The following is a 60948-nucleotide window of genomic DNA, read 5'->3' on the forward strand; positions in this document are numbered from 1 at the left end:
CTCAAACTGATGGCACTTGTCCCTATAGCCTGTTTTAAATTGAAGTTGTCTGAGGTCCTTACCACCAGCTGCTCTTGCAGTAATAAGTAGTGTACCTTACTGTCCCAAATGTGCACAATGTAGCGACTGCTTTTCGTCTTTTTGTTTACTTAGTTGTGTTCTCTGTATTTTATATGTCTCTTATGTGTAACAACATTGCTGCCTTCTTGGCCAGTTCAGCATTGTAAATGAGATTTTGTCTCAATGTTTTCATCTGGTTGAATAAAGGTTAAATTAAATGTAAAAAAAGAAGAAATAAAACATTTATTTAAAAAGATTATTTTTGATATGTCAGGTTCCTCCACGTACCACAGGTTGAGAACCACTGGTATAGACTGTTCGTCCACATGAGGCCGAAACGGAAATGCCGATTCGGAGCCCGAATCCGATGCGAAACTACGACTTTAACCTCGTAATTATACCTCCCAAAGTGGGTAGGTCTGAGGACGAAACGCTTGCGGCTCCGTGTGTACGCCCTATACGATCATTTCCTGAAAACAATGACGCCATAGCCCCGCCTCTCCCCACCTCTCCTGCTCACCCCACGTCATCCTTGTCATTGCCAACAACAACAACAATGGCGGATCACAGGGTTGGGTTCGTGCTCCAGACGCTACTGACCATGATACAGATTTTAGTGTAAAATGTACAGCTCCTCTACCACAACCATCAGCAACAATAATAATAGTAATCGTCATCTGTCTTATTCGCTGCTTTTGGTGTATTTTGTGGCGGAAGTACAGCGCCACTTACAGGCCCGGCATATGTACTACAGCGTCTCCAGCGTTTTTGTGTGGACGGACATGTTTCTTGAGCCGTGTCCTTGTGGACGGAAGACTTTTTTGAAAACGATTACGGTTAGTTTTAGTCTCCATATGGACGGGGCCTTGGTGTCATCCTGGAAAGCTCCCTGTCATTTGAACCTCACTTATGGCTCATTTCCACTACAGCGCGGTTTAAGCGTCCCGTTTTTGGTTGCGTTTCCACTAGGCGTAGTACCGGCTAGCGGGTACAATTTCACAGTTTTTCTGGCCCCATAAAATCGAGGTTCTTAGCGGGCCAACAACCAGGCTGAGTCGGGCTGAGTATGCTAAACTAGAGAGAGAGAATCGCTGGCAAGGGGGCTACAACTACAACAAAATGAACATATTTGACCATGATTTAATTGTAATAGGCTACACGTTTCAAAATGATGCCGAAGTAACAACATACTGATACCGGTTAGTAAAAACCATGAATTAATGCTTTGACAAGTCTGCAGACAAGATGGCAGGCGAAAAACCTTTTAAAATGCGTGTTTTCTAAATGGAGATCGGCTAAGCTAACGCAGTATATGCTCCGACCGTCTACACTCATAACAATGGCCAGGGAACCCAGGTTTGCCAGACCAGGGTTTCCGTTAGCCGGTAATTATTAGGGATTATTGGGGATGCTCCGATCTATTGGCCGCCGGTCATTATCGGCCGATATTCACTCTTAATAGTTTGATCGGTGCTCTCTATAAAGGCCGATCAGGAGAGCTGGAACTGATCGATATGGACATAAACGTGAGTGAAGTATAACCGGACGCGCGAGAGAGATCAGAGATCAGCTGCTGAGTCTGACGGAGACGCAGCTCTGCATGATCACCTGAAGCCCCGCCCGCTGTTTAGCGAGGTGCATGAGAAACTGACGGGCTGTCAGGAGAGAGAGGGAGGGAGAAAGGAAAAGAGAGGATCCATTTCTCCTGTGTTATTAATCAAAGTTAATGTAAACTTTTGAATAATGTACTTCATCTACTATAAGTAGTTTGTTTGAATGTAATAATTATGTTGTTTATGGAACCACATCATTTATTGAAAAAGGAATCTGAACCTTTTCTATCTGTTACGAAACTGAAGCAAAATAGAAATGACTCTCATTAACTGAGTTTTAAACATCAGCATATCCGGTCATAGCCCGGTAATTACCTGCTAACGGAAACTCTGCTACACAATTCTTATTATTATTATTGAAACATGACCGGTAAGTTTCAAATTTGTCCGGTAAAATTTATTGTTTCCGGACATTTGACCGGTAAGAAAAGATCAGCGGAAACTCTGATACAGACATAAATAAATCAGCGACTGTATTCGCCATGACAGACAGTCTGTGGTTTGTAATTTTAACTTTTGTCTAATTTCTGAACAGATATGAGGAGCTGTGAGCTTAAGTGCTAGAAGCTAACGGCTGATGTTTTTCTGTGGTTTGCATTGAAGATGACATCACGGCTCCGCCTACACCGCGTTACTATAGTTACTGCCCCAGCTACTAAACTGTAATGGAAATGTAGCATAAAGTGAGCCTGGCCTAACAAGGCCTAACAAGGCCTAACTATACCGTACTAAGCCGAGCGAGGCCATGCAATGGAAATGCGCCAATAGATAACATTATCCATACTGCTTTCTTCCACAAACCCAACATATCCAGACACCGCCCATCCCTGTCTCAATCAGAACTGAAGTCCTGGTTCACGCATTTGTCACATCCCGTATCAACTACTGTAATGCCATCCTCTCAGGCATTCTCACCAAACTCATCAATAAACTTCAAATCATACAGAACTCTGCAGCCCCGATCATCCCCCGCACCAAATCCTCTGACCACATTACCCCCATCCTCATCCAACTGCACTGGCTCCCTGTTGAATCCCGGATCGACTAGGAAAACCTCCTGCTCACATTCAAAGCCCTTAACCTGGCCCCCACCTCTCTGGCTGACATCCATCAGGAGTACCCCTCTCGCTCCCTCCGCTCATCTTCTGCTGGTTGTCTAACCGTCCCCAACCCACACCTCGTCATCATGGGTGCTCGGGTCCAAGACTCTGGAACTCCCTTCCCCGACACATCCGACCGTCTGACACAATCACCACATTAAAATCCTAACTAAGAACCCACCTGTTCAAATTAGCCTACTCACTGTGGTGCCCAACCATCATCTGTTTCACCTTAATAACCTGTCCACCTGTCCAATAATTTGTATCCACTTTGATTTTCTCCTCCATGATTGCCTGTATTTATAATTTTCTGTCGTTTTTTAACGTCTTCGAATATTTACTAAATTGTACTGTGTCCTCGGGTGTCATGAAAGGCGCCCTTAAATAAAATGTATTATTATTATAATTATTACAGTTCAGCCAGGTGATAGCTGAGGGGAAGAAGCTCTTCCTGAACCTGCTGCTCCTGGAAGAGCCCTCTGGGAGGCTCCTGTAGCGCCTCCCAGAGGGCAGGAGAGCCACCAGTCTGTTGCTGGGGTGAGAAGTGTCCTTGATGATGCCGCACGCCTTCTGCAGACATCTTGTGTGATGGATTGTACCGGTGATGCGTCGGGCAGTCTTTTCTACCCTCTGGAATGTTTTCCAGTCTGCAGCAGTGCAGTTTCAGCCCTTGATGCAGATGGTGAGGGTGCTCTCAATGGTTCAGCGGTAGAAGTTCACCAGGATGTGAGGAGACAGATCAGTTTCCTATTTGATCAGAGTTTGAAAATCTAGAGTGAATAAGTGAGATTTGAGATATTTTTTTGAAGGATTCAAGAGTGTTGGCCTTTCGGATGTGACTGGGGAGGGAGTTCCAGAGGAAGGGGGGCTGCTGTGAAGGCCCTGTCACCCCAGGTCCAGAGGGAGGGGGAGGGGGGGGGGGGAGAGTTCCAGAGGAAGGGGGGCTGCTGCGAAGGCCCTGTCACCCGGTCACCAGGTCCGGAGCTTTGTCCTTATGGGCTGCAGTAGATTATCGTCAGCAGATCTGAGGCGACGGGTAGGGGTGTGTGGTTGGATAAGGTCACTGATGTAGGGGGGGGGGGCAAGGTTCTTAATGGCTTTGTATGTGAGAAGTAATCATTTGAAGTCAATCCGGTGTTTGATGGGGAACCAGTGGAGGGGTGATGTGGTCTGACCGTGGAGGTGAGCATACGGGCAGCAGAGTTTTGGACATATTGCAGTTTATTGAGGATGTATGCACACTCTAAAAAAAAATACACCGGCTCTACTTAAATAAATTGAGGTAACAATTTGCGTCGTTCTTTTTAAGTATTTCCAACTTAATCGATTATTAAGTTAATCCGAGTACTCATTTATTATCTGATTAACTCAATTAGTTCAGTGCTAAACATAATTTGCTTTTACCTTTAAAAACTAAATTAAGTTGAACCAACTTAATTTTAAGATGGAGTGATATTAAGTTGCATTTTGTTTAATTTAAGCTATTGTAATGTATTTATTTAAGTCCATGCTACTCACAAATGTCCATGCAAATTGTTACCTTCATTTGTTTGAGTATTAGAAAATCATTTATTTGAGTCAAAAACAATATACATTAAGTTCCACTTTTTAACAGTTTATTTTAAAATTTTCTTTACACAATGACCTTTTTATAACAATTGTTCTCAAATATAAAAAAATTAATGCAAAAATTAAAATAAAGGCATGAACCTGCTTCCAAAGTTTTTAACATCTCTTTTGGGTAGTTCAGGTTGAATGTGTATATTAGCCCCATTAGCATGGCACAGGCTCTTCTTGATTTCTGTTCCTTCAATCACTATTCCTGCATCCGCACCCCTGGTCAAGAAATCTTCAGCACCTCATTGCTAACTTCCACTTCACCATCCTGGAATAAGTAGATTAGAAAAAAATACATTTCAGTGTTTTTGGTGCAATCAGATTTGAAAACATTGCATTGTGTTTCAGGTTAACACAAGTTACAGTATGATTTAAGCATCGTCTTTACTTACTTAAGTTTTCCTTGAAGAGATCCTCCTTTTCACGAAGACACACCACCAAGCACCGGATAGCAAAAAAAAGGAGAAAAGGAGAACATTTTAATGTTGAGAAAGAAAAACAAAGGCTTGTTTGCAAAAACTGAACATGCCGGGCATTGTCAGTTGCGGTTCATTTTTATTTTAATCAGTTTGTTTCAAACGTAACATTAATTCTAACAAGAAAATATATATATATATATATATATACATACTGTATTACAAATAATGAACTTTGACTGCAACTGTGAAACAAAGGATACAGGAGGATACAAACAGCTAGCTAATCAGTATGCTATGCATGCTACAGTAGCTTAAAACAAGTAGCTAATGACTACCTAAAGGCACGGACACACCATGCCGATTATCGGCGTCGGTGGGCTTCAGGCCGACGATGAGCGTCGACACGCCCTACTCAGATTGGTGTGTCCCGCACCTTCAGGTCTTTTCAGCCGGGCCGACGCCTTTTCGGCAGAATGTTGAATCGGCGGGCAGTCGGCCAAAGAAATCACTGATTGGCTAGTGAATCAGTGCATGAGAAGCAAAGCGGAAGTGAGGGACCCAAACAGACTATTAAGAAGGCAAATCTGAGATTTCATTTAACTCCAGCTCTCGACACAGGTTCGGGAAAGCCCCATGAGCTTCTCGTTGTAGAGTGAAAATGGAACGCACACACTATTTGTTGTTTGTTTATATCACACAGTCTGTTCTTCTTCTCTCGGTTATGTCGCAGTCTGTCTTCCGGTTGTTGCCTCTTTTGAATGACGAATACACACTACCGCCGCCTGATCAGTGCTTGAATTGGAATAAAAAAGGTGCCAGTACTCTAAATCAGCAACTGTTTCAAGTCAATTTATTTATACAGCCCAAAAGCAAGTATTTGGCTCAAAGTCATGTATATCCTATAATGCTGGTGGGTTTGCCTCTTTATTGTATATTTTAGAAAGGCTCACTTAAACAAAATGACTCAGGGTGCATCTGAGATTAGAGGGGGTGCAGTGGTAAAGTGCTATTTTTATAAGTGGGAAGTGGACCTGACACCCTCTAGGGCAGGGGTTCCCAAACTTTTCAGCCCGCGACCCCCAAAATAACAGTGCCAGAGACTGGCGACCCCCTGTCGACGGGGGGGGGTGTGCTAGTGAATTAATTTCAGAAAAATAAAAAAAGAATTTAGAAACTGCGCTAGTGGATTGTCAAAGAAAAAAATGTCTATGCAAACGTTATTACTAATAATAATTTAAAAATAAAATAAAAAAAATTAATTATAATTTTATAATTTAATTTTCTATTTTTATTTTGTAATCATCTCGCGACCCGGGGGGTCGCGAACCGCACTTTGGGAACCCCTACTCTAGGGGGCATGCTCCTTCGGGAAGATTTTTTTTAAATATTGAAGTTAGAACTGAGATGCATCAATCTGGTGATTGATATATGCTATCCATATGAAACAGAACTGTAAACAGATTTACTTTTTCTTTATGGATATAAAAGAAAATAAAGCCTGAGTAGGCGGCTGGTTAAATTACTCCTCGTCCCTGAGTACACTCACCATCTTTCAGCAGGAAAGGAGAGAGGGAATCCTTGTCCGGCGACAACCGCTGTCTTTTCGCACTATTATTAAGCCACACTAACATTTTCGAAATGCTAACATTATGTGATGTCTTTTCTGCTCTAGTCTATTGCTGCGGCGCGTCATAGATGCGTCATGAGATGCCGGCGGCGAACGGCCAGGTACGCTGGCCATATTTGTTGACCTCACCGCAGCATTCGACACCATCAACCACACCATCCTGCTGTCCCTCCTCGAATCGTCACTCAACATCACTGACACTGCACTCTCCTGGCTGAAATCCTACCTCACCGACAGACATCAGTTTATCAACAACTGCACCTCCTCCACTGCTCCTCTGTCCCAAGGCGTCCCCCAGGGTTCGGTGCTTGGCCCCCTCCTCTTCATCCTTTACATGCTCCCCCTTGGCAAAATAATTCATCGCCACAACCTTCAATTTCACTGCTACGCCGATGACATCCAACTTTATATCTCAACAAAAACCATCACCCCCACAACACACTCCACTCTCACCAACTGTCTCTCAGAAATAAAACCATGGATGCAAACAGACTATCTCCAACTGAACAGTGCCAAATCAGACATCATCATCATCGGCCCCCCATCCCGTATCAAAGAAATCCAGAATTTCAACTTCACCATTGACAGCCACACTCTATCTCCCCCCCCCTCACATCCGCAACCTCGGAGTCATTTTCGACAGTCAGCTCAAATTCAACCACCACATAAATCACATCACCAGAACCGCCTTTTTCCACCTCAAAAACATTGCCCGTCTCCGCCCATCACTCTCCTCCTCTGCTGCTGAAACCCTGATTCATGCATTCATCACATCACGACTACTGCAATAGCATCCTCTATGGCATACCATCCAACCTCCTCAATAAACTCCAACATATCCAGAACTCTGCTGCCCGCCTCCTCACCCACACCCGCTCCCGAGACCACATCACTCCCATCCTCCAGAACCTCTACTGGCTCCCCGTCCGTCAAAGAATCCACTTCAAAGTCCTCCTCATTACTTACAAAGCCCTCAACAACCAGGTCCCCCCCTACCTCACAGACCTGCTGCACCACCACACCCCTTCCCGCTGCCTCCGCTCATCAGAAGCCAACCTCCTATCCATCCCCACCCGCACCAATCACCGGACCTGGGGGGACAGAGCCTTCTCCGTCGCTGCCCCCTCCCTCTGGAACTCTCTCCCACAACCCATCAGAGACTGCACCGACCTCACCACCTTCAAAAAGCTCACAAAAACTCACCTCTTCAATCTGGCTTTTCATGTGTGATTGTTTTTGTATTATTTGACTTTAACTATATATTTATTTGTTGTTCCTTTCTTCTATTTTATTTTTTTTCTTCACTATTATCTGTAACGCGTCTTTGAACACAAAAGCGCTAACAAATTAAATCTATTATTATTATTATATATAGACATCTACGTTGTTTGTGCCCCACCACTTTTGTACATATAAAAATGCCACTGGGGGTACCAAATATATCAATCAATCAATCAATCAATGTTTATTTATATAGCCCAATATCACAAATGTTACATTTGTCTCAGTGGACTTCACAGTTTGTACAGAATATCAGTATGACAATACGACACCCTTTGTCCTTAGACCCTCACATCGTACAAGGAAAAACTTCCAGAGAAACCCCACAGTTTAAAGGGAAAAATGGGAGAAACCTCAGGGAGAGCAACAGAGGAGGGATCCCTCTCCCAGGACGGACAGACGTGCAATAGATGCCGTGTATAAATTCAAAAGATAATACATTTGCAACATAGGTAGTCCAAATGTTTGGAAATGCATGTGTGTATAATAGGAAGATGAATCCACGAGTATATCCATCCAGGACTTATGATCCAAGACCACAGCCACGACTCAAGATCCAGGACTCGCAATCCGCGACACAGGACCGCAGGACCATCCATGACTCCGGATCCCGGCGTATATTTTATTTTATTTAACCTTTATTTAACCAGATAAAAAGCATTGAGATAAAATCTCATTTACAATGCTGACCTGGCCAAGAAGGCAGCAACGTTACACATAGCACATAACACAAACATATAAAATACAGAGAACATAACTAAGAAAACAAAAGACGAAAAAAAGCAGTTACTACATTGTGCACATTAGGACAGTAAGAAAGGCACTACTTATTACTGCAAGAGCAGCTGGTGGTAAGGACTTCTGACAACTTCAATTTAAAACAGGCTATAGAAACAAGTGCCGTCAGTTTGAGGCGTGATTGAAGGTCATTCCAAGACCAAGGAGCATAATAAAAGAGACTCCTTTTTCCAGCCTCAGTCCGCACAGCAGGAACCTGGAACCGTATCAAGGCACTGGATCTGAGGTTGTAAAAGTCACAAACTGGAGCAAATCTGGCACATATGTAGAGTGGAAGACTTCCTAAAATGGCTTTATACATTAATAAAAACCAATGCTGCATCCTACGCATAGTGAGTGAGGACCATCCAGTTAGGCTATACAGTGTGCAATGATGAGTCCTATAGGGTGCATTTGATATATAACGCAGTGCAGCATGGTAGAGTGGGTCAAGTTTGGCCAAGACAGTGGGACAGGCAAATCTATAAATGGTGTCACCGTAGTCCAGCTGGGACAGGAATAAGCCAGAGACCAACCTTTTACGGGATGAAGTTGAAAAACAACATTTAAGTCTGTAAAGGAAGCCAAGACTGAATTTCAATTTCTTTGTTAGAACTTCGATATGGTGTTTGAAGTTCAGATTACTGTCCAACCAAAAGCCAAGATATTTGTAGATATCAACAAACTCCACAGAGACGCCATCAAGGGTGTCAATGGAGAGGCAAGAGGACGCTGACTTGGGACCAAAAAGCATTGCTTTGGTTTTCTTACTGTTCAAAAGCAGTTTGGAATCAAGAAGTGCATGCTGCAGCGTGATAAAATCAGATTTTAAATTGGAAACGGCCATGTCCAGAGAAGGAGCACATGAATATACAATAGTGTCATCAGCATACATATGATAGGTAGAAAATTGCATCTGATTACAAATATTGTTTACATATAATAAAAAGAGCAAAGGCCCCAAAATAGAGCCCTGTGGAACGCCCTTCTCCAAGGTGACAGGGTCAGAGACAGTGCCACCCAACCTGACGCATTGAGTACGGTCGGTTAGATAACTCTGAAACCAACAAATGGCATTATGACCGAAACGAGACACCAACATAACATTAGACATAATGTGGTGATCTACAGTATCAAATGCTTTGGCTAGGTCAATAAACAATGCAACACAAACAGATTTGTTATCCAAAGCAGCCTTGATATCATCTAAGACTTTCAGACTGGCAGTCACAGTACTGTGCTTTGATCTGAATCCAGATTGCATAGGGTTAAGGATGTTGTGTGAATTTAAAAAAAGTTTTAGCTGAGTAGAAACTAGGGACTCAAGAATCTTTGATAACACAGAAAGATTTGAGAAAGGACGATAATTATTTAACTCAGTGGGATCACCAGCTTTCAAGAGGGGCGATACCAGAGCTTGCTTCCACAGAGCTGGCAGTGTGTGAGTGGACAGGGAGAGATTAAAAATATCAGTTACTGGTTGTGCTATAATCTGAGCTGCAATTTTTAAAAAGAATGGGTCGAGGCCGTCATATAGACATATATATAGACACCAAAAAGAAAGAAATTTGGGGAAGCTGGGTTAATCGGAAACATGAGAGTACACAGGTATAGGCAGAGAGAAGGAATAAGTAAGATGTCCCCCGACAAACTAAGCCTATATCAGCAAAACTAGGGGCTGAATCTAATCAGCCCTAACTATAAGCTTTATCAAAAAGGAAGGTCTTAAGCGCACTCTTAAAAACGGATAGGGTGTCTGCCGTCCGAACACAAACTGGAAGCTGATTCCACAAAAGTGGAGCTTGATAAGAAAAGGCTCTGGCTCCCATTGTACTTTTAGAGACTCTAGGAACAACCAACAACCCTGCATTCTTGGAACGCAATGCCCTAGTAGTAGGACAATAGGGTATAATGAGTTCTTTAAGGTAAGAAGGCACCTGCCCATTAAGGGCTTTGTAGGCGAGAAGAAGAATTTTAAATTCTATCCTGTGTTCTATAGGGAGCCAGTGTAAGGCAGCCAGAACAGGAGTAATGTGGTCCCTTTTCCTAACTCTGGTTAGTACACGAGCTGCAACATTTTGAATCAGCTGAAGTGACTTGACTGACTTCTTGGTACACCCTGATAATAAGGAGTTACAATAATCCAGCCTTGAAGTAACAAATGCATGGACTAGTTTCTCTGCATCGTTTTGAGGCAAGATATGCCTGATTTTTGCAATGTTACGTAGATGGAAGTAGGCGGTCCTTGAAATTGATTTTATGTGGGTGTTAAAGGATAAATCCTGATCAAATATAACACCAAGATTCCTTACAGTCTCACTGGAGGCCAAATTAATGCCATCCATATTTAATATATCTTTAGATAATTTGTTTCGTAGATTCTTCGGGCCAAGTACAATAACTTCAGTTTTGGTCGTGTTTAACATCAAAAAATTTAAGGTCATCCACGTTTTTAATTCCTTGAGGCAGTCTTGAATTTTATTTAGATGATTAATTTCATCAGGCTTGATTGATAAATATAGTTGAGTATCATCCGCATAACAATGAAAGTTTACAGAATGATTCCTTATAATATTGCCTAACGGAAGCATATATAGGGTGAACAAAATAGGTCCAAGCACTGAGCCCTGTGGCACTCCATGGCTAACTTTGGTTTGCATGGAAGATTCATCGTTGACACGTACAAACTGAGAGCGTTCAGATAGATAGGACCTAAACCAGCCTAAAGCAGTTCCCTGTATGCCAACTAAGTGCTCTAGTCTTTGCAATAGGATATCATGGTCGATAGTATCAAATGCAGCACTAAGATCGAGCAAGACAAGAATAGAGACAAGTCCCTTGTCAGAGGCTATTAGAATGTAATTTGTGACTTTAACCAGAGCTGTCTCTGTGCTATGTTGTGTTCTAAAGCCAGACTGAAAATCTTCAAATAAATCATAGTTTTTTAAGTAATCACACAGCTGTTTTGCGACTGCTTTCTCAAGAATTTTTGAGAGGAACGGAAGATTAGAAATAGGTTTCTAGTTGGCTAAAACCTCTGGATCGAGGTTGTGCTTTTTAAGAAGCGGTTTTATCACTGCTACTTTGAATGATTGTGGAACATAGCCTGATAATAAAGACATATTCATAATATTTAATAAAGAAGTGCTAATTAATGGAAAAACTTCTTTTAACAGCTTAGTTGGAATCGGGTCTAAGATACACGTTGATGGTTTAGAAGAGAGAATCATTGAATTTAATTGTTCAAGGTTTATGGCTGAAAAGCATTCTAGTTTACTATCTAGTGTAATATTAGAACTTACGTTTCCGGGAGCTGTTGATAACACTATACTGGTCAAAGGCAAGAGGTCATTGATTTTGTTTCTAAGAGTAACAATTTTATCGTTAAAAAAGCACATAAAATCATTACTACTGAGTGCTATGGGAATAGAAGGCTCAGTCGAGCTGTGGCTCTCTGTCAGCCTGGCTACAGTGCTGAAAAGAAATCTTGCATTATTCTTATTCTCATCTATTAATGAAGAGTAGTATGCTGCTCTCGCTTTACGCAGTGCTTTCTTATATTCATTGAGAGTAATATGCCAAATTAAACGAGATTCTTCAAGTTTAGTGGAACGCCATATCCTTTCAAGTTGTCTCGACTTTTGCTTTATTTTGCGGGTTTCGGCATTATGCCATGGAGCTAATCTATGTTGTTTTATTTTCTTCTTTTTCAAAGGAGCAACAGAGTCTAATTTTATTTGCAGCGCATCTGTAGCACTATCAACAACATGATCAATTTGGGGTGGTGTACATTTTGTATAAGTTTCCTCCCCTACATGCAGACATGCTATCGAGTTAAGTATTGGTGGAATCTCTTCCTTAAATTTGGCTATAGCAGTAAAAGATAGGTTTCTGCTGCAGGAGCTTTTGGCTAATGCTTTGTAGTCTAGTAACAGTACTTCAAAAGTTACTAAGAAATGGTCGGATAAAGCAGGATTATGCAGTTCGACTAATAGTTGCTCAATTTCAATACCATAAGTCAGAACAAGGTCAAGAGTGTGATTATAGCAGTGGGTTGGTTTATTTACACTCTGACAGAAACCAACAGAATCTAATATAGAGTTAAATGCAACAGTAAGGCTATTTTTATCATCGTCAACATGAATATTAAAGTCACCTACGATAATTACTTTATCTGTTTTAAGTACCAAAGCTGATAAAAACTCAGAGAATTCTGATAAGAATTCTGAATAAGGACCTGGTGCACGGTACACTGTAACAAATAAGATTGGCTGCAAAGTTTTCCAGGTCGGATGCGTAAGACTGAAAATGAGGCTTTCAAAGGAGGTATAATTTAATTTTTGTTTAGTATTGATAAGTAAACTTGAGTCAAAGATTGCTGCAACTCCACCTCCTCGGCCCGTGCCTCGGGCAATATGAGTATTGATATGGCTGGGTGGAGTGGCCTCATTTATGCTGACATATTCTTCATGTCTCAACCAAGTTTCAGTGAGACAGCATATATCAATATTATAAATCTGATATTAAATCATTTACCAGTATTGCTTTAGATTCTAGAGATCTTATGTTTAAGAGACCACATTTAATCTTCCTGTTTTGTTGCACTGTAGTAGTTGTTACATTTACTTTTATTAGGTTATTATGTATGACACCTCTATTAGGCTTTACCTTAAATTGTCCTTGGGCAGACACACACACCGTTAATATTGGGTATTTTATTGGGCTCGGGATTCCTATGGATGACTGCCTAGGAGAGAGCGCAGAGAAGCGTGTAAGACTGCGACTCTGCCTCCTGGTCTCAACTCCAGTTTGTCATGGATTAAGTCCACAAAGCCCTGAAATGTTTGCCGAAATGAGATTTGCACCTTCCAAAGTAGGATGAATGCCGTCTCTCTTAATCAGACCAGGTTTTCCCCAGAAGGCTGTCCAATTATTCACGAAGCCCACATTATTTGCTGGGCACCACCAAGACAACCAGCGCTGAAATGATGACATGCGGCTATACATGTCATCATTGATCAGATTGGGGAGGGGACCAGAGAAGATTACGGTGTCCGACATTGTTTTAGCATAACTACACACCGACGCCACATTAAGTTTGGTGCATTCTGATTGGCGTAAACGAACATCATTACCACCGACGTGAATAACAATACCTACTGTATTTACGTTTATTTTTAGCCAGCAGTCTAAGATGCGCCTCAACGTCGCTCGCTCTGGCCCCCGGAATGCATGTGACTGTGGACGCTTCGGTCTCTAAATTCACGTGTCTCATAATAGAGCTACCAATAACCAGAGTTGGCTTCTCAGCGGTTGTCTCGCTGAGTGGGGAATATCTGTTAGATACGTGAACGGGTTGGTGGGGACCTGCGGGTTTCGCGTTATGCCCCTTCTGAACAGTCACCCATTCTCCCTGCTGCTCGGGAGTTGCCGGGGGACGGCTAAGAGGAGCTACCTTTTGCCGGTCCGCATCGGCTAACATGGGCTTTACTGTAGCTGAGTTATTTTCTAAGATGCAGAGCCGGGCTTCTATGGCTATGATTCCCGCCTCCAACCTAACAACTATACTACATTTAACACATGTATCGGTACCAGTAAAGGAGGTAGGGGAGTAACCAAACATGAGACAGTTAGAGCAGGAAATAGCACGCGAGAGTGGGGAAAGAGCCATGGCTAGCTATCAAGCTAAAGTAGCTACCGTTAGCAAACCCGAAAAGAGTGTAGGCAACTGTGGAGTTACAGTCGCTAAGAGAAGGAGAGTTTGTGAGTGCTTAAGCTGTAGTAACGTGTGATTACAACGTCAGGCAGAGTTTTAAAACGATCGATTAAGTTAAGATAATAAGCTATCAGCAACAGAACAGGCACACGGAGATGACAACAACAACCGGAAGTTACAACATGCTTACCGCAATAGTGGTCCGTGTAGAACAGGAGGTTCTACATATATGCAGACTGCTGCAATAAGTACATTAATTAAGTGTCTTGTCTAAATTAACATGATACTATTAACAATCATTATTCCTATCAGCTGTCAATCACTGTTATGATTCACATATTCAGTGTTATTATTAAATAAACTATATTTTGGAGGAGTTAATGATGAATGTTCCTCAAAAGGCTTGCTCACCCTCCTTCAAATTTGAAAGATAAGTAATTACTAGCAGATATCAAAAAGAATCAAAGGAACAGTTCAGCGCCCCATGACTTAATTGCAAACAGTTACAACCTTGACTTTACATCAGAAAGAACAAACATTAAAGAAGTGACTAACTGCACCAGTTAGAGTTATAAAACGTGTATTCAGCTAAAACATATAAATCGCTTCAGTTATTATCCAGTGGAAAGCCCTTACCTACTGGCCTAGTTAAATCAAAGTGGTTACTTTTTTTTGGCTGGGCAGTGTAGTTTTACACACCGTCTTATTTGACTTTCTCAGGACTTAAAACTGTTTTTTGGAGGCAGACCCCCACAAAGAAGAAAAATATATTTACACACGTAAGGTCATTGTAGCAAGTGTATTAGCTGTAATTAAATGAGTGATATTCAGAAGAACTAGGAATGACTATGGAGCTCAATGTGTGTGAAAAATACAAACTGAAACCAGGTATGCGTTACAAAATAGTTGTATTCAAGATATCAACAAGTTCATTCAAATTCACATGATTATTTTCAGGTGCCCAGTAAAGGCAAAAGACAACAAAAGAAAAGCTTCCGGGGTAAAGTTCATTCATTTCTGTTTAATCCTACTTCACCATGATGCAGGGAGGATAGGTTTAGAATCTTAGCTCGCCATCAAGGTCCATGAAAGGGCATCAGGTGCGGCAAGCACCAAACAAAAAACCTGACCTGTAAAAGGTTACCAGGAATAATTAGTATCTTCCCCTTTAAGCATTTATATAAAAATAAATCTCTTAAATAAAATAAATACATTTCTGGTTGTATAAATCTCTTAAATAAAAATAAATACATTTCTGGTTGTATAACATTTCTATATCCATTTCTATACAAAACATTAATCAGCAAAACAATACTTCAGGGCTGATAGCCAAAAGCCCACAAGGTTACACTTAAAGTAATTGGGATCAGTGAAGACCCATGCATAAGATATTTCTACTAGCAATACTATTTGCATGCTAACCGCTAGGTGCTAAGCTAACGGGAGCTATATCAATGTAGATTTCCTATTGAAAATACTGACCGCTAGCCTCGAAACTACCGGGCACATTCCGGGCATTTTTCAATAACATTAAACATTTTACATACATTCTACCAATACAAGACTCACCGCTGATTGCAGCAATTGTTAACAAAACGTTAACAAAACGTTAATCTGTTTAGGAATCTTGAAGGAATCCCTGTGTGTAGCATATAGCATCAACGTAGCACTAGCATCACAAACGACCAGCAAAGGAAACGGAAGTGACCTGGCTGCCATTTATACTGAGCTACGGAAGCCTGCTAGGATTGAAGGTTTTTAACCTGGGTTACATCATCATCTTAACAGTTTGTTATTCTCATCGAGTCATCCAGAGCATCAAGTTGGCATGCCTATAACAGCTGAATGTGGCGATTACCATCTTGTTCAGCAAAACGCCTCACAAACTTATTAAGATTTAAAGCTATGCTGCATTTTGATTCAATGCTGAGTACAGCAAAACTTGACAGTCTCTTCTCTGTCATTGTAGACCGCAAATACCTCATTCCTTCCGTCTGCTTGGATCCGAAATGATTCTCGTTTTGCCCTGTCCCCCCGTTCAAATGAAATCGCCACCAATCATATTTCCACGCTTGCGCCAGGGCCGGGGGAAGGGTTACAAGACTTGCATCTTGTGCTGCATTCACTTGCACTCGGACATTAGAGATTTTCTCTCATAAATGTCCGATGAGCCACAACTTTTCTTTCAAAACAAAGCTGCCAACTGGGGTGGCAGCTGGGGTGGCAAGGCATTTTTCTGAGTTGGCAGCTGCCACCCCGTGCCACCCCGTAGAACCGCCAATGGTACCGACACCTTGTAACCTAACTAACCTAACCGTTCATAACGAACGTAACGTGGGAGAAAATAAGTTTCTAGCTAAACGTAATTGAGAATGCAGTTTAGTTCTGTGGGAACGTAATTTTTAGGAGACAGGGTTGCCATAATACATTCTGACGAAAAATATAAATTATTATGAATACAAATACAATAAAAGAAGCCTCCCGTGAGTTACTGGAAGCTATAAAGTAGATTTTGTTTTATAGAAAAAAAAGCTCACTGCAGGACGTTGTAGAAATGCGTGTGTGCACCACGACAAAGGAGCCTCATTCACTTTACATTGGGGTTGTTTGCGTGGTGCAGACACGTAAATGTAGAAAAGTTCGTGACTCCACCACGCAATGCGGTGTTAAGGAGTCGTGGTGGAGTCACGCATTCTGGTGAGATCAGGGTGGTTTGTCACCTCCCGCTTGGACTACAAATGGTGTCCTGTTTGGGGTTCCCAACCAAACCATGGACAGGCTCCAGTATGTTCAAAACTGTGCAGCTAGGGTACTCACACATACAAAGCCGTGGCAGCACATCACTCCCACCCTCATCCACCTCCACTGGTTACCGGTCAAGTCCCTCATAACAATCCTCCTCCTTACCTACAAGTCCCTCCATGCCCATGCCCCCCAGTACCTATCGGACATCCTTCGCCCACATGCCCCACCCCAGAACCTGCGGTCTTCAGACTCTGGTCTGCTTACCACCCCCGTACCAAACTGCAAACCTTCGGGGACAGAGCCTTCAGTGTGGCAGCCCCAACCCTCTGGAACGCTCTCCCTGCGGAGATCCGCAACATCCCCACGCTTGACGCCTTCAAAAGGGCCCTCAAGACTCTTTGGCCCCTAATCTATTTGTTGTTTTGTCTGTCTGACTGGTTGTCAGACTGCCTTTTGTTTTGTTATGTTTGTTATGTTCTTCTTTGTAAAGCGACCTTGGGTCTCATGAAAGGCGCTATATAAATCCAAGCTATTATTATTATTATTATTTGTGATATTGGGCTATATAAATAAACATTGATTGAAGTTGAATTTAATAGCATTGGATACTTTCTTGATATATTTCTTAAAAGTCAAGTTCGAGTCTGGTATGACTCCAAGATACTTGAAGTGGGAGACTAGTTATATTTCTTCTCCGTTTAAAAACACGTTGGATCCTTGAATTTTGACTGGTCGTTTACTGAACATCAAGCATACTGTTTTTTTACATTTAACTGTAAGCAAATGTTGTTCAGCCAGTGTTGAACCTTTCCAAAGCATTAGACAGACAAGATGCGATCATTTCAGTTTTTTCCTGTGTATAAAGATGACCGCATCATCGGCATACATTTGCACATTACTCAGGACATACATTAGGCAAGTCATTAATGTACAGTGACAAAACACACTGTTTTCTGTTCGATAAGTAAGACTTAAACAAATGTATCGAAACTGCTGAAAAATTGTAATGAGTCAGCTTTGTAAGGAGAACTTGGTGGTCAAGTTTGTCAAATGCCTTCCTGAGATCAAGGAAGACAGCACCTACATATGGGCTCGTGTCCAACATAAATTTCCACCTTTTCCAAAAAGACACAGTTAGCTGTCTCAGTGGAGTGGTGAGCACGAAAACCAAACTGCATTGAGTGGAGTGGAGCGAAAACTTTGTCTAAATGTTCGGTGATTAGTTTTGACACCCATTTGTCAGCTATCTTAGAGACACAGGGGAGGATGCTGATAGGTCTATAATTGGACATCATTGCCTTATCCCCAGATTTAAAGATCGGTGTCACCGCAGCCACCTTCCAGGATGACGGAACTTCCCTCGTGCTGATTGATTGCTAGATTGATTCACTAGCATAGTTATTGGTTTTATTAGACCGTCGATATTTGTCTTTATAAAGTTGGTGTCGAAATCATCTGCATCACCTAGCCTTAGAACCTCTTAACCCTGAGATTATATTTTTTACCTCAACCTCTGTGATTTCCTCCACGTCAAAAACGGGGTGTGTATCCACAGGTATCCGCTAGGTGAGACCTCAGATGGCGGGAAGAGATTTGTAATGTCCGATGCACCATTTATGAAATACTCATTGAAAGAGCTGGCCAACACTGCAGGGTCTTTTATCAGGGCATCATTGATTTTTAATTATAGAACATTATTTTCCTGTTTGGTTTGTTTACCTAATAGTTTATTTAAGATTTGCCAAACGTTTTTACCGTTACCTTTCGCACCCTCAATTATATTGATGAAAAAGTTAGCTTTGGCCTGCCTTATTATTATTATTATTATTATTATTATTATTATTATATTACATGTCATTTGTTAGAAGCTTTTATCCAAAGCGACTTACATACACTCAGTACTCTGGACAATCCCCACAGGAGCAATTTGGGGTGAAGTGTCTTGCCCAGGGACAAAACTTGCTACCCTGTGATTCGAAGTCAAGCACACTAGGGCTGTCCCGAATACCATATATATATATATTCGGTAGTAATCAGCAGCGAATATTGGAATATTCGTTGCGGAGAGATTTGTATTTTTTAAAAAAATTTATAAAAAAGTTTGGGGGAAAAAATATTTTTTTGAAAAAAGGTTTCATAACACGCTCCGAATCCGAGACACCTGACAACACGCTGTTAAGCAGAAGCGCAGAAAGAGCATACTACTACGATTTATATTTATTTATTGTCTCACTACTCGCAAACATTAAAACTAAATGTTTCCTCTGTAGAGTAACTGTAGGGACTGCTGTATTGTTGAGGATGTTGATGGCTGGGATGCGTGGGGATGCACACAAGTTATTATTAGGCTGAGCTACTCAACTTTATGCCATTGCCGTAGCCCCAGATGTTCCCACATTACTCCTATTATTTTCACTATTCGGATAAAATAAAAAAAACTAATATAAAAAAACAATTCGGTTGCTTGCTTGCAACTATTTTCCAAGCAAAGTAAGTGCACGTTTTTATCATGTGTAACGTTACTGTTTAAACGGCGGATAAAGCAGCTTCATCATGGCAACTTGACAACATCTAAGCTAGGCTACTACTTAAAGCAGGGCTATTCAACTACACATTCAGTTGGGCCAGATTTTATAACTACAAAATTGAGCTGGGCCAGACATTCAGCGGCCTGTAAAAAGCGGGTAGTGACACATTTTAAACAAACAGATATTACTGCGATGAAAAACATGCAATTTTTATTCATTGTTCATCTAACAAAAGGTAGCTCAAAAAGTGCATAAAAACAAACAAATTAGCATTAATTTAACAGAATCTGAAAAAAAAGTGCACAGTTGTAGCATTACATTTGTTTGCTTTAGAAGTCAAGTATTCAGGTTATTTTTGTTTAACCAGGCACATCACAAAGTGCATTTACTGAATACAATAATAGCAGTCTTAATAAATGTCCTCACATACAAAAAAAACTGCTAAAGAGCTCCAATGCAACACAAAGAGGTAGTACTGTAGCAATACTATTTTTTCACTTTTCAAGTAATAACAAAAAAATTATACGTTTTGGTCACATTTGACCCAGACACATTACAAATTGCATTTAAATGAATACAGAAAGAACTGTCAAACCCTTCAGTGCACAAACCCATAACAAGGGATACGGGTAACTATATGAATGAATACTACACTACACGTCTACTATAGTAAACTAGGTGCTTACTATCACCTCATTTGTGATTTGTCATCGCTGACTTTCTCAATGGGAGAAGGCAGGGACATTTTTTGTTTTGAACAAAAGCAGTGATTTTTGGCTCATAGGATGTCAATGCAATCCTAAGAAATGGGTGAAGGGTGCTGTCAGTCAGGGAGCAGCGAGTGCTACTTTTGATTGAGTTCATGTGTGAAAAGCTTGATTCACATTTGTATGTTGATCCAAACATACTGAGCACACAGATCGCTACTTTCTGAACGTTAGGGAACTGTTGTTTTTTGACATCACTCCAAAACTTCGCTGGCCCGTTAGTGCACTGCATGTCAATAAGTTCCAGGGTATATTTCCCCTTGTCGATGCAGTGGACCACTTCCTTTGCTCTGGTTGATACGTCCCCCTCTATTGCAACAGTGAAGGGGTCTCTGGCTAAGCCCATCACCTCTGTGGGCAGAGCAAGTCCATCCAATCGACCGGAAAAGTTCTCTTTCAACCTCGCAATGAAATCTGTCATCACATCCGTGATTTGTGCCGGAGATGTGATGTGTTTAGGGAGCATCGGAAAATGCAGCATCCGACCCGTGCTCAAGTCGGTCGCGAAAAGGTCCAGCTTTACTTGGATCTGCTCCACAAGATCAATGACCGTTTTGTCTCTGTTTACGCTTCAGAGTTGAGAGAGACATGTTTTAGAGTTGCTATCATAGGACCACCGTTACTAGCACCACTAGATGCACTTACAAAAAACGTGCTGCGTTGTGGTTTGGTGGTTTCTATGCAACGCGGAGTGTTGCGTTCATGGTCTGTACTAGTGTAGGAATTTGGCTACGGGAGGCTGGGCCACTCGGGAGTTGGTTCTGGGCCGCATCTGGCCCGCGGGCCGCCAGTTGAATAGGCCTGACTTACAGCATCCAGGTGACTTTTCAGAGTTGTTGTGCCAGCGTTGTAGGCCAGTTTCTTATTGCATATTTGGCACATATTCTTCTTACCGTCGTCCAATTTAAAATGGTCCCACACAGCTGAAGTCTTCGGCATTTTGTGGGTGAAACGAGGTGAAGCGTGCCGTTTGCGTTCGTGACTGTGAGTGAACGCGATGTCAGGAGCACAGGCTGAGATCTTCTTCTTCTTCTTCTTCTCTTGCTTTTGGCGGATTGCAAACAACTTAAAAGCTGCATACCGCCACCTACTGTACATGAGTATGCATCATCACATCATTCCAACTCATTAACCTATGTTCTAATCAAAATAAAATAAAAATAAATTAATAAAACCATTAAATAAATAAAACAAAACAAAACAAATCTATGTTCTTTCCTGACCTAATGTTAAATTCTTTTTCCTACCCCAGTTTCACTCAAAAATGTAAACAGTGCCTTTCTGGTAGCTTTTACTCCCTCTCCTTTTGTTCCCAAAACACCAACCACACTCCACTCCCTCTCTGCCTCTAAGACTTTAGCCTTTAATTGTTCTCTTTCCGCTTTATAGATGTCACAATTTAACAATATATGTTCTATCTACATCTTCTTTTACTGCACAGTTCCCACACTTGTTACTGTCATTTTTCCCCATGATATACAGCGTACTGTTCAAAGCCGTATGCTTTATTCGGAGTCTAGCCATCATGATTTCCTCGCTTCTGTTTCTTTCTTTATGAATATTAATTGTAATTGTATTTTGTACTTTGTGATAGTCCTTGCCTTTCTGGTCTTTCTCCCACCTTTTCTGCCAGATCTCCATCCCTTTCTTCTTAATGACTGCTTTTCCTTCTCCTTTACCAAGTTGAACTGGTAGTGCTATTTGCTTTTGTAGTGCAGTTTTTGCTAATCTATCAGCACACTCGTTCCCTTTCACCCCCTCATGTGCAGGCACCCAGCAGAACTGCAGATCTATGCCGCTTCTGTGCAGTCTTAACAGGCTATGATTCAGTTCTATGAGAATGTCTTCTGTAGTAGTTGTTGTTGATTGTATGCTTTGTAATATGGACAATGAATCTGTACATATAACCACCCTATCTGGTCTGACCTCTTCAACCCACTGCAATCCTATTATTACAGCAAGCATTTCTGCTGTATACACTGATAATTGATGTGATGTTCTTTTTAAAATAGATATTTTAAAGTCTGGGATGTATATGCCAACTCCAACACGCTCTTCCTTGTTCTTAGAGCCATCTGTATACATTTGTAGGTAATTGTAGTACTTTTCGTTCAGATACATACTTGTTTTAATTCCCACTTCATTTATTTGCCACTCTTTTTTCCTTGCTATGATATTCATATCTATGTTAGCTTCTGAGAACAGCCATGGGGGAACACTGCTAAATGGAGTTGCTTTGGCAAACGTGATATTCTCCACTCCATATGCCCTCTTTCTTTCCTTACTCGTCCAGCCAAACCCACGTCCCTGGAATTTTGCATATTCCCAGCAATCCTGTAATATTCTGTTTGGAATATTTTCTTCTCCACTACCTTGTAGTCTGACCCAGTATGAAAGAGCAAGTTTCTCTCTTCTGATCTCCAGAGGTGTCTCTCCTGCTTCTATCAGAACTGCATTAATAGGGGATGACTTTATTGCTCCAATACACAGCCGCAATGCTTTATATTGTATTCTATCAATTTTTAAAAGCGATGTTTTTGCTGCTGCTCCATATACTATACAACCGTAATCTATTGTGGACCTCATAATTGATCTGTAAATGTCTATTAATGCTTGTTTATCTGCGCCCCAGTTGCATCCAGCTACAGCTCGCAATAAATTTAATACTTTTTTGCATTTTGTTTCCACTTGATTAATATGCATTTTCCATGTGTATTTGCTATCAAACCACAGTCCTAGGTATTTGAACTCATTCACCTTTGTCATTGGACTCTCATATAGTGTTAGCTGTTGGCCATCAATCTTGCGTTTGTTTGTAAATACCATGTAGCATGACTTGCTTTCTGACATTTTGAATCCCCAGTTATATGACCACCTCTCCACTTTTGTAATCGCTCTAGCTATATTCTCCATTACTTATGGGGCATTTCTTCCCCTCATCCAAATAGCCCCATCATCTGCGTACAGAGCCGATTGTATGCATGTGTCTAAGCATGTAAATATATCATTAATCATGATGTTAAATAATATTGGACTGACTGCACTCCCTCGGGGAATACCATTTTCTATTTCAAAATAGTTGGAAATATCTGCTCCAACCTTTACTCTAAATGTCCTGTCTGTTAAAAAGGCCCTTACCCAATTGTACATTCTCCCTCCAATACCCATTCTACCCAATTTGATCAGTAACCCATCCCTCCACATAGAGTCATACGCCTTTTCAATGTCAAAGTACACTATTGCCATTATCTCTTTCATTTTCAATGTTTTTTCCACATCGTTACTCACTCTTACTAGCGCATCTATTGTGGAACGCCCTTTACGAAATCCACTCTGAAAACTACTCAGCAGCCCTTTCTGTTCCAGTACATGTGAGAGCCTACGGACAATGATCTTTTCCATCCATTTACATAGGTGTGATGTAAGAGCTATTGGTCTGTAGTTACTAGGGTTAGCTGTATCTTTCCCTGGCTTATTGAATGGTAGCACGATTGCTGTTTTCCACACACTTGGCATATCTCCTTCTCTCCAGATTTTATTGAAAAGACTCAACACCATTTTCATAGTTTCCATAGGTAATTGTCTAAACATAGCATAGCATAGCTGGTTTTGTCCTGGGGCTGTATATCCTGTACCTTGTAAGGCTATTTTGAGTTCTAACATTGTAAATTCCACGTCCAGAGCCGACCTATTATCCTGTCTCTTCTCCTTCACGTTTTCATTCTCTGCTAGTAACTGCTGTTTTTGCTGCCTATGCATATCACTGAGATGCTCCCCACTATGTACTGCTGCAAGTGTCCTTCCTAACATATCTGCCTTCTCTTTATCTGTCACTGCCAGCCTCTCCCCATCCACCAAGGCTGGAATTTTAATGGATTTCCTTTTCCCACTCATCCGCTTAAACATGGACCAGACATCACCCAATTTAACTCCTCTGCCAATGGTAGAACAAAATTCTCTCCATGTTCTCTTTTTTGTATATTTAATTGTCCTTCGAGCAGATGCCCTTTTCCTTTGAAACTCTATAACATTATTTTGCGTCATATTTTTCTTTAATTCTCTAAATGCATTATTTCGCTCTTTAATAGCCCTGCTGCATTCCTCATTCCACCATGGCACCACTTTCTTCCTACCCTTGATTGTTGTTTTGGGTATACTGTTCTCTGCTGCATTCAGTATATGTTGCGTTATTTGGCTTGTAATGACCTCTATGCTTCCCTCTGATGTTAGCAGGTGTACCGACTCCTCACACCATATCCTAAATTTCCCCCAATCAGCTTTAGCAAAGCACCACCTGGTAATTACACCTCCTTCCTGCATATATACATTAGTATTCATTTTAGTAAGCACTGGATAATGGTCACTTCCTACAGTGGAGCTATTCAAAACAAACCATTCGCATGTATGAACCAAACAGTTTGACACTAATGTCAGATCCAGGCATGAGACTTTCCCCCTGTGTACATCTACTCTTGTGCCATGTCCATCATTAAGGCATACTAGTGTTCTTTCCTCCAGCATTTCTTCCACTATATTTCCGTTACTATCTGTATGGTTGCTGCCCCATAGACTGTTGTGTGCATTGAAATCACCACACCAAACTTCCTTCCTATGTTTATTGCCTGCTATTTCTTTAAATATATCAGTGGTTAGATTTTTACATGGGTTGTATAAATTGATTATCCTAATGTTATCTTGTTTCCTAGGGTTGCAAATTTCCACTATAATACACTCTATATCATCAAGAGATTGCACCTCCCTATATACCACACCATCTTTGAGAAACGTGGCACACCCTCCACCATTTTGACTATTAGCTCTATCATGCCTTATACAGCTAAATCCTGGAATGACAAAGTCTAATTGAGGTCGTAACCAGGTTTCTTGCACACATATTACCTCAGGGACCACCTCTAGCTCATATATATATTTCTTGAATTCTTGACCATTAGCTATGAGGCTTCTTGCGTTCCACCGTAGTATGTGCAGAACCATGATTTAAGGATCTAACCCTCATCCTGATTTTCATTTTCCCAAGCTCCATTTATAGGTAACACTGCATGTATCTGATCTGCTTTAATATCTTTCATGTCTAGGAATTTTCCAGCTGCCTCCACAATGGCTTTGATTCTATCACTTTTCTTTTTTAACTGTAATGCAACATTTACAGTATGGCATATGAATACCACAAAATTCACCTTTTTCACTCCTAGAACATCATCATCCTCTTTAGTCTTGGTGGCGCTGTGGGGTTGGATTTGAAGATTACTTTTTGGTGTGTTCCTGCCATTTTGTATTGTAATGCTCTGCTCCATTACACTAGGGGTCTTATTGATTGTTATTGTTCCCCTTACTTTCTTTATTGCTTCTGCGTATGAAACTTTGTTTGTAATCTTAACCCTCTGCACCTCTCTGGCCTCTCTCTGCACTTCACATCCTCCAAACGCAGCACTGTGATCTCCTCCGCAGTTACAACATTTAACCTTTGCATCCTTTTCACATTTTCCATACTCATGTTTTCCTCCGCATTTCGCACACCTTAGCTGCCCTTTACACTGCTGCGCTGTGTGCCCCATTCGTTGACATGCGTAACACCTGAGAGGTTTGGGAATGTACTCCCTAACAGTGAAGTTCAAATATCCCATTTGTACTGCCTTAGGTGTTCTCTCAAACTGAATGAGAACTGATAATGTTTCTTTGAATGTGCCATCCCGTTTGCTTTTAAGCCTTGTGACTTCCACTACTTTACCTCCTTTTAATTCACTTTTAATATCTTCCACTGACATGTCCAATGTACTCCTGCAATTACTCCTCTCAGTTTTGCCATTGCTCCTGGTACATGCGCCTTCATTTTCTCCCCATTCAGTGAGTTCATTCCCAGAATCTTTTCCTGCTGCTGTTTGTTATTGGCATGTATCAAAACCCGCTTGTTGTTCATGAATTTAGCTAACTTAATTTTTCCAATCTCTTTTTCAATTGCTTTGGTAAGTTTAATCGGGTGGTAATGCCCACCATCCTGATTGAATTCTATTACAACTTTCCACTCGTGTTCTAGTTCTTTATCCAACATTGCTTGGCTGACACTTTGACTGATTTTTGATTTTTTTGCTTTGATTAGCCTTGTCGGCTTCACCCGACCAATCCGACCACCTTCTAGCTCTTTCTGAACTATCTCTTTCTTTCAAAGATCTTTTCTTCCTCGCAGCTTTGGATATCATCCATTCCATATCGTCTCTTTGGCTACCATCTGAGCTGGTTGACATGATGAAACACTCAATGTACAGTTTATGCAAATCCGCCAAAAAATAACAGTCCAATGCTACCGTTTCTGTATGTATCCGAGTTTTCCGATTCTCTCTGAGCTTTCTGTCACGCGTCTCCGACTTCACTTCCACTTCCGGGTTCCTTCCACGAACTCTGGTCGAGCTCATCACAGGCTGAGATTGTATATATTTCCGCATTTTAACAGTGCAATTGAAAAGTATAAATATAGTATAAGAATATGGCAATTCGCCTTTATTAATAGCATACATTTAGAAAAGAATATATATTTTTTGGAAAAAATTAATTCAAAAACGAATATCCGAATAATGAAATTGAAACCCGAATAGTTGGCCAACGAACGATTATTCGAATAGTCGAATATTCGGGTACAGCCCTACTATCCACTGAGCCACAGCCTCCCATTGTTTGTGTTACCTTGTTACAAGCATGAGTGAATTTCTGTCTAACAGTGGATAGTCCGGATTTCAAGCTCTGCCTTAATAGTTGGTCTCTAGATTTCATGAGATTCCTGCATTGTAGATTCAGCCAGGGAAGATGATGTTCCTTCCTATCCCTAAGGCACCCTCTCCTTGAGAAGTAAGACACTGTATCATTCATTTTAGATATAAACAGATTACTGTTTTCACCAATATCTTCAGAGGAGAGAGTGTCCCCCCAATCAATCATTTTCACTGCATCCATAAAACGTTGTTGCAGATTTTTGGGGAGGAAGGCAGGGGTTTTAGGTGTGGCCACAAACCTTTTTTTTGTGAGTTTCCTGGCAAAAAGAACAAGATTATGGTCAGAAAGACCAGTCAGTAAGTTGTAGGTTTTAACTATGTCAGCTTTGTTAGTAAATAATACATCTATCATAGTCTTGGAGGTTTTGGTTATTCTGGTCGGTTGATCCATTAGTTGTATTAAGTTGTGTTTATCCGTGATCCGTTTTAAGTTATTTCTATTTTGTTTATCATTCCAGTTGATATTAAAGTCTCCTACAATAATTAGCTCTTTGTTGGAGTCAGGAATTCAGCATGAGTTTTACCTGATCATAGAAATCTACCTTAGCGGTGGGTTGTCGATATAGGCAAATCATGGTGAGGGACATTTCCTCAGAAAGTATGATTTCCACACCAATACAATCAAACTCAATATTAGTTGGGAGTGCAATCTCCCAACAGGTAATGGTATTCCTTGTGGCCCGTCCAAACAGCAGCGTTAAAAAAATCTTGAAAATCTTGGAGGTGGGCGTGTCTGAAAGCTTGGGGATTTTTTGCGAGCAATGCGACCAACAACCAATCACATGAATCTCCCGCCCCCGACATACAAAGCAAAAAACCCCGGGGATTTTATGCGAGCAATATATATATATATATATATATATAAACTCCCCAACCAGGCGAAAACCTACCAGTTTCACCCACTGTCTCTGCCACCTCCCTCCATGCCTGGTTCCTCCGGTTTGTAAATAGTTACGGCCCGTCCACACAGCAGCGTTAAAAAAATCTTGAAAATCTTGGAGGTTGGCGTGTCTGAAAGCTTGGGGATTTTTTGCGAGCAACGCGACCAACAACCAATCAAATGAATATCCCGCCCCAGACATACAAAGCAAAAAACCCCGGTTCTTCTCCACTATTGTATACTTTTGTCAGCGGGAAGGGCTATGATGAACATTTATGAGATTAATGTCTATGGTGCTATTTTATGCTACATTCCATGCTGGCTAAAGATACTGTCTATGCTTGCTAGCAATAAACGAAGTAAACTGGATATGAAATCCCCAAACAGGCGAAAACCTACCAGTTGCACCGACTGTCTCTTCACCTCCCTCCATGCCTGGTTCCTCCGGTTTGTATCCCGATAAGTTATTAGCGACTGGTCATAAAGAACCCAGCATGTTGTTTCTGCAGATGTTTCAACAGATTTGAATTGCTGTTTTGGGCAGTAGATAGGATCTTTGACCCGCCAAGACACAACTTACATTTAACTAAAACGTTATTTTCTTTGTGCTCGACAAAAGGGAAATAGTGAGAATATCTCCAGGCGGAGAAACTCGACTTGAGCTCCGCCGCCGCCATGATAGCCTTGTTAGTAAACACAAACACTCCCACAGCGCGTCTCCGCATGTGACACAGGAAGTATCTAAGTACATTTACTCAAGTTCTGTACTTAAGTACAGTTCTCATCTCTGTTCGCCTCGCTGTTGGCGCAGCTCACCAACGTCTGGGAGCCGAGACTATATAAAAAAAATAACGGAGTAACGCACCATGTAGTAACGGTAACTGAGTTACTGAATTAAAAACATAATGCGTTAGACTACTAGTTACTGCCAAAAATAACGGCCTTATTGTAACGCGTCCCAACACTGGCTTTAAGTGGCATTAATTGTACAAGTGCTGACTGTGTTTAGTTGGGTTTGTATGTGTGTAATTCTGTTCAGTTATATGTTTGTGTTTGAAAAGTGTTCCCTAGTGATGGCAGTTTGACACTGAAGCTTCGAACGGAGCTTCAACCCTGGACTTCCTATTCCATAGAAGCAGTGCTTCGAAGCTTGCTTCAAATCACGTGACATGTGACGTCCGAAGCAGCAACTGCTTCAAATCACGTGACATGTGACGTCCGAAGCAGCAACTGCTTCATTTCCTGAATGAATCAACTCACTGGTTCGCCGTCCAATCAGGTGATTCAATGCACTGCCTCGTCTCGATTCTGACAGGTGACAGGTTGAAACAGTTTCAAATTTGAGCGCTTCAACACTTTATAACCGTTCTAAACAATGCGCAATGTGTGGGTTGTTGTCGTAGTTTGCATTGTTGCTGTTGAGTTGTTGTTGGCATTGCATTTGAATTGGATCATTATAGAGCAAGCCAGGAAGTAAAATAGGTCGTTCTGGCTCGTGAAACACTTCGAAATGTGGAGAAGTTGTGAACAAAAAGACAATGAGTAATATAAAAACACTTCGATGGTCTAAGGAATTGATAGCCCAGTGGATAGAGCCGGCGGCTAGGATGCGGCAATATCCTCCGCGCAGCTGGCTCAAAGCTCGGAATAGTTAAACTTTTAATCATTGCTTTTCAACTTTAATACTTTAATAACTGATAAAAGGCCCTCTCCGGCCAAAAAAATGTCAAGCACTCTCTAGTCTCTTCTCAATAACCCAATACACACTATCAATCTTTAATTGCAAATAGAACATGATATTCAGTCTTAGTGAGTGTGTGTGTGTGACAAATATTTTTCAAGGCAAAGATACGTTAAACCTACTGCAGCCTTGCACTTCGCCAGGAGAGGTTGCTGTAACTGAAGCTTCGAGAAATGAACCTATTTCCGACACAATTGTCCAAGTGGTTCGACGCTTCATTCAAAGCTTCATTTTGCCATCACTAGTGTTCCCCCTCCCGTTTTGTCTGTTGCTCCTGATTATGTTCACCTGGTGCCCTGTGTTGTCTCCTCCCCCCCCCCACCTGTGTCTTGTTGGCTTGATTGCAAATGTGGGTATTTAGGCTCTGTGTTTCTTGTTTGGTGGAGGCAGGTAGTGTGTGAGATCCTTGTGGCTGCAGGATGTGTTCAGGGAGAACAGCAGGGTTGAGGCTGTGAACTATGTGCACATGATTTTAATAAATGCCCACACCGGGTTATAATTTTGGACGTTCTGCCTCTGCCTCCTTGCTTGGTCGGGCCGCTCAATTGTCAGCTTCACACTCACATAAAGCAACACACCCCCTCCTTTTGCATTCAGTCTGTGCTTCCTAAACACATTATATCCTGACATAGATACAAGAGTGGATGGTGACGACAAGGGATGTATTGAGAACCGGTACTAAGTCAGTACCGGTACCTGATTGGACGGTATTGGTATACCGTTAAGCCGCTGGAAAAACGGTGCTGCTACCGGTATATGAATTATGCTACTTCCTTAGTTTAAACAATTCTGGTTGGTTGGGAACCCTTATCCCGTGTGACGTATCCGGTTTGAGTACCACTCTGATTGGCCACTGTGAATGCCACTCGTCATCTCTCCTAACAGCGCTCTTATTATTGTGAGACTCCCGGGGACAAACCATAGCAGGGGCAGATGCAACATCTTGCTAGAAACAGCGTCTCAGGGCTTCTTAACATTTAACAATCTATTAATGATGCATACCCACTTAACGGGAAAAACTCAGGTAACAGACAATATTAACCATTTTACCTACACGGAACAGAAGTCCAACACCAAGAGTCTAAATCAACACTTAGCAAAACGGGCTAACGGGGCTAACGGCTAATTTAGCACATAACTGGCAAAAGCGATCTTTTCTACGTCATTTTATCATAAAAACAGTTAATCCAATGTCTCTGTGTAACTTTAAAATTATTACTGATAATCCATCATAACAATTATAAATAATAAACGCTCAATTGTCAGTTTCACAATTGCTGTCAGAAGTGTGATTGACCAAGTGAGGAGGTGAGAATGATGGAGGAACTGAGGGAGAATATGAGATCACTCCTGCAGCTTCAGGCAGCCGGTGAGCAGCAGTTTGCACGGGAAGAGGCTCAACGGGCACTAACTCTGCTGCTGAGGCATCAAAGATCCTGGCGGAGAACCGGAAATTGATGCGTGAGCAGAAAGAGGATATGCGCTTAGTGGAGGATGCTCGTCTGATACGGCTGGAGGAGGAGAAGAAACTGGCAGAGGAGAAGATCCGTCAAGAGAGAGAATGTCAGCTGCTGGAGGAGCTGGAGAGACGGAAACGGCGACAGGCAGAGCTCGCGGCCCAAAAGGCCAGAAAGGAGGAAGAAGAATCTAAACAGGAGGAGCTGGTAAAAATCCTGGAGGGGAATAACCCAACACACTCTCACTCCATAATTGTCCAGGAGTGACGTTTGGTCAGGGTCCCGTGGCGTGCAGTTGTGACGCTCCTAGGCTCCTTCTGCTTCATAAAAGGGACGCAAATAGCTTTCAACTGATTGCAATGTATTCCCATCTGCGGCGGAATTTGACGCTCATGGAAGCACAGCATTCGTTTGTGTCGGCTGCTCTTAAAAGGCAATGTGAGCGTCCATTCCCATTGGATAACGGAGAATTGTACACCCGGAAGTAAGTATTCCCCTTACTGTTGTCACGGCTTGGCTCTCAGCCATAACAAACGCAGCGATGAGACGACGACGTGAGTACGGAAAAAAGAGGAGTTTATTCACACTCCCCAAAACAACCGACCACCAAACAGGGTTAACAAGCTCTATGCAGGAGGATAGCTGTTCCGGGCTGCTCTTCCTCCTACGTTCCCCGGGCAGAGAGAGAGCCACTGCAGCCTACTTAGATCCTTTATGGAGGCGCTGATCAGATTGGGAGCACCTGGAGAGAGGCTGCACCTGGATACAATCAGGGAGAGAGAAGCACACACACCCACACACAAAGGCACACCCACACCAGCATAGGCAGTGAAGCAGGGGTCGTCACACTGTCGATTGATTTTACAGTGATATCTGCACTACTCATCGACTAAAAAACATCAGATTATCCTTGTTAATTACACAACATTGATTGGTTTAAATTGTGTGCAATGCTTTTGTATTTTTCCCCTTCGATTCGGAGAAACAAATATTTTTTCGGAGTAAAGGATGGCAGAAGACACTACACTACCCAGAATCCCCAGCAGTCGTTTAGGACTACACCATGTGCTCTGTTTGACAAACCCCGTGATTAGTTCTCAAGCTCTGTGATTGGTTGACCTCCAACTGCATTCCATATGAGAAAAAAAACGTCTCGTAAAAGATAAAATCATACTTTATTCAGCAGTGCTTGCTTTACTCTTTGAAAGTCATCACATGAATGCATTGTAATAAATGGTTCGACTGCATTAAATATATTACACATCTGTCGTAGTTCTTTATTTTTATTTATCTACAGAGATCGGGCTCAGAATATACAGGAAACTATTATTTTACCGTTCAGTTTGAATTTCACAATAAAGTTAGTAGTAATATTTTGTTTTGATATTATTGTTTTTTATTAACTACTAGACTGCTGGGTCATGTTAAGACCATCTTTTCTGTGTTGCTGTGGGTTTTTTCTATCGCTTTTGTGTTACAAATATCAAAACAATAACTAAATATATCTGTCGTAAACTAAACCAGAAACAGCAGTATATTTTATTTTGTTAACACTGTAAACTTGACAGCTTTTTAACCCAAACCACCTACTGGTTAAAGCACGTTATTACACGTTTAGAGTAATGCAATGCAGGTAGATTGTGTTGCTTTTTAATGACAATTTAAAATGCCTTTTTCTTAATGTATTTTATTATTATTAACTACTTGTTACTTGTTGCTAGGGACGCTGCTATCGATATTGTGTTTCGCAACATGTTCTCTACTGGGAGTTGTAGTTTTAAAAGACGTTTTCGTACGTACTGTGTACATCCCTGGAGGTTTAGGGGATAGGAAACACTCAAATTTAAAACAAATAATTAATAAATGGGTGAAAATTGCTTATGCCCATAATGGGCAGCATTAATATATATACCCACATGCCAGCTAAGGTCAGAAGAGCTTTATTTAACAGCTGGTCTTATGTTTGTGACCCCTCCTGTTGTTAATTGATAACATTACATTACATTAATTGATAAGCCTAAAACATACACTTGTCAAGGTTCAGAGGCACATTTTGCAAATATGGCAGTAGCCATCGATCATCTTAAGATAAGATATACTTTATTGATCCCAAGTTGGAAACATTTGCGTTACATCAGCATGTGTAACAGTTGTAAATATGCAGTGGTGTTTATTTGTAAATCATTTAGTATAATCACACACATTCTGTGTTTTATATTTAATAATTCTGTGTTCTTTATTTATTGATTGTTCAATACCTGACAAGGCAAGAGACGTATTGTGTGAAAAGAAATGTAAGATGTTGTTTAATTGCTGATATATTTATGATCCACGTCACGTTTTCAGTGTTGGCGGCAGTTCCTCATGTTTGTCTAGAAGTCTTCTCATCAGGGCTCTATAAATAGAGAACTACGGCAGATATGTAATATTTAATACAGCCGAACCGTGTGTTACAATGACGTCATGTGATGACTTTCAAAGAGAAAAGCAAGCACACTCGGAATAAAGTATTATTATTATTTTTTTTTATATTTTCAGTCTATTTGTTAATGACGATGTGATGTGAGATGTGAGACTGGAATTGCACAGGGGAAAATAACGTATCTTTAGATGCGGATTTTGTTAAACTAATACGTTTGCGCTGTGGACCAACACATTGACGGGGAAGGGGGTAGCAATAAAGATAACACCATTAAACAGTTACACAACATAACAGAAATAATATCGATAGCAGCGTCCCTAGCAACCACCTTGGTAACAATGAAAACGTTCTATGGACGGAATTTCCTGAAGTAATCTTCGTAATAACTAGCAAACTAAAGATCATGTACATCCACTGCACACATAATCTGAAATAACAACTCATATTTCTCGCATCAAATGACATCAAAACGCATTTTAATGGCCAAACTAACTTTAAAATAGGCATTTTCCACCGAGAATAAAACGAAGTTCGGCCATGTTTTTTTTTTCTGCAGGGAGAAATTTGAAGATCACGTGACATCCAGCCATTGGAATGAATGCTGGAAAAAAACGGGGTTTGTCAAACAGAGCACAGGGTGTAGTCCTAAACGATAGCTGGGGATTCTGGTAGTGTCTTCTGCCATCCTTTACTCCGAAAAAATACAAGAAGTAAATACGTAAGTGTTAAAATCACAAAACGTACCTTTTAGAGTCACAGTCTTTAAGAAAATATAAGTGTTACACAGTGACTGACATTCTACCAGTTGTAAAGTTTTCAGACAACAAACTGTATCCAAAAGTATCTTGGTAGCAGAAAAAAAAAGCAAAAAATCAGTAAAGTCATCAAAAACCACATTGTTCAACTGGATTGTCTTACTTAAATCAAAAATCTGCCACTAAGAGTCACATTCTTAAATAACAGCTATTTAGACAAAGTATTTGATTGTTCTAGTTTTAACTTTTTGAATACCTCAAAGTGTGTCTAAAAGTATTTTGGCAAGAGAAAAAAGCCAAAATCTGTCTATTGTCAGTAAAAAAGTGTTAAAATCATAAACTTGCCTTTTAGAGTCTTTAAAAAAATACATTTGTCACAAAGTAATTGACATTCTACTTGTTGTAAAGTTTTCAGACAACAAACTGTATCTAAAGGTATCTTGGTTGCAAAAAAACACAAAACAAAAATCAGTAAAGTCATCTAAAAAACATATATTTACAAAAGTAATGTGTGAGGATTTGCAGTTCTCCCTCCTTCTTTTCCCCTTTGTTTTGTGTTTGTTATTGTCTGTCTTCCTGGCTGGGCGTGGCTGACCCACTTCTGTTTCCCGCCTATTCATCTCCTCAACTGTTGCTCATCATCCGGATTACAACTACTCACCTTCACCTGCATACTGTATACCCGGTTCCTCCATCCAGTATTCACCAGTCCGTTGTTTCACAATGCTGGTAATACGACTTGGTAAATTAGCTGTAGCTAAACTATACTCTCTGTGTTCTTGTAATCCTTACCTTGTGTTCTCTTTGTCCAGTATCCGTCTGCCTACTCCTCTGCCTGCCACGTCCAGCCATCAACCCCTCGTCTGTGTTCCTCCGTGCTTCCGCGCACACCGGTTCAAGCCTGTCAACTCTCGCCGGCTCTGGATCCCCGGCTCTCCTCGCCGGTGTTCCAACCGGGTAACTCTCGCCAGCTCAGAATCCTCGGCTCATCTCGCCAGCGTACCTCGGTGCTTCTCCGCACCTCCGCTGGTGATAAACCCTGGCCCTGGATTAAGTGGACATCTAATCCCTCCTTTTGTCTCCTGAAGGTTTTTTTTGGTTAATAAACCTTTTTTACCACATAAACTCTGTCTCCTCGTCCTGGTGTTCAGCATTGTGAGTTCAATCCTGTAAACTCGTGGAGAGCGTAACATAATCAAGTCAAATTATCGAAACTGCATTGTTTCATCGAAACAGTGTTAAAATCACAAACTCTCCATTTAGTGTTTGATTCTTTAAGAAACTCAATTCATTACCAATCAATGAATATTTTACCAAGTTATAAAGTTTTGCAACCAATAAAGTGTAACTATAAGTATCTTTGTAGGAGAAAAAACCAAAATCATTTGAGTTATTTCCAGAAAACTGGATTGTCTTAAAATCCCAAAGTGCCTTTAAGAGTCACAGTCTTAAAGAAAATCTGTTCAGAAAAAGTACTTAACTTTACGTAAAGTTGTCATACATAAAACTCTATCCAAAAAGTAGGAGAAAGACAACGAGATAAAAAAAGCTAAATCTGCCTAGTGTCAGTAAAAAAGTGTTAAAATCACAAACTTGCCTTTTAGAGTCACATTCTTAAATCACATCTATTTAGACAAAGTATTTCATTTTTTCTAGTTTTAACTTTTTGCATACATAAACGTGTGTCTTACAGTTCCTTTGTGAGAGAATCTTCCTTATAGTTAATAACGTAATAAAACAAATAAAAAAGATATGATCAAGGGGACATTAAGATCTTTAAACTATTATTACCCTTTTCAAAGAGACTTCCTTGTAGTTAATAAAATAATTAAAACATTAGTTCACAAGCCATACAACTTAAGAGAACATCCAGTTCACAAGCCATACAATTTCAAAAAGAACATCCTTGGTTAACAACAACTTCATAGGGGCTTTTAAAGTTGTGTGAAGTAATTAAACATTACAAATACAAGATCAGGGGGTCATTAAGATCTTTTAAAAATTATTATTACCCCTCTCCATAAAAGAGACTTTCTTATAGTTAATAAAGTAATTACACATTAGTTCACAAGCCATACAAGTTAAAAAAAAAAATAACATCTTTAGTTAACACAAATCATATTAAAAAACAAATCTAATTTAGAGAGTACAATAAAAGTTTTAGGTGACATAGTGAGTGAAAATTAATGGCTTTTTATTTAGTTTGAGCGTATTTCTTTTTAAAACGACCTCCACCCCCCTATCTTTCTGGCATAGGATAACAGCAAAATCAGGGGGTGACAGGAGGGGGGAGAGAAAGTGGGGGAGAAGAAGGGGTGTGAGGGGGACGGGGGGAGACAGTCTCACACATCCAGACTCCATTTTTCATGAAGAGCCTCAGACGGAGGGTCTGAACCCGGCAAAGATACTGCATCCATTTCTTGACTGGCGCTCCCGACGGATGACGGTAAGTTGTCACAGGCGCCTCGCTGATTAAACCCATATCGATGCATCTCTTGGCCATTTTTCTTTTTTGAAAGGTGACTTGATGAGTGGAAATGACTGGCTTTTTATTTAGTCTGCACGGATTTCTTTTTTTTACCTAGCTCCACCCCCACTATCTTCTGGCCTCATAGCCAAAGGAAGGGGGTGTGACAGGAAGGGGGAGAGAAAGGGGGGCGAGGCAGGGGGTGTGAGGGGACGGGGTGCGAGACAGTCTCACGCACAACTTCAAAGAGTCTGTCTTAATCAACACATAGATTAACATCCAAGGCTTATAACATGTCGGTGCGAAATATCACACCGGCATGCACCTCAACCCTCACATCAAAGAACAGACATCAGAGGCTAATTAGATTGGTGAACAAAGGCGCTACTGCCAGGGTACATCAAAGGACAGACATTAGAGGCTAATTAGATTAGACAACAAAAGCTGTACTACACAGGGGCATTTCACACCTACGTGTGATGACACCTCACCCCTCACATGGGGGGTGTGATAGGAAGGGGCGGGAGGCAGGGGTGTGAGGGGACGGGGTGCGAGACAGTCTCACGCACAACTTCAAAGAGACTGCCTTAATTAACACCTAGATTAACATCAGAGGCTTATAACATGCCGGTCCGATATCACACCGGACTGTTATAACACCTCAACCCTCACATCAAAGGATTAGACAACGGAGGGTAATTAGATTAGAGAACAAAAGCGCTACTGCCAGGGTGCATCAAAGGACAGACATCATAGGCTAATTAGATTAGACAACAAAGGCTGTACTACACGGGGGCATTTCACACCTACGTGTGATGACACATCACCCCTCACATGGGGGTGTGACAGGAAGGGGTGACAGCAGGGGTGTGAGGGGACGGGGTGCGAGACAGTCTCACGCCCAACTTCAAAGAGACTGCCTTAATTAACACCTAGATTAACATCATAGGCTTATAACATGCCGGTGCGATATCACACCTGCATGTTATAACACCTCAACCCTCACATCAAAGGACAGACATCAAAGGCTAATTAGATTAGACAACAAAAGCGCTACTACAGGGGGCATTTCACACCTACGTGTGATGACATCTCACCCCTCAAATCAAAGGATATCACGTGTGTTATCACACCTACATGTGAAAACACCTCGAACAAAGGGAGGCGGGACTTAGCTCATTAGCATAATTGGGGGCGGGCCCATCTGTCACTTTGTATGCATACTAATGTGATTGAAACAGTATCAGTAATACTACTACCCACGCTTTCCTGTGTTTGAATAGACGTGATGTGCTGCAGATGCACATTCCTCCACACTGTGTTGACTTGAGCTATCATAACAGGGATTTGTTGAGCTGTCAGAGACTGAGAAGAAATACACACACACACACACCATTACTGAGTCAACAGGCAGTATTGGGACTAGTTAAACTCCTCAGCAGGACGAGCCAATCAGGCAGCCCTTAGAGCAAAAGCAGGGATCTGATTGGCTGCAACAGCAGACACACACACACACACACACACACACACACACACACACACACACACACACACACCAGGTCCATCTGCCCAGCTCCGTTTGAAGGATGGGGTAATGGTGTTGCTCTACAGAAGTCTGACACCTTCTGTCTTCCAGGCGAAAGAACGTATGAATCTCTTGCACATACCAGAGCACTTTCTACTCAGTCAGTCCAACTAATTTATATCAGAGAAATGTTAGCTGTAGTTCTGAATGTAACTAACAAGCAAGCTTCTTCTTTATTTCACTGGTTGCTAACACAAAGCATCTTATCGTCCCATCAGCACTCTCCTAACATTACCACGTTCATGTGATAAGGTAACAGTGAGATGCTGGGATGCCCCTCAGGTAGCTTTACCTTCACCTGTTAACAGGCAGAGAGAGGACTGCTGCCAACCTCCTGCGGTGCCTGTTTAGCAGATCATTATCACAACAACACTGGGAGCTCATTTGTGAGATGCAGGTGAAAAAAGAGAGGGAGGGGGTGATGATAAACAAAGACAAAAGAAGGAGGGATTCAGATTTTAACAGGTTATTTAAAACACCACAAAGTTACACATTACTAGAGAGGAAACGTAAACAAGACCAAACAGAGGAGACAAAGGTGAAAGAAGTTAAGGCTCATTGTTTAGCTTAGTTTTGGTTCACTTTCTCCAGCCTCATGGAATTAACATTTGTTTAAAAAAACAAATGTTAATTCTTTGAAGATTCAAAGATTTCTTTGCTAAGATAAAAATAATGCAAAGCTGTAAGCATGAGTATAGGAGAGACATTGATAATAATCACAACGTATGCACGCATTAAAGCTTTCCATATTTACGACAGCGGAGAATAAACAAAACCGTAGGGGCGCTAAATCACAAAAATACTATATGTGAATTTGGTGTCCCAGTCTACCCCCTCCCCATGTTTCTAAGTCTGCCCCTGGATGAGCGGAGGATTAGTTTCTTAATCTATATGTGGAGGAGTAGGTGAGGTTGAAACCAATGATGTCATTATAGCAACCCAAACCCTGGCTTTCAGTTGGGGACACATGCTGAGGCCTTCTGTTGTGGTTACCACAGGACAAATATCAGACACACACACTCAATATGGATTTGTATTACCTAGCGAGTGGGGGGTTTGTACTGGAGAGAAAGAGAGGGCGAGAAGGTTAAAGTGTTGGAGATAATGTCATGTGTTTAATACTTTAAGGCCAGTGATGGCATTTCCACTGGTGGGCGGATACATCTTATCTCCAGAAATGTCAACTTTCAAGGAACTAAGAAAAACAAAAAAGCCCTGTTTGAAACCTAACAACCACACATTTTCCCTTTCTGTAATTAGTTGGTTTCCGATATGTGTTCCTCGAACCAGAGAGGACACAATTAAACCTTTAATTTAAAGTTGGAACAAGAATATGTACAAAATAATTAAAATGTGTGAATTAAACAGATTTCCTAAACTGAAGAATGTTGAAATCCACCTGGATCCATCTTCTTCTTTTGCATTATCTTTTCTAGCTTTGTTGTAAATGTATCATCTTATATAATTTACACACGACATCTATTGTACGTCTGTCCGTACTGGGAGAGGGATCCTCCTCTGTTTCTCTCCCCGAGGTTTCTTCCTTTCCCCCCATAACTGGGGGGTTTCTTTTGGAGTTTTTCCTTGTCCGATGTGAGGTTCCATGGACAGAGGGTATCATATTCATATTCTGTACAAACTGTAAAGCCCCCTGAGACAAATGTAAAATGTGTGATATTGGGCTATGTAAATAAACGTTGATTGATTGATTGATTAACCTTCAAAAAAAGTAAAGTATTACAATGACATTAAGCAGTGACAGTGATGAAATAATAGGCTACTGTTAACCTTAAGACAAATCACCTCACTCTTTGACACGTGTGAAACTTAACATCATGTCCTCAAAACAGTCTGGATTTTTAATCAAGATTTTGTATTCAAATTCTGCATGATGAGATTGGGTACATATATAATACTAAATTGTTTATCATCAGCATGGGATGCTTGAATTTGTAAAGCAATGAAAACAACTTGGGTTCAAAGGTTTAACTAAATATATTGAATTGAGACATGTGACGCAGGGAACTGCGTCACTATGGACTGATGGCTTTCGGCCGGGTGATTGTGCGCACCTGGGGCCCTGGGTTGTCCCTCCCCCCTCACCTGTGTCTAAATGTTTTCCCTCACCTGTGTTTGAATCCTCTGTGTATTTAAGTGCTGTCTTTTGTTTTGCTGGAGTCAGTGTGTGTGAGCTGCTGGTGGCCGCAGGCTGGGCATGTGAGCAGTTTATTGTGGCTGTGTCATTTTGTGTAATGTTTCAATAAATGCCCCGTCGGGTTATATTTTTGGATTCTCTGCCTCTGCCTCCTTGCTTGGTCGGGCCGCTCAACGGTCAGTCTCACAAGACATGTTGAGATATTAGATGACTGTTTGTTAAAAGTTTTTGGAGGAACTGAAGAGCAGAGAGAGGAGCGACCTGGTTCTACTGCAGGAGTCAGACACAAGGCGGCAGACCTCATTTACATGCTTATCACTGATGCAGAGGAGCGAGGTGTGTGTGTGTGTGTGTGGCTGGCTGGCTGGCTGGCTGGCTGGCGAACACACACAGGCAGGGTCAGAGAGAGGTACACCTTATCTAGTGCCGTCATCTCTCTAGTTGCTTTCTGCACTCGGGTTACATACAAGCACGCACGCACGCACACACACCCACACTGCAGGACTGAAAACAATGCTGATGATGCTGTTTGGCATGGTACCTGCAGGTGACATCACCTCAGGTGGCATCAGCAGGTGTTTTGATGTGTGACGACTCTTCAGCCAACACAAGTTCTCCTGTTGAACCCATAAGGCTTAATAAAGACAATCTGAATCAAACATCTAATGAATAAGAGAAAAATCTGGTTACGGTAATCAATCAAATATGAACATCTTGACTAGTTGATAGAGACACAGCCACAGAAAAGGTTTCAGTACACATTTGCTCTGACACAATAGTAATACAGGGAGCACGTTAAAGGCATGATTTGCAACTTTTCTGCATTAAAATGTCTAAAAGAAACACTAACTTTGGTAAGAACCCATTATTACGTTCGTGGCCAATTTTAACTATATATTTGACCCATATGAAGGATTTTATTCACCAGACATCTGAATGTAATATTTGAATGTTCATAAAATGTACAAAATATTACAAGCATACTGTCGTAAGAGTGAGTAAAAAGAACACGCATTAACACACGGACAAACACTATAGACAGCACTTCTTTTATAAGTAATCACACCTCTCTTTGGTATGATTACAATGATGTACAACTAATAATAACGCATTTTATTTATGGGCGCCTTTCTAAGCTCTCAAGGACACCTTCCAGAGTATAATTAAAAACAAGCAACAAAGAAGGTCAAACAGTAATTCAAGACTTAAAAAATAAAGACTTAAAAAACAACAATCAGTTTAGAGGAATTATGATATACGCCAGTTTAAAAAGGTGGATTTTCAGGGCAGGATTTGAAGGTTGAGAGTGAGTCCATATTGCGGATGTCTTGTGGAAGAGAGAACTGAAATGTATTAACACAAACACACACTTGCAAAACTTGCGTTTACTTATTTATAGGGGAGGCTGTGGCTCAGTGGAATTGTGCGCTGAATTTAGTGCGCTGAACTTTGAATCACAGGATAGTAAGTTTGAGTCCCACTGCAGTCAGCATGTTGTTGTGTCCCTGGGCAAGACACTTTACCTCAAATTGCAGTCGTAGTCTGGTCAAAAGTGGTCTTCAATGGCATTAAAACGAAAAAAACGCTGCTGAAGTTAATCCATAGGTCAATCCAATGTGTCTGTGTCCCCTTGAAATGATTTCTGATAGTCCATAAGCAATAAACCTGCTTTTCCGTTTCCAGATGTCAGAGCTAGAGATAGCTTCACTCTGATGCAAAACTTTGTGCACAAAGCCCCCACCTTTTTGTTTTACCATGTGTGTGAGTGGGGAGATTACCCTTCGATTCTATTGGCTCTAACGGTCAGAAAGAGATGTCAATCACCAAAATCGACCAACGGGTTCCAGAGAAACGGTAAAACCCCCATTTCCACCCAAATCACCTCAGAGGTGGAGTTCTTTTTGCTAAACCTCTCTAAAAAGGTCAAATGTCACTTGTTTTGCATCAATCTTGATACAGGGTACTTATTATATGTTGTACTTTGGATTCCTAAAGCTTTTAGTCTACCTTACCATCATCCAAGGGTAGTTTTCAAGTAAAATATAATTTTTGGATGGACACTATAATTTACAGTTTTTTACTATGTTCAATCTGAATTTTCTTTAAAATAAAAAACATCTATGTTGATTCTGACTTTTCTACATCCAACTCACAGGTTTATCATTACTTTGAGAAAAAAGGTTATTAATTTAACCCTTTTAGAAGGGAAGATATGGTCGTTTGTTCTGGGAATGTCATTTTCGAGCCTGGAGACCTGAAAAACAGGCTCAGGGCTAAACAGGTTAAGACATTAGTAAAAAACTACTGACTTCATTAAAATTACACTTCTGGACCTAAGAACATTTTGACAAAACAAGGGTTTTCACGATAAAAGGAAATCAGCAACGATATAACAAAGGCAGCCTAACAGGATCACTGATGTTACAATGTTGATTCGCATTAGCATTCATTATCCCATCACTACCAGCTAACTGTGGACCACGTGTCAGGCAGTGTGGCTGGCAGAGGGTGTTGCCCGGGCATGTACCTGAGAGGAGACTCAGCCCCCACCCTTTACCAAACAAGAGGGTGTGCACCAATCTGCTGCTGGAGGAAGAATGGGGGCGTTCTTCAGACAAGCTGCCATTTCCATGCCCTGCAGCTGGGACAATGATCTGAGGGTCGGGGGTCACCACAGCAGGGGTGTCTGAAGTCATTTCTCATGCTAATGCTATGCACGATTTGCAGACTACAAAGTGTAAAAGCTGGAACAATTAGCCTGCTGTAATGACAACTTTAATGCAGGTTCTTCTCATTAAAGATGACTATCATAAGTGCTGCAGCACACACCCTGAATATTAATATGCTATGTGTCAAAGTGAGATTAAAACAAGTCAAATAAATCAATGAACACCAGACATTTTTCAAAAATGTGTTGAGCACTTTTTATTTAAAATGTGTGTGGGAAGTATTTATTAATTATGTCATATGTGTCATTGGCTCACTGCATATTTGGATTAAGCAATTTGTCATAAATGGATTCCAGTGTTTACAAAAAATATTCACTAATCCGGGATTATAATTTTTTATGTTTGGGTTTAGTAAATCTATCCCAAATGCCATCAAAAGGATTTCTATTGAAGCTTAAAGTGCAAAGATTCTGTTTACATTTCAAAGACATGGACAAACACACACACCTGTTTGGTCTGAGGTGGGAACAGGTCTGTATTTTCGAATTATTTTTAGTGTTTAACTGCATTCAGTGAAAAGTAGCAAAGTCACCCATAAGAACAATACAAATGTGTACATAAATATATGTTATTATGGGCAGATGTAGCTTAATATCACCATCAAAATCTTCATAACAAAACAAATGTTCACCAAAGCGGATTTTACATTGAGCACCAACAAAACATGAGAATGTTTCCTTGGCTTCATTATTGAAGTCAAAGACAAAACACATGAGTAGCTTTCTCAGAAACAATTATTTTGTCCCCGTTAAATAATGCAAAAGACAATCTGCTGGATAACTATAGCTCCATCAGTGCAGCTACTTATAATCTTCATTGGACTGGATCAAAATGATACGCATTTATATACATAACATAATATGTTTGTGTAACCATGATGATGTAGTTTGTGTCTGACCAGTGGTGTGTGACTAAGTATTTTCAAGTACTGTATTAAATTAAACTTGAAGTACTTCTCTCCACTATATGTATTATATTTAGTTAACTTACTTTTACAAATATAGACCATTGTTGGAAAATAGAATTCAACTATTTATGATCCATTTTTTCTTCTGATTAAGGAAAACTCTCCTCACCTTTTCCAGCTTTAGTACTTTAAATATATTTTGATGGCATTTCCTTTTAGTGAACGAAACATCTGAATAATTCTTCCACCACTAAAAATCTCAAAATAAGATCATCTCTTAAAGATCAAAGCACATACAGTAAATAAGAACAGGGGTATTGGCACTCTTTATTTTCCCCATCTCATTTACAGTCTGTAAAAGTAGAACATCTAGACTCTAATCACAGCTACTCAAAAGAAAATACCGAGGCGCTTTTTGCACAGCACTCAAACTGACACACTTGTTGTTACACATCACCTTTTTGGGTGCATTAAAATACTCAAAGTAACTTTAATCATGGAAATGGTTAATTTTGCAGAAAATCTAAGTTGGTTTTCATCCCAGTGCTTTGTTAAAAGGCTAATAATAATCAAAACCACTGGACTAAAACATAAAGAGGACATGTTGTCTAGCCTAAACTAAATCCCAACTGTCAGAAATGATAGGTCATAATAGTGTTGATACTTGCAACACATGTGTTATAATAAACAGATCTACTGCACACAAAGGGCTGACTCAGCTCTAAGATCACATTGTTTTACTTTACATATGTCAAACTGTGCAGGATATGAAGGGAAGCCAGCTGGGGTGAGGAGGAGGAGTGTGTGTGTGTGTGTGTGTGTGTGTGTGTGTGTGTGTGTGTGTGTGTGTGTGTGTGTGTGTGTGTGTGTGTGTGTGTGTGTGTGTGTGTGTGTGTGTGTGTGTGTGTGTGTGTGTGTGTGTGTGTGTGTGTGTGTGTGTGTGTGTGTGTGTGTGTGTGTAGGGGGATGTTTAGTTGATTCCTGTGAGGAGTTGTCACATGATGAGGAAATGTCTTGAGTCCTGAGATGAGAGATAAGAAGTGGGAGGAGGGAGGTGGAGGAAAACCACAGGATGTGAGGGGGGTCAAATGTTAAATCTCTAGGACTAAGTGGCATGTGAATGCAATTACAACTATAACATATATAAGAAAGTATTATTATTATTATTATGTATTTATATTGCTGCAGAAAGTTGCAGTCTGTTACAAAAAACAAAAGAAGAAGAAAGAGAGAAAGTGAGACAGCAGCATCCTGTCAGGAGCATGGCAGCACTTGTCAGGGAGGAGGAGGAGGAGGAGGAGGAGGAGGAGGAGGAGGAGGAGGAGGAGGAGGAGGAGGAGGAAGTAGTCTAGACCAGAAAGGAATGGCCATCAAAATAAAAGCAGGAGTGAACTAAAATATATAGCTGTATTTATTCGGTGTACGGTCCAGAAATAAATTGAAATAGAGAATTAGCATGTTTGGACATTGTATGTCAGTATTTTGGATCATAACAATACACATATTAAAGGAAACGAAAAGGATAGCAAGGCCTGAAAAAAGTCAAGAAATATAAGAAATGTATGCACAATGTATCCGATTTGAATAAAATATCTCTGCTGTTTTGTGCAAGAATGTGCAAAAGTGAACAACACGACATAGGTACTGGGTGTTTCTCAATGTCGAGGACGCTTCCTTGGTAGGACATGTCTTCCGAGTCACTTCCTTCAGGAGCGAGGCAAGAATCCTTCCTCGCCTCGAAAAAACTCTATTTACGAGGTCAATAAATGTTGTGGTGTGTTTTATTCTGAAAGTCCAAACCGGAAGTCCGGTGTATATATTCTGTGTTGACAAAGATAGTGAGGCAGCAGGAGAGCGCTCAGACCGGACAGATCTTCAGAGAAGAGCACAGAGACCAGTCTCCTCCGTTATTCGGTACATCTCGTCGGTATATGTTCTGATGGGTTAATCTAACAGACAACAACCAGCTGATTATAAAGCGTGACAATCAACGGAAGAACTTTGACATGGAATGACACGATTCCTCCCGAGTGGACCTTTAACATCTTGTGACACTTCGCCTGTTGTTCTGGAACAGTGTATCCCGTCTGATGTGCACCTGTTACGGCTGCTCTCTGCCCTGCACACCGCCTCACCACGGAGCGTCATAAACAGCCAGTAAGCGCTTCATCTTTATTTACCGCTGCAGAAGTTGGAAAGGTTTTTGACAACTTGGGCAAGACACTTCACCCCAAATTGCTCCTGTGGGGATTGTCCACAGTACTGAATGTATTTAAGTCGCTTTGGATAAAAGCGTCTATGTGACATGTAATGTAACTTAAAGTTGCATCATCTGTCGAGCTGTCAGAAAAAAGTGTGATTGAACTTATCGGTACATATCTACTTTGAAATTACTTTGTCAACATTTACTCTCTTTTTTACAACAGATGTAAAGTATTGACCCCTGCGCCTTCGAGCCTTTCGCGTTATATTTATGATTTGAGACATGTCCGGACAAGTCCCATTCATAAACGTTAATGGGAAGAAAAAAAATCCTAAATCAGAGTTAAAGTTAACGATATTGATAGGCTATTTAAATAAATGTGTTTAGCCCCAGAACCAGAAAACTGTCAGAAACTGGTTAATTTATCAAACGAATAATGCATTTATGATTGAATTTATTCAAACTTAAAGCATGGTGCCCCGTGGTTCTGTAATTCGACATCTTTACGCATTTTCCGATTTATTTCCTTGCGTTTTTTAAATAACCCTAATTAAACGGGATTTTAAATGGCACATTTACATTAATGTCACTCGAGGATTTATGCTAACTTTTTTCTCGATATTATCCTTCCTATCATCAGTTTATTGCCAAAGCGGAGAGAAATCTCCGCGTGGCTCGCCTTTATGTGAGATTGTGTGTACCTATGATGTGTACGCGTGCGCGCTTCCTCGTGCTCGATCGGCGCGGATCAGATCTGTTTACAAACAAGTCTCGTGTCCTAGCGGCCGGTACGATCATTTATAATGTAGGTTGCTGGGTCAAACTTGTGGAGAAAGACTAGATGTGTGTATGTGTGCTTTTCTGGTGCTTTTTGTATGCTATATGTTATCCTATTATATATTAAATCAAATTCAATGTTTTTTTTATTGATCGTATAATATATACTTTAATTTGGATCAATAAAGTATATCTTGTCTTATCAGATAGACAGTATATATCCTGAGGGGTCACAAACAAGACTTGCACATGTTTTCTTAATTCTTTGTACATTGATTTCTCAGGGCCACTGTTTTTTGTGTTTGTTTAAATTCAATTTGTTGTTTTTTAGATGACTATGTTTATACATTTTGATTTGATGCTTCAGTTAATGTTGTCTTGCTTTGTTTGACGTATGTGCATGTCTGTGTGATTTAGGCTACTGAGATGGCCCGTGCAGAGACCATGGAGAGCGCCGGGGAGACAGGAGGAGAACCAGGAGACGGCCCCCTGCCTCGCCACAGCTCCTGCCGGATGGAGCTGCCCCGCCCCTTCTACAACTGGCCCGGCATGCTCACCACCACCACCATCACCACCGGCTCTGTGACTGGCCCCGGGGCCTTACACCTCCACCAGAACCACCACCACCTGCACCCTTTGCAGGCCCTCTATATGTCATACCCGGTGCCTTACCCTCACCCAGAGGGCCAGGACGAGCCCCAGACTCACCAGCAGTTACCTTGGCCATCGTCATCATCAACGCCTCCCTCACCTCTCTGCCATCGGAGGGAAGAGAGGGCCAGTGTCTTCTCAGGAGAGCAGTCAGGTAAGACAGTCCTATTCAGCGCTTTGAGCACCAGGAAAAGCGCTTTATAAATGTAATGTATTATTATTATTCACATTTAATCAAAGATATCCAGCGTGGTTTAGGTTATTTGGGAGATACAAAGTGTTATATCTCTTTAGTAATAGGATGTGAGTTGCAGCATGGTGTTGTTAAAACCATGTGGGTTAGCTCTCCCTGTGCTTGTAACACCAGGCACATCATTTATGATTTAGAACAGTTACCTCGGAGAGAAACTCACAAACACACAGATATGTTTGGCCTCGACTAAAGGTGGAAACAGATCTGTATTTTTTATTGTTGGACTACATTCAGGGAGAAGAAGCAAACCACCCATAACAACAATGAGAAATGGGACAATACATACACATGCATACATTTATGTTATTAATGGCAGATACTTAGAAATATGTCATTTTCAACATCTGCTTAAAAAAAACGTATTTTCACCAAAGGTTATTATATATATGTAATATATATTATATTACATATTGAGCACTAGCTGTGAAAATAATAATGTTGCATTGGCTTCATTGATGTCACAGACAAAACAAAATGAGAAGCTTTCCCATTAAAAATATAATAATATGTTTGTTTAACCACGATGGTGTAGTCTGTGTGTGACCTGTTTAACTACTTACTGATGCCCTGTGGTGGAATGTGACTACGTTAAAACATTGATTCACAGCCAATTACTGCTGCAGGATAAGCATTAGATCAGAGTGGATGCAGGTTCTGACCAAGAGTCACGACTCAGCTCTCCTCACAGCATAGCTTGCCTTCCTGACCTCCTCCCTCAATATACACAGAAGTTGTCAGCTGGCAGGAGAGTATCAGTTCAGTCTGTGCTGTGTCTCCATGACAGGAGGCTGTTTGGGCAGTGTTGATGGGGGACAGGTGGAGGGATGAAGAGGATGTGTGTTACCCACTGTCGCAGGAATAAACATGTGACGTTTTTGGCCTTGTAGCCAACAGTCCACTGAGCTGCTGCTGCTGCCTCAGGAGCTCTTACTGGTTTGTTCATGAGACAATGTCTGTCTGTCTGGAGTTCACGAGGGGTGAGAAGAGGGAAACTTACTCTGACAATGGTGGGCGGTAACACAGAAAACACGTGACATTTGACCTTTTATAGTATATTATTTTTTACATTTTAAAAACTCAGGTGAAAATCAGGTGTTGGCATTCACAGGATACAGGAAACACAGGTTAACATTAGACACCGTGTCTTTTTGTTGTGACAGATAGAGGGGTAAACAGATACATTGCCCCACCCCCTTCCTCTCTCAGCTGCAGGTCAGCTGTGCATGCTGGGCATGTTCAGACATGTCCTGTGCAGTCTGAAGGAACCAATGTGCTGTATTTCCTGCTGCTCTGAGATCAGCCTGGCAGCACACAGTCAGTCTGTAGTCTGCCCACAAGAGCTTCTATTGGCCTCTCAGTCAGGTTTTAAGCTTAGTTTAAATTGTCAGAGTTACAGTTAGTTAATCAGGCTTATCAGTCAGGCTACGAATCAAACAGTTAGTCATTTAATGAGGGAGACACTTTGTTATCCAGTCAGTAAATAGGGAATTCATCAGTTAGATACTCAGCAACCTAGTGAATTAATTAGTCAGACACTTTCAGTTATTCACTAATCAGGCACTCAATAATTAAAATAAAAAAATCAATGTCATTTTATCCAGATCATCTGTCCGGTTGGTAAACAGTCATGATGTACGTTTTTTGTCGATTTGTAAGTGAATTTGTTGTATTGTGTGCACAGAAGTGGGAAAGGTACTCAGATCTTGTACTTGAGTAAAAGTAGAAGTACCATAGTGAAGGAATACTCTGTTGCAACTAGAAGTCCTGTATTCAAAATGTTCCTCAATTAAACGTAGAAAAGTGTTGGCATCAAAATATAGTTAAAGTAGCGACAGTAAAAGTAGTGATTGTGAAGATTGGTCCATTTCAGAATAATATATACAGGACTGTCTCAGAAAATTAGAATATTGTGATAAAGTTCTTTATTTTCTGTAATGCAATTAAAAAAACAAAAATGTCATACATTCTGGATTCATTACAAATCAACTGAAATATTGCAAGCCTTTTATTATTTTAATATTGCTGATTATGGCATACAGCTTAAGAAAACTCAAAAATCCTATCTCAAAAAATTAGAATAGTTCCTCAGACCAAGTAAAAAAAAAAGATTTATAACAGCAAAACACAATCAAACATTTGAAAATGTCCATTAATGCACTCAGTACTTGGTTGGGAATCCTTTTGCACGGATTACTGCATCAATGCGGCGTGGCATGGAGGCAATCAGCCTGTGGCATTGCTGAGGTGTTATGGATGCCCAGGATGCTTCAATAGCGGCCTTTAGCTCATTAGCATTGTTGGGTCTGGTGTCTTTCAGCTTCTTCTTCACAATACCCCACATATTCTCTATGGGGTTCAGGTCAGGGGAATTTGCAGGCCAATCGAGGACAGTAATGCCATGGTCAGTACACCAGTTACTGGTGGTTTTGGCACTGTGGGCAGGTGCCAGATCATGCTGGAAAATGAATTCCTCATCTCCATAGAGCTTTTCAGCAGACGGAAGCATGTAGTGCTCTAAAATCTCTTGGTACACAGCTGCATTTACTCTGGGCTTGATGAAACACAGTGGACCATCACCAGTAGCTGACATGGCTCCCCAAACCATCGCTGACTGTGGGAACTTCACACTGGATTTCAAGCAACTTGGATTTTGCTCCTCTCCAGCCTTTCTCCAGACTCTGGCGCCTTGACTTCCAAATAAAATACAAAACTTGCTTTCGTCTGAAAAGAGGACTTTGGACCACTGTGCAACTGTCCAGTGCTTCTTTTCCTTAGCCCAAGTCAGACGCCTCTTCCGTTGTCTTGAGTTCAGAAGTGGCTTGACCATGGGAATACGGCTATTGTAGCCCATTTCCCGGACACGTCTGTGAACAGTGACTTTTGATACCTGGACTCCAGCTTCAATCCACTGTCTTTGAAGCTCCCCCAAATTCTGAAAGCGACTCTTCTTCACAATGCTGTTAAGGCTGCGGTCATCTCTCTTGGTTGTGCAGCGTTTCCTGCCACATGTCCCCCTTCCAACAGACTTTTTGTGGATGTGCTTTGAAACTGCAATCTGTGAACAGCTTGCTCTTTGAGAAATGTCTTTTTGTGTCTTACCCTCCTGATGGAGGGTGTCAATGACGGTCCTCTGGACAGCAGTCAGATCAGCAGTCTTCCCCATACTTGTGATTTAGTTTACTGAACCAAGCTGAGTGTTTTTCAAGGCTCAGGAAACCCTTGCAGGTGTTTCGAGTTAATTACACGATTCAAGTGATTCGTTGAACACCCTACTAGTATACTTTTTCATGATATTCTAATATTTAGAGATAGGATATTTGAGTTTTCTTAAGCTGTATGCCATAATCAGCAATATTAAAATAATAAAAGGCTTGCAATATTTCAGTTGATTTGTAATGAATCCAGAATGTATGACATTTTTGTTTTTTTAATTGCATTACAGAAAATAAAGAACTTTATCACAATATTCTAATTTTCTGAGACAGTCCTGTAGGATATGTTTTATAATGATTGATCATGAAAGTATTCTCAAAGCTGGTAAAGGTGCAGCTAGTTTGAATGACTTTGTATACTGCAGGGTAGCTTGTGAATTTACTCCAGGTGGAACTAAAGTCTGATTTAACACTTGGTTATATTTCACATCATTCATCCACATCTGTGAAGTAACTAAAGAGATTAAAATAATGTATTGGAGTAAAAGTACACAATGTAGCTCTGAATTGTAGTGGAGTAGAAGTAGAAGGTAGCAAAAAATGGAACAACTCAAGTAGCTCAAAATTGTACTGAATAAAATACTATTTTAAATATATATTTTAAAATGGTTATAGCGCTTAAAAGGTTTGGAAACTAATGTCCTTGCAGGATTCTTGCTGTTCTATATCATCATAGTTGACGGCACTTATGGTAAGAGACTTTGGATCTAAGCATCAGCTAAATTAATTAGCTGAATAAAAAAAGGAATTATTTGTTAATGTATTTATTATTTGTTTGATTAGTCAGAGGATTTGTCGGTTTGTTATTTAATGACAACATCTCTCAGCCGTAAGCTTTTATCTGCTTTAGTCTGTTTTTATTTGTAATGCCACCCCTTCACCCGGCAACCGAGTCCCCCCCAGTCTCCTACATCCCATATTTATCTGCTCTCAGGATCTCTGTCACCTTGTCACTCTGTCAGCCTATCAAACAGACCGGTTCACCAACAGCCCCACCCCCTTACCTCCCTCCAGCCTATCCAGCTCAGACCTCCACTGCCGGCCAATCGCATAGAGACATCTCCAAGAGTGCTGTCTTCAAGTTACCTTGGCAACAAGCCAGTGTTTCCCGTTTGTTATTTTTCCTCCGCTCTCTCTTTCCTCCCTCTCCGCCTCCATCTCTCCCTCTCTCTAGTCACCTGCCTCTTTTAAGGATCAGTTGTAATCCTCCTAGCAAAGTAGATGCTGTGGTTGCCAGGGGTGCCTGTTTCTGTGGCAACAAAGAGTTGTGGTTGATGGAGACCCTCTGCTCCGTGACAGAGACAGGGGTCCATTCACAGGAAAGCTGTTTTCAAAGTCAGAAACAAGTGTTCAAAGGTTATCTAATCGTCTATTAAAAACGACACGCTGCCAGAGACAAGGATGTTTCATGTAGTATGATAAATCCTTTTCATATGTTGGATGGATATTCAAATAAGCAAGAAACATAACAAGAACATAAAAAAATAACTAATTCAATTTAGCAACTAATTTTGTAAATGTGTTATGTGAAATATGTTAAAAGAAATGATAAGATACAGAAAAAGAGAAATAATTAATTCATTGTATATAATGCTTACACAAAATAAGATTTATTTGAATAAAGCAGAACATTAAGCATGAAAAAAAAAAAATGATCAAGTAGGTTACCATTAAAGATTTGAGACAATTTCCTTTCTTTTCATAAAATCCTAAAACCTCTAATAGCTTTAGGCCTTTTTGTCACGCTAAAGCAACCAGACAGAAGGGACAGGTATCTGTAGGAACAACAACACTATATCTCTGTAAACACACACACACACACACACACACACACACACACACACACACACACACACACACACACACACACACACACACACACACACACACACACACACACACGCACACACACACACACACACACACACACACACACACACACACACACACACACACACACACACACACACACACACACACACACACCTCTCCATACCAGACTTATTAAGCAGATTAAGAGATTACTCTCCCAAGTTCCATGAAGAGGAAACAGACCCATCAGGCTCCTTAGCAAATATGTGTTGCCACAAATCTAACTAATGTAACTGAACAACCCAACTGGAATAAAAAAAAAAAAGTTTTATGTTGAATGTTGTTTAAAAACTCCCTCTTCTATTTTCTATCAAGTATGCTACACTTTGAGAGTAACTTATTTGATTGTATGCAAAAGGTGAACATAATGTTTGAACCTTACTCATCTCTTCATATTCATTGTAAACATTCATACTGATCGGTAATGGCCTGGAAGTGAAGTTTTCTGGGAGGTGTGTGTATGAAGTTGTGTGTGTTCTTGTTAGGTCTTTGTTGGTCTGCTGCATGGTCTGCCCCCCCCCCCACCCCCCCACACACTTGAAGTGTCTCTATTATTGCTAAGGAGGCGGTTACTGTGTGGATACTTGTCGACAATCAATTAGGCATAACCAGAGGCTGTGGCAATAAAGCACTTGTGTCTTTTCAAACTTTAACTGTTTTTATCAAAAGAGAGACGAAGAGTAAGAGCATATGGAAAAAAGATTTCAAATTATTAAACAATTATGGAGAATTGCATGTTATTTTCTGAATTAATTTAGTATTTTTCTTCTGCAGACTCGCTCAGAGAGGAGCCCCACGAGACCTCCAGCAGGCAGGGGCCTCTTCCAGACCTGCTGCCACAGAACGAGCAGCTCTCCTGGGCTTCCCCTCGTCACAGAGCCCCCGGAGGAGAGGCAGCGCAGGTGCAGGTCATCAGGAGTGTGGCCCACCAGCTGAGGGCCATCGGAGATGAGATCAACGCCACAGTCCTCCACAGAGTGGTAAGAGGAGGGGCGGGGCTTCAGTGTAATATACAGTGTGTTTAGCTATAATAGGTTAGGTAGGTTTTGTTTATAGTAAACAAAGTAATGTGGACATTTACAGTGACCTAAATAACATGTTTTAAAAAATCCTGTTAGAAAATTAGTCCAATCCAGCTTCATTATCACAATGTTAGAAACACCTAACAGTCAGTTTCATTATTATGAAGGGATTCTACAAAGGTTTTATCGTCATATGCAAAATAGCTACAGTGTGATTATTGGCAATTAAAAACTGTCCCATTACTTCTCCAACCGTGCAACATAAAATATACCTTAGACATAATCAGCAAAAAATGTGCAAGTGGCACAAAGAAATGCAGGAATAACAGTTTGCAAAAATGAAACAATGAACAGTGAAAAAAAATACGGCTTATTGCTTTCCCTCCATCTGAGTGCTGCAGTCTGATGTGTGTATAGTGTTACAGTGTCTCACACAAACACACAATTATCTTGTGTGTGTGTGTGTGTGTGTGTGTGTGTGTGTGTGTGTGTGTGTGTGTGTGTGTGTGTGTGTGTGTGTGTGTGTGTGTGTGTGTGTGTGTGTGTGTGTGTGTGTGTGTGTGTGTGTGTGTGTGTGTGTGTGTGTGTGTGTGTGTGTGTGTGTGTGTGTGTGTGTGTGTGTGTGTGTGTGTGTGTGTGTGTGTGTGTGTGTGTGTGTGTGTGTGTGTCTTTGACAGATCAATACTCGCGTGTGAGATTTAATCGATGATATCTGAGCCAGTTTAATCTCTTTTCACTTTTTACTGTGGACCTTTTTACAAATGTCCGTCCTAAAGTCTTTCCACCTCTCTCTCCTACTTCCTCTTTTTCTACGCAGTAATACGTTATATAAATGTGTACTTTTTAGAAACTTCATTGCAGACAGTCCTCTTTCAGATTCATGTTCCCTCCCTTATGTTTTTTTTACAGTTTCCTTCCTCATCATTCTTGCTTTAATCTTTATAACTCTATATGAATTGAAGTATGTCCTAAACACCTGAAAACAACACAAACACATTTCACATGCAAACGATACTCCCAGATGAAATCACAGTATGTTTTTACACCGCTGTCTGTCTGTTTCCTTGTATTGTTATGTCTTTAACTCCCTCCCCCCTCCCTCCCCTGTAGTCTAGATCGCGTGAGGAGTTGGCAGCAACTCTCCACTTCCTCCCCCCCCCCCCCCCCCCCACACACACACACACACACTCACACTCACACTCACACTCACACACACACTTCCCCAGTCCCCACTGCTCTCTCTCTCCCTCGCCGTCCCGCCTCATGCACATAAACAAAGATGACGTCACCTAGTTTCGACTCACACTCGGACACGGATGGCACACAAATACGCACACGCACGCACACACACTTTATAAGGGTGCAGCAGCTCCTGTTGCAGCGTGTGATGCAGTTGGTCCCCTCATGGAACTGCCTGTTCGCTCTCTCCAGGAAGACAGACAGAAATTGTTTTGTTTACCACCGAGTCAAGCCAAAAGCACAGTCTACTGTATAGCAGTTAGAAACAAAAGTAGGAGGCAAGGAGGGAGATTGTGAAGGAGGGAGGGTTAACCACAGGCACGTGAGGTTCAGACCGTTCAGAGTAGCATCTTTAACTCACACACTTGTTTATCCTCTCGTTCAAGTGGCGAAGTGTTTCATTATTCCATTTCATTATTGCAGCATGGAGTCTCTTTTTCTGTTCTATATCCTTCTACTGTTCACAAAAATAAGAATATGTGTCCTCCGTCTTCTCAAGAAATCAAACAATCAGCTTCTAGGATTTGCTCCTTTCCACCCAGGTAGTCAATATGGTCCAACTTCAATTATTTGGCTCACTTGCGTTCAAAATGCTGAAGCAGCTGTAAATTATCCCCGAAGTACCTCAAGAGCAAACTCATTTAAATACAGGTTCCAACCCTTAATCTGTGTCCAAATTAAATGAATTTTCTGGCATAGCTGCTGCCTCGCATGCCAACAGAACAAAGGGAACACCATTGACTTGCATGAAGTTACAATCATGTGATAAAGTCAAGTGCAGTTTGTATGGCGGGTCATTAAATGCACATTTTTTAGCATCTTGGCCCGCCTTAAAAATGTCAGATATTGAATGATCCAACTGTTTTATTATCTCAGCCAGGGGAAAGTTTGGTGAAGTGTGTGTTGATCTCTCTCTGTCCGCCGTTAATCTCTCATGCAACAGTCTTATATATTTTTGTGGCCATTTTTGACAGTATGCTCAAGGACTTGTCCTGGTTGCAGAGATTCACAATTTGGATAAAATATATATTTTATTGACTGCTTTAAAGCGTCATTAATCTTTCTCAAATGTTCTCAATTGCTTCCTTAACGAAATAAATGTCCAAATATCAGCAAAAAACGAACCTCACATTGTTTGTTTGTTAATTTTTATGGCTTACTGACATTGAGAGAAAAGTTATGTCCTATTTTGGACTACACATTAATTCCATACCTTGTATGTTATCATCCACTTAAGTTCATTTTGTGCCTTGTGTTTTGAACTCTTTGGTGCCAAAAGACCTGTCACGATAATTAATTTTGTTGGACGATACATTTTCCTGGAAATTATTGAGATAAACGATAATATTGTCGGCACTGTTGTAAGACCATTTTAGACCACTGACATAATGATAATATATAATAATAGTTCAAGTACATACTTTCAAACATAACTTTATATTGAACATTCAACATTGCAAATGAAATAATATTAAAATATATAAATGATATATAATAATTAAAACAAATTAATTAAATGATAATAAATTAATTAAATCACACACAACCAAAACAATAAATTAAATAGACTCAGGCTGGAAAACAGAGCTCTCTCTCTCTCTCTCTCTCTCTCTCTCACTCTCTCTCTCTCTCTCGCTCTATCCATCTATCTATCTATCTATCTATCTATCTATCTATCTATCTATCTATCTATCTATCTATAAATAAATATGAGCACACATTGTCTCACAAGCAAAGAACCCTCCTTAAAACAACACTCAAGTGTACAGTCCACTGTCCATACAAAGACCCAGATGCCTCAACAGGCCATATCCAAATCTGTTTTTCAAAGTTTTCGAGCAAGGAACACCAACATGTTTGCATTGTCGGGCAAATGCATCTTTGATTGTAAACTGTCGGGAAGGTGGGGGCTCTCCATCTCCAGCTGCCGTGTTTGCTCCCAGCTGGGAAAACGGAATGGGGTGGTTGTGTTTTAGGTGTAGTTTAAAATGCGTGGTATTGCCTGCTTTTGTCGCTACCTTTTTTAAACAAATGCGCAGTGGCATTTTTATAAAAGTGGTGTGGCACAAACAACATAGTCTATATATAAGCTTCTGCAGTGAGGTTCATGGCTGGTGAGGCACTGGCACTGACTCTTCAGGTTTACAAATATTATATTTGGACCTAAATCAAAATATAATATTATTTTCAAAAGCTTTTTTTGTCTGATGCTTCGATTAATTGTAATGCCCAAAAAAGTAATTTTATCATTTAAATATTGAATTGTTCTCTCTTAGTAAGATCCCATTTTCAATAAAATTGCGGTCTTACCTTGACTTGAAGATGAAGTCCATTTGCCTATCCTTCTGGACAAACATCTCTATTACTTTTTTGTAAAAGTCCTCCTTATCTTCTTGTAGTTTCAAAAGTCTATCATAAATCTAATCGATAGATTTATGATTTGAAAATTATAAAAGTAGGGTAGAAGTGTGGATATTATCCGGCTGAACAAAACGTGCATTTATCTAATCGGTACAATCATGTCCCACCTGCCCCTAATGACCAATCGCCACTGCAAATGCGACACACCGCCCGGCTCATTCAAGTCCGTATTCGCCTCGTTGATTTGGCTTGAATCCAAAATACTGCCACACCGGAGAATCGAGATGTGTAGTTAGGTTTTGTAACCAATTCCATTTCACTTTAAATTCCCCGCGAGGAAGTCACATGTTGTCTCCCGCTTGTCGCTATATCATTAATTTGGCTGCTGCAAGTGCACGAGGCTGACCTGGCTGTGTGTCAGCCCCGCCCCTCACAGCGCGCCTGGCAGCCACAGCGCTCCTAGCGAAAATGCTGGTCACATCCATAGACTGTATATGTCACATCCTTATGTAAACGGCAATTTAACGAGCTCAGAAAAGTTATCGAGTCCATTTGTATTTATCGTACGATAAGTCAATTTACCGATTATCGCGACAGGCCTAGGTGACATCTTGACTGAATATTCTGGACTAACGTCTCTTTGTATGTTTCTCTGTCGCAGGGTGCCGTCCCGCTCTGGCAGGACTGGAGAGACGTCTGCCGAGGATTCTTCAACTTCCTCACTCAGACTCTCAGCACTCTGTACAGGATCGCATAGGAGAGTGGTTACCATGGCGACTTTATGCATCCAGGAGTGTGGCTAAGGAATGGAACAAGTCCGACTGGTTGCTGCACTGTTTTAATCCCGGAGGATTTATGTGACCCGAAATCAGGACCTTTTTTTGGGGAAGAAAGGGAGGGATGTGAGAGCGCCCCCTGTGACTGAGCTCTGAGTCAGGGTGCTGTGGAGCTGTCTGTCTATCAGTCTGCTGGAACAGACTGCAGCTGACGGACCGCCTGCCGTTTTCATTCCTGTATATTTTGTCGAATCCACTGGCTGTCTCTTCCGGGGCTCATCTCTTCCATCAGTGTGTGTGTGTGTGTGTGTGTGTGCACATGGCAAAGGTCATTGGTTCAAACAAATAGGTTGAACTACAGATATTTCAAACTGGCCTTTTTGTTTTATACCCCAGATGAGTTTATAGGTCAGCTGTTTTGGAAGTGAAGTTCTTCATGGGTCACTGCAGCGTTTTCATTTAGCTTTAATATCAGTGACCATTTACTGGAGGATGTGTTCTTATTTCCAAAATGGATGAAATCCCTCCAATTTGTTCCCTTTTGTATACGTACAAAGATACAGAACTGACCTGTGTCTGACGTGAGTGTTACTGTCTTTATTTTGTATTATTATAAACTGGACGCTGAGTTTGCATCGCAAGGACAAATGTTGGATGTTATTCCACAGAGTGAAGCTCTCTCCCAATCAGAGACCTCTTCCTCTCAATACACCACGTGCCTTCTGCTCAGTGACTCCTGCAACCAGTCTCTGAAAACCAGGGCTATCACACACAAACACAAACACACACACACACAAACACACACAAACACACACACACACACACACACACACACACAAACACACACACACACACACACACACACACACACACACACACACACACACACACACACACACACACACACACACACACAGCAGTTTAAGTTAGCCAGTGTCATTTGCATCACATTTAAATGCTAAGGCCTCAGCATGGTTTGAGGTCATTTGAGGTCATTTAAGGACAGACTTCTCTGTTCATCCTGCCGGTGTTAGAGTAAAGTGTCTAAAGATGCAATCTGTAAATATTCTTTTGGAAGGTTAATCGTTTTTTTATGGACTTTGAAAGTGCTTATGAAAGCGAGAGAGTTCACAGTTATGTTTGTATTTCTGAGTGGCCGTTGGCATCAGCAGAGCGAAATTAAATCCAGTGGATTTGAAATGGTATTCCAAGATTTAAAGAAAAATATATGATTTGGACCTTTTGATTGTTAAAAAGTATTTGATGATGTTTTGTAAAATGACCCCTTCAGTTACGCGATTACTTTCCATGTACTTTGGGAGAAGATGTGTATTGCTCATATGAAGAGCATCATTTATTTTTGGATGTAGCCTGTATCTGTAGCGTGTTTTCTTTTGTTTGATTTTTATTTACGCAATACATTATTTATTTATTTTCTTACATTCCTGATCAAAACTATGATTTAAGCTGTATTTGAGTTGTAACTGTTAAAACACAGATTGAGAGCTAAAGCTGTTAAAAACACACCCAAAGTAGATCCATCATTTTGAAAAAGCAGAAGAAATTAATCATTTCGAATGCTGTCAGCTTTATGAATTGGTACTTGCCACAAAAAGTAAACGGCTCATTCAAATAAAACGGTATTCTGTTTTTAAGCAATGGTCCTATTATTATTATTATTATTATTATTATTATTATTATTATTAGCAATACTTTTGTCGGTAAAGCACAAAGGGTTTATTACTGGATGGCACATGTTTCTCCACACTTTCCATGTGTATATCAGAGGAAATGGAAAGCACGAGAAATCTTCCTCTATACTAAAGTGTTGCTGTCATATATAAACACCACTACGGTGTAGTTATGTAATGTATGAAAAACTCAGGTTCACATTAGAGAACTTTAAAAGATTGAACGAGGAAGTCTGTCTGTCTGTTTCACTGTGCAGCTCTCACCTGGCCTTAGCTTCACTGTTTTGTATATTTGTTGCAGAAGAACCTTGTTTGGATCATTTCTGAAGGCCTTGATGTATAAAGAAGACCTGATGGAACCTGCAGAGACCCAGCTGCAGTCAGCTGTTTGATGCCCGTGTTCATGTTCTTGGTTCTGTTAGAACTCACATGCAGTGTGTTTTTGCTGTTTTTCAACTTTTTTATATTGTAAACTTTCTACATGATTTTGTACTTTGTTTCTTTTTCATACAATAAAGATAAGGATAAATATATTCACTTGTTTGAGGTTTTATGTCTAACATTATATGAAGTAGAAGAAGTGTGCTCTGTATAAACGGAAAAATACACAGTAACTTTTTTTTAATAAGAGCTAATAGTTTGTTTTTATAAAATAATTAGTAACAATAAAAATTAAATATTTTGGATTTTTCTGTTGTTGTTTTACCATAAATCCTGTATCAAACCCATAGTTAGTGTGTGAATACTTGAAAATACAA

General features: G+C 40.7%; 1 protein-coding gene and 1 long non-coding RNA gene across 2 annotated transcripts; one reads left to right on the forward strand and one right to left on the reverse strand.

Moving 5' to 3' along the window:
• Nucleotides 1–4372: 4372 nt before the first annotated feature.
• On the reverse strand, nt 4373–16191 carry LOC307035396. Its single transcript, XR_013807101.1, has 4 exons — nt 15780–16191; nt 15242–15340; nt 4783–4807; nt 4373–4658 (listed from the first exon to the last, which is right to left on the reverse strand). It is a non-coding gene; the product is annotated as an uncharacterized lncRNA (long non-coding RNA).
• Nucleotides 16192–45969: 29778 nt separating this feature from the next.
• On the forward strand, nt 45970–60723 carry bbc3 (BCL2 binding component 3). The gene is made up of 4 exons (XM_079678261.1): nt 45970–46290; nt 47531–47918; nt 53876–54081; nt 58385–60723. Exons 2-4 carry the CDS (start codon nt 47540–47542, stop codon nt 58478–58480), a joined length of 681 nt encoding a protein of 226 aa, XP_079534387.1. The 5' UTR covers nt 45970–46290; nt 47531–47539; the 3' UTR covers nt 58481–60723.
• The last annotated feature ends 225 nt before the right edge of the window (nt 60724–60948 follow it).

This window comes from Notothenia rossii (genome assembly GCF_949606895.1).
Source record: "Notothenia rossii genome assembly, chromosome: 4".
Taxonomy (NCBI): Eukaryota; Metazoa; Chordata; class Actinopteri; order Perciformes; family Nototheniidae; genus Notothenia; species Notothenia rossii.

Bases quoted from the DNA above. Each gene is read 5' to 3' on its own strand.
- bbc3 (XM_079678261.1), top strand. From the start codon at position 47,540: ATGGCCCGTGCAGAGACCATGGAGAGCGCCGGGGAGACAGGAGGAGAA. The intron at 47,919-53,875 runs GTAAGACAGTCC...TTTCTTCTGCAG, and splicing joins CTTCTCAGGAGAGCAGTCAG to ACTCGCTCAGAGAGGAGCCC. The intron at 54,082-58,384 runs GTAAGAGGAGGG...TCTCTGTCGCAG, and splicing joins CCACAGTCCTCCACAGAGTG to GGTGCCGTCCCGCTCTGGCA.